Genomic DNA, 72,089 nt, shown 5'->3' with positions numbered 1-72,089 from the left:
GGCTTATTTCAGACTTACCAAGGACTTCTCAAACTCTTACTGATCTCAGACATCCCGGGCTTATTAAAAGCTATCCAATTATGAATATCAGATTGTATTTAAATTGTCTGAACTTAGTTTTAATATTTAATAGTAATTAGGTTCTTTTCATAAATATAACATGTTCATGTGACTTTTTTCACAGCATTCCTCACTCTGGTATATTACTTCTTAAAAGTAATTAAAAGCTTGCATATACTCACATTTATTTTTCAGTCTTTCCACAGGCATAGGAAAAATATACCATCACAGCTGGGTCTTTTGTGTATCGCCTAAGTCACTGACTTCCTACTAAACCTTAAAGCAAGTCAATAAACAACTGAAGACTGAACACAAAGTAAATACCCAATACTCTTGTTTATGGGTGAATGCTCACCTGGAATTGTATTGATTATATTATTCATTCTGATGTTTCTGCATGAGATATCACTAAAAGCACTGACTCAGTGACATATCAGACATAATACCACTACTGGAAACAGAAGAATTAAGTCACATATCTGACGCTGATAAATTAAAGACATCTAAAGCATTATCCATCAGGAAAATTAATATAGTAATGTCAGGAGAAAGTTGTAATCCTCATAATCATTTTGCTCATTTGACATTGTAGAATCTATGTCAAGTTTGTATTCAGAATGCAGAAAACATATAGCTGATGTCATTTCTCCTGTGCAACATCTTACAGGTTTCTGTTCCCTCTTTTCCTTGAAATTTCCTGCTCTGAGTGTTGACATTTAAAGCAATCAATCATGTTGGTTTACCTGTCAGGTGGGCTTATATAATTAATATCTGTTTTTCCAGAAAGAAAGTAGAGTTTGTGTTTTCTTTTTTTTTTTTTTTTTTTTTTTTCATTTACTAACCTAAAAGAATAAAATGGAAGAGAAGACTGGAGAAGCACACAGTTCTTGCCTAAAGCAATAGTTGCCTTTTTTACTGTCTTCTGTTCATATTAAGTTTCTCTTCTAAAAATACATGATTGTCTATATTTTTCATTGGCTACTAATCTGAGCACTCCCCAGTGGCCTTCCAGTCCCCTGGCAAATTAGCCACTATGTCCTGGACTAACTGCCAGCGAAGTAAAGCCATCTCTGAACAGAAAAAAATGTATGTTGCAACTACAAATACACAAACTGGACAATTTCTTCTTGTCACTATTACACATTTTGGGGACAGCAAGCCACCCTCTCAAAAAACCTCACCAATACAGTAATTTTTTTGTTTTTGTAAACCTTGTTAAGGATGGTTATTAAATTCCATTTTTATATTCATGCTATCAAGTATGACATCCCCAAGGAGAAAGGAAATTGAAGGTCTCTGGAGATGGAGGCCAGAAATGCCAGACTTCACATTGCTGTATTTTGGTAGTTTGGTTTCATTTAGCTGTATTTATGTGCCTTCAAGGGAATGCAGTGGGTTTTCATGACTCAAACTATTTACTTCACAAGTTCAAATTATTCCAGTGAAACAGTAAATTATTTCATAATTTAACCTCATTTAAGTCAAAATGGAGCCTATGACCAACTTAACGCAATAAATTTTACGGCACTTGGGGACAGTTAGTTGGGATTTTGAGTTTAAAGAAAAATTATGAACATACTTTTAGGAAAAATTGTTGGTACTTCCATAATTTTTATGCAATTTATGACATCAGGATAATTTATTTCACTGGAAATTGAACAGGAGTTTTTAATTTCAAATATCTCAGTGATCAGGAAAAAACTTCATAAATTCTTCATTCATTTTTAAATATAAAGATACGTATTACCAAGGAAACAAAAACATTGGCTGTGGCTAAGAGTAACAGAACTGTATAAAAAGCATACAATTTCTTTTGATCTGTATGGTTCAAGAATGATATGTCAGTGCCAGGAAAAGATAAGTGTGAGGCATTGGGATAATTAAACTGATAAGGTGATGTTGCACCCTACTGCACTCATTGTTTTGTTTGAGAAGATAATACTTCTTACTCTTTAATTAAAAATTTACAAAATGAATTGTTGTGAAAGTCATTTCAAACTAATTCTGTTCTATGGACAACATAATTGCAATTTTTCTCTTTTGCCCAGTAATAATAGCTTTCATAAGAAAGAAAAAAGGGAAAAAATTTCAGTGTTAGAAACCATTGCAGTAAGACCATACTGAAAAGCCTAATAGCTCTACAGCTATGGTATTTCATGCTTCCCAAGCAGTGAAGGGAAATCCTGATTCACAGTTCATTCAAGACAATGAAAATATTCCCACAGACTTCATTTTTGTTTGATGTGAAACCTTTTAAATAAAATAACTATCAGATTTCTGCCTGTATAAATACTGAAAATAAAGTTGTTTTTATACTCATTGCACGTCTCATAAAATAGAACTCTCATTTGCTGGCTTTCAAAATTAACCTTGTATTTGGCATCATCCGTATTTGGGATCCCAGTGTTCTGTACACAGCTAGATAACTTCTGTGTTGTGCTGTCATTGCTGAATTTGGTAACAGGGCATACAGCTCTATGTGAATAAAAAAACTGTATATAAGCTTAAATTTAAGCAGCTGTAGAGTGGATCTTTTTTTAAGAAAAAAAGTCAGTGCTTTGTACAGAGTAATTTTCATTAAATCCATACTCATTCCTTATTCTAAATAAAACTCTAGATAAGCTATATTTCATCTGTTGCTATTTTGGGAGTATTCTAGTAGATTTCTAGTTCTGGCGCAGAGTACTGCTGAATACACACTTTACAAACTTTGTATGGGAGCAGAACATCAAAAGAATCATAACAATTAGATATATTGCCATAACATTTAAAGCTGTATGGAAAATATTTAATTTTAAGGTAAAAAATGTTAGTGCTGAATAATTCAATGCCCTAAACCAAATTGTTGTGAATTACACACATTTCCTTTTGATTTTCATTGCTGCAGCATCTGTAACAAAATATATATGTGAATGAAGTGAAAGGAAAGGGTTAAAATATATGTTTCATGAAGTGAAAGGAAAGGGTTAAAATTATCATACCAACATCTTACACTTTATCTGTTTTATTGCGTTTCTTAATATATTCTTGAAAGCTATTTCTAGGGAAGAGTTCAGATAACAGAAGGCTGAGCAGATGGTCTTTTCCAACTTCATAGTTCCAGAAAAAGCAAGGGTCCTCGTTGCTGCTGACATCTGAAGTTGATGCAAGAAGATGCCTACTATGTCAGACGGAAAATGTAACAGCTAGTCAGACCCATGATCAGGCAGCTTGGCACTTGCTGACAGCAGTTTGTCCATGTGTTGGACTCAGAAGAAAAAATAAACCTAAACCATACAACTGCTAAAAATCTGTTCATTTGCTTTCCTTTCTCTGTCATTAATTATTTTCTTTCATAAATAAACAAAAACACCCAAAGTATGATTTGGTTTACAGAGAAAAAAGAGAGAAACATATTAAAACCTAAAATTTGACACAAAGCAATTCATATCCATAGATGTGAGTTTGCAATAGAAGTGCTGTACAGAAGGTATTTCCTTAGTACTCCAAGTTAAAGTTGTCAGTTACAGACCTTAAAACACAACTGAGTGCAAAAACATACCATATTATCAAGAATTTTTAAAATAATGCCTTAATATCTAGTATCTGAGAGGCAGTACTGCATTTCTGGCTTTTAAAGATGAAGATTTTCTTTTATGTTGAAAGAAGGGATCCCATCATCCTAAGCAACTACAGCTTGACACAATATCATATTATCACAGATGAGACAATATTATTTCCTCTTTTTCTCAACAAAATAAAAGAAAGGTTTTACTAGTGCCACATAAAAAGTGGAATGTCACCTTATCTACATTCCTACTAACTACTTTCCACTATATTCTCAGAAACTGCTATGATAGTGATAGCTTCTCTCTCACTCCAGGCACTAGCATAAATTAGATTATCATAAATTAGATTATCATGGACAAACAGCCAAATGCAGAGGTGCTACCAGAGAGATGGCAGCAGCTATTTGCTTTTACATTGATCTTTAACCTAAGTGTTCTGCACTCTTACTCAAGTAGATTCTTATTAACAGAAATTAACTCGTATTTCCTAAATCTAGGAAAGTGTCTTAATCAACTGACCATTGGTAATGAGAATAGAATACTCATTTTGCTGCTCTTCAAGCAAACAAACCTAGAAATGTCCTAGTGGGAATGCATGGCAGCTGCTCAGGGATTTGATTCAATGGATTGTAACATGCTGAGAAAAAAGGTACTTTACTTATTTTTATATTTATTTATTTATTTATTCATTTATGATGTCCTCACCCTCCCAAAATGCATACTTAGTCAAAGGAGCTATGTCTGAAACATCAGCTGGTTTCCCTTGGGAAAGTTCATGTGTGTTTGGAAAAGTAAACCTCATCTAAGATTCTGTCCTTCTTTTCTTAGTTTTCTAGACTTAAATTGAGGGATGAAGTCTGAAGTTAATCCTATTCCTTAAAAAACTTTCAACTATTTCCTTTTAATTGTAGTTAAAACGTAGAAGTTCTAACATTACATTGATTTGTCTTCTTCTCATCTTTGCACTAGGTCTAAAACTACCATACATAAACAAATGTTAATTTCTTCATGGGAACATAATTGTACTTTTTTGTTAGTTAAAATCTCAGACACATAATGCTTAGACAATTCTCAAAAGTTCTTCAGGAAATATATTTGAAACAAGAGCATCATCCATATAAGCCCAGAACTCAGAGAGTCCCTGTTCTCTGTGCTATCATATTAACAATCCATGTCACAGGTTTACTGAAGACTGGTGCTTGTCACTATCAAATTTAAAGATTATTCTTGAATATTACTGCAGAAATTTCTAGAAACTTGTTGTTTCAATTCTAAATTTATTCACTCTGTCTATATATCTGTTTGTCTGAAGACAAACCAGAGGACTTTTACTGAGGCAGTGTGATTCCTCTTCCTCTGAAAAATGCTCTGTATTATTAAGTAAAGCAGTTCATTAATTGTTGTGCTCCTTTATCTTGTCTGAACCACAGATAAGTAAATATTTATTTATTTCCCTTGTGTAAATATTTTATATTGTTAAATTCATGTAAAACATGAGTATATTATTTTTAAAGTCTTGGCATACTAATACAGAAATACTGGTGGAGACTAAACCCATTCATTTGCAGTTTAGTTTTTAGTTCTTTTTAGTTTGTATATTCTATACAAATGATATTTGTATTTACTAATTAAAACTCTCAAATTATTATAATTTCAAGTGTGATTTTACCTTAAGTTTTAACTGAAATAATGGGGTGTTTTGTAAGGGAGTCTTTAACTAGGAGAAGATAAGAATAATAATCACTTTTAAGAAATAAAAATACTCTATGAACTATATTTAATTAGTTTTCATAACATTCATGAAGTTCTAGTGGTATGATAATTTAGAATGTTTTTGTAGTACATTAAGCCAGGATGAATATTTCTAGAACAAACATTTTCACTTTTTTTTGTAATGCGACTAGACACACAGATAAAATTTTAGCGAACATGGACAAATCAGCATACCCAGAAACTATGTGACATGCTTGTAAACTGAAGAAATCAGTGGCATATGGGAGTAAATCTGATGAAAATATTTCTGGTCATATGCTTCAGTAACCCAACTCAGTGAGCCAGATTAAAATTATCTGCTAATGGTGCAACTAGCTGACATTGATTTACAAGTACATATTTATGGCATACTGAAGGGTAGCTCAGTGCTCTGTAACAGAGATAGATTTGGTTAATTTTTTTTTTCTATTTTTGCCTACTATGTTAAACTAAGCAAGTTATTTTGAGGAATTTTCATGATGATTATGAAGTTCTAGTGTCAAAAATAGTTTTGAGTACCACATCCTGAGTTCTGATCATCTTAGTATTCTAAAACCTTTTCTTGACATCTTTTGCTATTAGATATGTGTTGAAAACATAGATGATATGAAGAATAAAAGAAAATAAAACCACTTTTTTTGTTTGACTCTTTGCTTTTGGGGAATTATGGCTAGCTTTTTTCATTGGAAAATTAGTGTCATGAATTTGAATTCTTTGCTCAAAAAAAAATTAATAAACTTATGCTACTCCATAGTTCATTAATCAAATTATGCTACTCTAAGACAGGCTGACAAATTGGTTCCCTCAGAAATCAGGGATGTTCCTTACAAAAAGGAGATGTAAGTTCACCATCTTTTCACCTTGGCAGACCTGTGTTCTTCTAAATCTATCCTGAAATGGGCCATTTAATATTCCTCAAAAACAGGACTTGACTTGATCATAGCTGGGAGTAAATTTTTTTCTATATTAGTTTCATCTAGATGCATCTTGTTGTCTAGACAGTTAGACAATCTTAAGAAAAAAGTAAAAAGGGTAATTTAACCAGAGGGAAGGTCAGCAATTAGCTAACAGTGGGAAACAAAAGATTACAAGTTAAATAATTATAAATGCATCCTAGCATATGCCCAGCTGTAGGTATCACTCCTGTTACTTCAAAAGATTTTGTTTTCAAATTTTTAATGTTCTGTTAGACACGAGTGGCTAGGGTTTAACAAATATTGTTTGGAGAGTTTCCTATGTTCTGAAAGTCTCGCACCATAACTCATATCACTCTCTTACCTTGATTATAGATGTTTGTTAAACATAAAATTACATTAGAGTTTATAGCTCTATCAGGAGCTTTATTTCTTTGAAAGTGATTTCACATTCCAGCTTTACAAATAACCAGTCATTAATGTATGAACTGTTGTGCTATTAAAGGCTCTTATTTTCTACTCTGAACTGTTTATTTTCTATTTCTGAGGTACTTTTCAATTTAATCTCGAAGTTGCACATGTTTTTTAAGATGATTCGTGTTGGCACAATACCAGCATTGCAATGAAGATTGCACTTTAACAGATAAACAAATCCTTCACCGATAGCATTGTCTAAGCCATGTGAACTTATTCTCAGTGAACAGTAGCCTTTGCTGGGATTCCTATATCACATATGGTCCCTGTGACTATCAAAGCATGTATCTTACTAGCAAAGTTCCTGAAGATATGTGAAAGCAAGTGTACCATAAATTTCTGATTCATTTGACTTTTTCAGGAATCATATTCAGCCACTCATCACAGTTTAGTGTCATCTGCAAAGTTGCTGAGTCATCATCCAGACGCTTAACAAACATAATTCGTTATTTATATATGTATCACTGAGATCTCCCTCCTCCAAGCCTTCTCCTCTCTGGGTTAAAGAGTACAAACACCCTCAGCCTTCACCTTATTATCTCTGTGAAGCTGGGTGTGACCTCACCAGTGCAGAGCAGAAGGCCTCACAGACCAGATTAGCATGCTAGTGTCTTGGATTTGAAAGTGAAGTGCTACCAATTAGCCAAATCTTTTCTGCTGAAATGGTTGCTAATAAACCCAAAACTCACTTCAGTCTCAACCAGCAATTCAAGCACAGCCTACAGTAAAAGTCAGTTACATTCTCTAGTTACCTCCAATTTGACCTTTAACTCCTGCAAAGCACCATACTCCGGGTGTCCAAGCATTTCCTGATGTGCCATTTGGAAGAAAAAAAGTACTTATCTTCCTTTGAGAGACTGACCTCAACTCTACTTAAGACACATAGATTGTGCTGAGCACTGCTGTCGATGGATTCAGCGCTATGGGAGCAGCAGCCAATTTTTCTGTAATAGGGTAGCGATTTGACTTGAATCCAGACCTTTGTCTGTTCATTTGAGTTTATGAATCTTCCATTTCTGGTTCCATGGAAACCCACATTCAATAACTGACATAAAGGGTGCTGCAAATCCACTTGTTAAATCAGATCGGAATATTTTAAGAGTGTTAACACAAGTAAAATATGAGCAAGAGCCATTTGAGATGAATGAAGAAAGTAACAGTGGCTTTTTGGGCCAAATATTTAATTTGCAGATAGGAAAACAAAAATGAAAAATAAGTGCCTTTATATTTGCTGATTCATTATCTATTATTGATTGATTTAAATAGAACTGGAGTGAGACTATATTTTGTGCAACCACTAAGAGAAATTTGACACCTAATCTTTGATGCCATTTTTCCTGTAATATTTTAGAATGAGAATGAATTAAAGTATCATCCAAGAAAAACCTAACTGCAAGGATACTGCTATTTTTGTAAAATCACATACAGAAAAAACTGGGATGAAACCTGAAAATGAAATGGGATTGTCTGAGGCAGTTAGAGACCTTGGATATCATATAGCTTTTGACCTGTAATTATGCATTACTTCCGTTGTTCAATTTTCTGTGAAGTCTCTGACAGTAATGGAAAATTATGTCAATTATCTAGGTATTTTTTTTTCTCCTTTGTAATATAAGGGAGGACAGTTTCTTTTAGAGTACTTAATAGGTCCCTAAAAAATTAGAGAAAGGGTGGTAATTACTAAATTCTAGAACACCTCATCTCTTTGATGACTCTCATCATTCTCTGAAAAAATGAAGAATTTACTGTTTCTGGTTTGCAACAGCTGTTTAACACATATGATAAGAAAATGTGTTATCTATTAACAATTAAAAATTTGACAAATGCTTGACAAATGAAAACATAATTTAATCATGTATATTTATACAGAAAGGATGTAATTTACGTTCCTATTTTAAGTGTTAGGCTCTCAAAATTTTTATATATCGATGGCAAACTAATAGCTTATTACCATCAGATAAAAATATTGAATTATAATTTTTAACAACCAAGAACTCTAAGACATTTAGCCTTGCCACCCAGATATTTGCAAAATAACTGAATACTAAAATGTGTCTTAAAAATGCAGGAAGTTACCATAGGGAGTTTTTCAAGTATTTATGAAGACCAAAACCTGTCTTCAACATGAATATAGCTATGGCAATTTCTCAGAGTAGGAAATAACAAGAAGACATTTTTCAAAATCACTAAAAAATCACAAAAATCACCTCTCTGCACTAATTATGTCAGATATTCCAGTGAATTTAAATGTACTACACAAAGTATTCAAACACATTTTTTGTTTGTTTTTTTCTCTAATTTCCAGGAAGTCAAGGAAAAATCTCAAACAAGTACCAAATCTCCTTTCATCAACACTTCTTTTTTCTTGAGTCTTACAAGTGATGTGTCACTATCACTGCACTTTTTAGCTCTTCTCCCAGCTGAGAAGCATTGCACTGGCTGAAAATCCAATTATGTTCAGAAAAATTATTCTATTGTCATAGTTGCACTATGGGTATTCCCTTTGTAAGTGTTTGGTTCATAGTAAGAACAACCACACACTGAATGTCTTTTACTACAAGATGTTACGTAAGCTTCTCCAAAAGAGGAATTACATTATGGAATGCTGCATCAAGCTCTTGAGCCCCCAATGCAAGCAAGGCTTTGACCTGTTGGAATGAGTCCAGAAGAGGGCCACAAATTTGATCACGGATTTGAAACCCCTCTGCTATGGAGAAAGGGATTCAGGCTGGAGAGCAGGAGACACATTCCAGTACCTAAAAGGGACTTGAAAGAAGGTTGGAGAGGGACTTTTTACAAGAGTATGTAGTGAAACAACAAGGGAAATGGCCCTAAACTGAAAGAGGACCATTTAGATTAGATATAAGGAAGAAATTCATTATGGTGATGGTGGTGAGGCACTGGAACAAGTTGCCCAGAGAAGTTGTGGATGCCCCATCCCTGGAGGTGTTCAAGACCAGGCTGGATGAGGCTTTATGCAGCTTGGTCTAGTGTAAATCTCCCCATCCATGGCAAAGGCATTGGAACTGGATGATCTTTAAATTGTCTTCCAACCCAAACCTTCTCTGAATCCATGAGTCTGATAATCAATTTGTTCATGACAAAGCGCAATACATTCATCATTATTGCACTGCTTAGGATTTACCATGGAAAACTCAAAAGATTGCATTTTACATTCTTATCTAATGATAAAGAAACTGAGCAAATTAAAATTTTCTATTGTATTCTATATCTAAGCAAAAGAGAATCTAATAATTTCATAAAGTCTGTGATTGCCATTTATCTTCAAAAAACTAGTAATTTCAGTTTAACGTTTCCAGGAAGTCTGATCACCTTCAAAAGTTAAAACTTGGCAGAAGACAAATTTCACTTGCAAAAGATTGTACTTAAAATTACAATGGCCTTAATGAAAACTGAAGAATAGAAGTGACAAAAATGTTTTTGATCATGATTTATTGTTGTCATTTGATCCAGACTTTGCATTAATAGTTTTGTTGTGATTTACAGTTTCTGCTTTGTAACAATGGAGACTGTTGCATCCAATGCATGCTAAACATCTGCAGCATTACAGAAATCATCTCACAATATAAAGATATAAGAAACAAGTGTTGTAAGTTATAAAGTGCAGAGGAAGAAGAAAATGTCATAGTTTATTTCAAATTTTATTCTGACATAAAATTAAGTTCCATCTGCCAGATATTACAAATGCTGTTTCTTCTTTGAGATTCTATGAGATCTGTGTTTCTGAGGTGAAGAGATATTTTTTCTAGTGACAGGGACACCCCCCACTAGACCTGGTTGCTCAAGGCCTTATCCAACACTGCCAGTGTTGAGGCATCCACAACCTCCCTGGGTAACCTGTTTGAATATCTCAAAACCCTCACAGTAAAGAATTTCTTCCTATTATTCTAAAAAATGTCCCCTCTTTTAATCACCCATTACTCCTTGTACTATCACTACAGACGCTCCATTCATTATCACAATCCACAAGACTTCTGTTGTATTTTTTCCCTAATCCTGTTTATGAAGAGGGAGTCATAAAGGTGCTTGGTGGGCATGTGGCACCCAACCAAGTTCAATCCACTGTAGATACTTTGTCACAGAATACAAAACTTCAAATGTCAAAGAAGCTGATTCCCTGATTTTTAGACATTGAAAGACCTTGCATTAAGAAATGGAAAAATGTCTGTCTTTTGAGATCAGCTTGATTAACATTCAAATCTATTTCAATCTATCCTAATGCTTCAAAGATTTCAATATTTTCCTTTTTGAAGTGTTTAGTCTGTTAGACAACTACAAAACAAACAAAAAAAGGGCTGCAGTATCACATGCTGCAGTCTCATATTCAGCTAAGCAAATTAGATAATCTCTCAAGAAAAAAGAAATTAATGTCCAAAGGTGTTAATATTACCTATTGCTTAGTAGTACACAGTGTTTGGGATAGGAAATATTTTCTTCTTATACTGATAAAACATAAAAATAAACAACTGTGAAACAACAAATTTAACTACAAAATAGTTCTTGTCAAGAATACACTTCTTATCATAGCCAAAAATATGTGTTGGTCTACTTTTCCACTGTTATGAAAAAATAAAATCCTAAAATTTTTAGTGGCCTTGAGGATGAAAGTGCAAGTTAAATAGGCCCAAAAAAGCTGACTTCAAATATGATGGTAATTTTCCTAAAAATTTTTGCATGTAAATAAGATTGAATTATATAAAAATTGAAAAATTTCCCCTACTTATCATGTTTTTGTTTGGTTGGGTTTTTGTTTAATAACACACTCTTGAGTTTTAGGATTTCTTTGCGTATATACCTAGCCTAGAATATTGAAAAAATATTCACTCTTGAAACAGGCTGGTAGCTCTGCCTTTGTTTACCTGAAAGAATTATTTTACATAATTTGTTGAAGGCTAAACTTTATCAGAACTTTGCCAATTTTCTCTATATGGGTAATAACAAAATAGTACCTGGTTTATTCTCTGAAAAGCCATTAATTTTAAAAAAATCTATGATGCTAGTTTAAGCTCCTTATTTCAACATGACCTTCCCATGGATCATTGGTTTCTTTTGGCAACTAATTGTAAATAATATTGAATGCCACCACCTATGTCTTAATGTGATAAAGGGTAATAGGTTGGTTGGGGTTTTTTGGTGTCTAACTATGCTATTTCAGTTTCGTGGAATGTATCTGACTCTTTTATCTCAGTTAAAGGCCTGATTCACAAATAATAAAATTAGGAAAAAAATTCTTTTTAACCTAATTCCCACTAGAGAAGAGGATGCATGGTTGAAATGTTCTCTTGATTTCAGTCGTTTAACCATTTTGTTCACATGCAACACTGACATCACAGTTTGTGTCAGAAAGGCTGTTTCAAAATAATGTTATTTAGAATATTTCCAGAGAAATTTTTCAAATTTTTGTTTGGTTGTATAATTTTTTGGGTTTTTTAATGTGATCATATATTCCTTTTCAGGTTGAAAATGTTACAGTATTCAAAAAGAAAAAAAAATTATTTCAATACTAAATTATATTCAGACAACATGCATTTTGGTTATAAATCATCTTCCTGCTACATTCAAAATTGATATAGTTTAAAGTATTTAAAAGGAAGAAAAATACTGGACATGTTTTCTTTAGATATCATAATATTTAGATAATTAAAATAACATTGACAGGGACCTTTGCCTTGAACTATACAAAAGATATCTTAGGAAAAAAATGCCAAAGCCTATTTTCAGTAATTGTAGGTAGATACATACTGACTCATTGGTTGTATAATTCTCTATTTATTTATTATGTATCCTGTATAGGTAATAAGTGATCAAAAAAGCAATATTGATTGTACTCAAGCTATGAAAAACATTAATCTTAAAGCAAATATCAAAGCTTTATCAAGGAAAAAGAAACTGCTTTTAAAAATGACAAGCATCTAGAATTTTGGAAATGAAATTAAAGTTGGTCTTTTCATTAATTACAGCTGACGCAGAAAAAATTATGTACTAAAAATTTTAAAGAGCAAGGTGACTTTAATAGAAAGGAATTGTGGAGAAGGCATGATAATATAATTGAAAAATTTCAAAAACACACAAAAATTTCCGTAAGAGGAGGGAAGAAAGAATGTTTTCATTCCTACTATAAAAAAATATTAAATATAGAGAAATAAATAATATTTAAATAACAGACATCTAGTTAATTTTTTTAAAATAATGATCTCAAAGTGTAAAATGAATAAAATATGATTACAGCATTTTCATAACTAGAGATCATTAAAACAAATTTTGATTAATATGTATGATGCAAGAAAGAATTAGATATTTGTTTCCAAATGTACTTTCTTGTGTTCTTATATAGCAATTACTTGTATTCTTAATATCATTTATTTTGGTGAAGAACACTATAGCTGTTTCAAACTAGGTTCTAAGGACAAAGGACTCCATCAGTGAAGGCAAAAACTACACCTAATACAATATAAGAATCCATTTACTCCTCACAGCTGCCCTCCTGTAACAAATTCAAGGACAAGTTCAGACTGGTATCACAAATAATCATGCAATTCTAATAAATTAGAAGTGCCTGAAATACATGCCCAATGTTCTGGAGAAGCATGTAGGCAAGTAAAAAAATGAGCAGGTTGCAGCAGTAATTGGATTCCCTTTGCCTTAGTATATGCCCCTAGAATTTTCAAAGAAAAGAAATATGATATCATATTGAGACTAAGAAGCTAAAAGGCAATTTCCTCTTCAAAGAAGCTGTGGAGCATATACATTCGTACACAGGCAATGATGGCATTGGGGAAGAGAAAAATTAAATTACCTGAAATGAGAATGATAAATTAAATTAAAAAATACCTTACCAGTAAGTCCTCTGAGAATGGATGTTGTGAGATGCAAGTCAGGTGGGATAGCAAGGCCTGGCTTGCTTTACTCGAACTGGTCCTCATGTGACAAAGAAAGGACCTGTCAATACTCTGGACTAAAGGGATTCCAGAGGTTACTATGTGTCCAGTGATTAGTTTTGGAATCTGGAGATCTGTTCTCTCTTCCCTTTTCTCCTAAAGAAAAGCAAAGATATTTACATGGTCTCACAGCTGATTGCTTTTGGATTTGGTTTGGAGAGCATTTTGGAACACTGAGTTGCCACAGAATAGCAATGTCAGTTATCTGTCTTCTGTTACGGTGACACAGATTAACCCTTGGTGGCTTTGGATTATTCATAAAGAGGTGCTTTTAGAAGAGCTGAGTGCCACTGAATGGGATCTAAATTATTCAGTCCGAGACTCAGAATACTTTTAGATTGTATTTTTCAAATACAGCTCAAATCAATAAGGAAAACAAGATGGAATAATTTTAAATCCAGAATCAATGGCCCAGTTCAGCTCCAGGTTGTAGGTATCTAAATACAGGAGCATATAGGTGAGCCTTTAATGAAAGCACGGTGTTCAAATTCACCTTCATAATTTCATTTTTGTCAGTGGAAATCTAGAGTTCTGTGAAGTTACTTAAACACAGGCAGATTCCCCAGAATATCTGAGACAAGAACACCAGGCAATGAAAATGACACAGAATATATGAGATGACCCATTGTCATCTTTTGCTACTGCTCAAGGCCAGAAGGAGTATCTCACAGAAACTAAAATTACATTAGATACCTATCTCTTTGCAAATAAATACCACTCTTAAGAGCAAAATTCAGGAGTCTTCATTTAATATCTGGTGTCTTTTGAGATGCCTTGGGCTAGCAAAAAACATGGTAGTGGAAACAAAAATATTTCCAGAATAATAGCTGGATTTTTACATACTTGGAAGTGTTAAGCTCGCTTTTTATTCACACCTGCATACATAGGAGCCTTGTCCTAGATGTGTAATTCTCTTCAAGTATCTTTTATTTCTCAACACATTCAAACATGCATCTTTCACTAATGTGTAAGTTATTTTCAGTGACAGCACAGCACACATATGTTGAACCAGTGCAAAATAATTAAAGCCTGTTTGGCCCATAAATTACCATGAAAAAGAAGCATTGTTGAATGCCTTAGCAATTAAATTGCCTACCATAATGGTTTTGGCTGGAAAAGAGTTAATTTTCTTCATAGTAGCTGCTCTAGGGCTGTGTTTTGGATTTGTGCTGCAAATAGAGTTGTTAATGGAGAGACACTTTGACTACTGCTGAGCAGTGCTTCTACAGAGTCAAGGTCTTTTTGCCTCTCACGGCCCCTCACCAGCGAGCAGGTGGAGCTCAACAGAGGTTGGGAGGGTACACAGCCAGGACAGCCAACCCCAGCTGACCAGTGGGGTATCCCATAGTGTATGGTGTCATGCTGTCTGTAAAACAGGGTCAAGAAGAAAGGGGGAATGTTCAGAGTGGTGGCATTTATCTTGCCAAGTAACCATTATACATCATGAAGCCCTGCTGTCCTAGGGATGCCTGAACACTTGTCTGCCCATGGGAAGTATTGAATGAATTCTGTGTTTTCCTTTGCTTTTGCATGCAGCTTTTGTTTTGATGATTAAACTGTCTTTATCTCAGCCCCTGGGTTTTCTCACTTTTACCTTTCGAAACCTCTTTCCCATCCCACCTGGGCAGTAATAGAGCAGCTCTATGGTGATTAGTTGCCTATAAAGGCTCAGTTTTTTAATCTGAAATGTGGTTTCACATTCTAAGATGCAATTTTGGATCTCTATAAGGCCAGATGTTCTTAAAAGTGTAGCCAGTGTAGCTACTTACAAAATAAGATCCTACTGAATAAAACACTAATAAAATCCAATCCAAAATTTCAGTGAATAGTATAATCCTTCCTGCCAACAACAGCAATCAGGAAATGTGGTAAAAAAGCTTCACTGCAGCTCCATGCATTCATACATTTTAAATGTACCTATTTCAGCTTATTATTACATAAACATAGTACAAACAAACTTGAAAATTATCATTACCTGTGTTGTAAATATACTGGTCTCTTTTTGCCTCCTATAAATCAGAAAATAATTACATTATTGCAATCAAAGTCTAAAAATTATCTGTCTGAGTAAATTTATGAAAATTCTGCAAGACTGCAGAAAAAAATCGCTTTTATTATTTCATGGTTGTAGTCTGAAGTTTTTTGTGTCTGTGATAACATATTTTCAGAGATCACAACAGAAGTGACATTTTGTAGCTAAACTGTTTAACTCCAACTCATTGATAATATCAGACAGCCTTATTTAAGGATAGGGCTTGAATGTTTTCGTGGAAATTTCCATGACCATTCTGAACAAATTAGTAATGATCACTATAAAAACTGAATATCAAATATATTGATAATGGTGGGAAATTTAAAATGAAATAAAGACACATTAAAAAAATATTCTGACGTTATGAATTCATGTCTTGTTAATTTTAATGGCATGGTCTTAGCTAGTTCATTGTGTGTTTGCATGGCTACAATATGCCCACTTCTGATGGAGATGCAATATAAGTATCAACAACATGTTTAGTGTCAATATCCTGTTTTGCTTACAGCTAACAAAGGACACTGAATTTTTTCAAAAATGGTTATTTCAATATATCAGCTGGTTTCTGGGTAAGTAAAATAGAATGTCGTTTGCCTTTAGGCACAAATCCAAGCCAAATGAAATTAAAAAAAAACAAGATGGAAAAAAGGAATTATCATTTGCTCTCAAATAACACTATTGTTTCCTGGCCTCTGCAATCTGAGGGATCGCACTCCTGCTGTTCACAACATGGAACTGTAAAATGAATTTGAGTGGGATAAGTTACTGAAGAAATTAACATAATTTGTAGCTTTGAATATGAAAATGAAACCAGCTGCATACAGAAGGAATGCAAGTACTGAGTTATAATCAGCCCAAAAGTATTATCACCTGAATATGCTAATGATAGGATAAAACTAGTGACTATTGGAAAGAAAAAAAAATAGCATTACAATCTAGGATAGATTTAAATTTGTATACATCTAAAAGGAAATAGAAATTATTTTATATTAATTTTTCCTTTTTATTTTATATTCATTTTTTGCTAGCATTATGATTGAAGTTCTAGCAGTTACAGAAACCAATGTAATTTGTATGTTTGGAATCCTGCTATCTGAGGATGCTGGTGATGGAGAAAAGTGCTGTAGGACTGAGCACTTATTTGTTTTGTGAAAATCTTAAAAGATTCAGTTTATTTATCAGCACAGTGAATCCACAGAGAGACTAAATCTGACAGGCAAGATGCAGCAACGATTTGCTCTGTTTTACTTTTCCCATGTTTACATGGTAATTTGCAAACAGAAACAAGCGAGCTCATGCAGTGTTACAGACCAGCCTGTCACTAGCCAGGTGCTTGTCAGCTCCAACTGGAAAGCCTTGAAGGCAAGTTACCCTGGTGCTATGGCTGAGCTTCTGCCTCTATGCACAGCTTGTTATTCTGTGCTTGACACTGCTCTTTTTGTGACTAAATAGTTGTTTGAATTAAAAATAACTTTGGAAAAAAGCTGACTCCTAAGGAGAAAACAAAAGGCTCCAGGTAAAGAGTTACCTGGATCCTGGTTAAATCACGAATATTAGCACAGCTGGAAGAATGGGGGTAGCTCTCCAGGGTATGCAAGCAAAAGTAGCTCACTTTGACAAAGATGAATGCAACCAAATCTGTTACTGGATGGCTCAGCCTAACACAAGCAGATGTTTTACATTTAATAGATTAATTTAGAAGTTGTACACTTTGTTAATTCTAAATGTGATCAGCTAACTTCAGGCATTTTTCATGTTTATGTCCTGAGGTCTTTTATTTTAATTTGACCTCAACACTGCAGAAATATATATGACTTCAGCAGGAGCAGCCAGAATATTAAGCACATTATGGAATTAGAGTCAGGATCTAAGTAGTATATATGTGCATATAATAACCACATTATGCTAAATAACTATAAATTCTTTAACCTGCATCAAGTCATGCTTCTTAAGGTTACCCTCAAATATTTTAAAAACCTACAGTCACTTAAGAAAATCTTTAATACCTTAAATCTACCCCTTTTCTCATTTCCTGTTCTCAGCTAGTTTAGCAATTCCAAATTTAGTTTAGTAGTTCCAAATTCCAAACCTGCAAGTTCTCTCAGTAGATGCAGAACTTTGAATAAATGCCATGGAAGTACATTATAATATTGTAATAGCTGTAAAGTTCTTCATACTAAAAAATTATCTGAATCTTCCATTTTAATTATATAATAGAATCACAGAATGGCTTGGATGAAAGGGACCTCTGGAGATCTCTGTCTTGAATACAGACGCTGACATTCTTTTTGAGACACAAACTAGTAGAGTTTATCAACAAAGTCATTTCTTCATGGAGACAAGACAGGGCCCTTCAGAAATACTGGGAGTTGTACAGAAACTCTTTGCTCTGTTTTAAAGTGACTTTACATCTTGATTTTATCTTTTTGTTTCTTAAGAAGATATGTTAGAGTTAAATTACCCAAATTCTGTTTCTGGACTTAAAACTTTAGACAGACTGAATCATAACTATGGGTTCTTTTTAAAATTTCTTCTCTCACTTCTGTGTATTGCAATTATTTTGATGAACTAATATTCAGTGCATTCTTTGGGTAGTGATGACAGCCTTTGAACTCAGTTTCTAAAAAGCAGAGATTCAGCAAAATATAAACCACTGAATGCACAAACTGTTTATAGAGGTGGAGTGAGTTGACCACAGTCAGCAGCTGAGCAGCCATACAACTTCTTGCTCACTCTCCTCAATATCAGTAGGGTGGTAGAGAGCATAGAAAGAGAAAAAGCAGAAAAGCTTATGGATCAAGATAAATAAGGATCACTAAGTGGAGGAAAGAGGAAAAAACCCACAAAAAATAAACAAATAATGCAAAAAAAAAACCCACCTAAAAATCACACAGCACTTCCCACAAGCCAAATGACACCCAGACAGCCTCTAAGTAATTTCACCTTCAAGACAGCAACCTTCCTTTATGTACAGTTTTTATTGCTAAATATCACACCTCGTGATATGGACTGCTGCTTTGTCCCATTTATGTCAACTGTCCCATCTGTGTCCTCTACCAGCTTCTTGATTGCCATGTGCTTTAAAACGAACTGGAAAGTCCAAGAAGCCCCTTCCCTTCCCCCCCATTTCTTTTGGTGATAAAGGGACATGGTAGAGAATAACACCCTATACATTCCCACACACCTCCAGGCTCCTCTCTCCTCATGGACATTGTGAGAAAATCATCCTTGTCTTGGCTGAAAGGAAAACACACCCTCATTTTTTTCACTCAGGAACGAGAGTTGCAGGGAGGGAAAGGGAAAACTTTGACACTACAAGAATTCTTTATTAATGACCAAAACATTGATGTGTTAGCAACATTCCAAAGGTCCAAAACACAGCACCATATGGTCTGCTGTACAAAAGTTACCTCCTTCCTGGTCAGAACCGGTAGAAAAAGTAATTAAAAAATTACATTTTACTTCTGAAAAATACCAGTGAAATTTTAGCATCTCAAATACCACATCTTTTACGCACTTGAAAATAATCTCAGAGCGCTTGCACAGAAGTCAATCTGGGAAGAAGTAGGAAGTTGGATCAAAGTCCAAAGAAACCAAATGGTATGGCACAATTGTTCTCTGTTTTATTCAGTCTATTTTATCCATTTGAAATATGAGAAAAAAATTAACTGTGTTAGCTGTAAACAATTTACAAATTTTGTATATAAAGACTTGCTACCAATAGTTCTGCATTTTTCTAATTGTTCTACTTACATATTCTTTAGTCATATCTCCCATCAGATCTTTGCATTCTTTCTTATCAACTACAGATTATAATTTAGAGTTTATTTTGCTCCAGTTTACCACTACAACAAGCCTGCTGCTGTAAAAAAATTAGGGGGAAGAAGATTTTTCTACAGCTGCTGCAAAATCAGATAGCTCCATGGATTTTAGTACAGCTATGCTACTTATGTTTTCTCCACAAACAAGTAGTTACTACAGCTCTCTAAGAAAAGACTTTAGAGTACAAGACAGCTTGTTCAGTTTTTTTTTTCTAGTCAATATAGATTGGTGCTTCCAAAGGGTAACTAATCTAATGGTATGGAAAGTTAAATCTTCTAGAACTTCCTGTGTCAAATCAGCTTGATAACATAACTTAAAATGTGTGCTTTAGGTGGCTGAAGCTGTATTGGGTAAAGCCCACTGTGGCTGTCTGTATGTGTAATGGAAGAAGTGCATTTTATTCCCTCTCAAAATTTTATTTTGTTCTCTCTATTTCCACATTTTATTTTCTTATACTACTGTTTTTGTACAGTACTACTTTTGGAAGAAAATAAACCCTAGGATTTAGGGTTACTGTTTGTCAAGAATTCATTTTCTGATCCTTTCCTGATTTTTTATCATCTCTGGCACTTTGAGATTGGTTTCAGCAAATCTGACACAGTGTAAGGAAACAACTGTTATCAGCAGTGGAGTGAGTATACACAGAACAGAATGACTTCATGTTACTATTTACCAAAATTGTTCCTCTGAAAACATATATAAAGAATAAAATAAAAAAAAACAAAACAAACCAGAAAACATAAGGAGGGCAGTACAGGAAACTTGAAACTATCACATTTATATGTACAATAAATGCTGTTGGCTTAACAAAACTTCACCTATCAAATTTTTAATAGTTGTAAATGCCAGTAAAATGTGTCTTGATATACTTAAAAATGTGCTTGAAAATGTACATCATACTTTCCAGAGGTTCAGGGCAAGTATAATTCACTTGTATAAGAATAGGGTCTTGACATTCTCAGCCACTTATGTTTAGAAGGATATAAAGGATTTCTGCACTGCAAGCCGTTATTTGTTGAAAAGTTTTGGCCTCTGCATTTTTGTCGAACATGCATGAAATTTAAGAGCTCTAAAACATAAAAGAAGACCTCCTCTAGGCTTTTTGTGAATATACTAAAGCCAGTGAGTTTGCTAGAGAAAACTGTTAGCAAAAACAAACAGTAAGACAAATTGACTTCAACTGTGATGAGAGCAACAAAGCTTTCTTCCAGGAAAAAAAAAAAAATCATTGTAGAATGATGGGAATGGGGAGAGCCTGAAGAAAAGATTTTGATAGACACCAAAGTTCTGACCTACTCTTTGAATATATTTTTGCTGATTTTTTATAGAGGGCTTTCTCAGGAGGAATAATGCTGACAGCAAGTTCATATGAAAAAGGAAGAAAATATCAATTGTTCAAGCAACAAGACAAAGCTGACAAGAGAAAACTTGATCTTACACAGTAGTTTTCCAGGTCAGGCTTACCAAAGTTAAGGCATTTAGGTATGAATTTTAATAATTTTCTGTGGTATATAAATACAACAAAGTGACAGGCATAAGGGAATATGGCCACATGAAAGAGCACTTTAATCACAAACCAAGAAAATTAATATGTTTTTGATCACAGACTCTTGATATTTGTGACTGAAAGCTGAATAAAGCCGCTACAAAACTCCCAAACCAAACCACTGCACTCTTGCTGCTTTTCTGTTTTCTTTAATGATCAGACACAGGGAGAACAAATGGTAAGACATTGATGTGGATGTTATGAAGCTTTACTCTTCACTGCTGATTGTCAGCAAAATATTATGATCACCCACTAAGCAGGGATATACTATGCAATCCTTTCAATAAGTATTATTACAATTTTTGTTTGTTGATTTAGTTTACAAAAACATAAGAAACTATGGAAAGCTACCAAATAGAATTCAACTGCTAGATTATTCATGTCAAGATTGTGCATTTTGTTGGCCTCATTCTTTTATTGCAGCTTCAGGTGATATAACAGGAAGGCACAAACATTTATAGACAGACTTAAACTTCAGTTTATTTCCTTTTCAAAACATTTTATTGCACTGTTATCACAGCTTATCAGAATATTTTGCTAACAGAAGGGAGAACAGTGAAATAATGTGGAAATTATATGTCATTATTGCAGTTCTTTAACTGAACTTAAAGCATTTTCAGTTAGGGGTAGGTGAAATTTATTAGTCTCTCATTAATATTGTTTAGGTAGTCAATGTTTAACAGCTGGTACTACATAAACTGTTGCTTACTTCTAGAGATATTCATATGTTAACAATCAGTGAAGTGGTTCCCAGTATTTCATGGCTGCTATTGAGCTGAGCTGCGGCAATGGTTTGCTGTCAGTATCAAAGAGATCTTTGAGAAGGAGCAGAGTCTCCTGCTAGGGTGGAATATCAGATACTGCAATTGCACGTTTGAACACTACACACAAGCTATTGCAGAATCAAAAGCAAAATACTCTTCCCATTCTGTTATCACAGCTGTCCTCCAGTCTCTGGAGACACACCTTTAGTTTTAAAGACAAGAAGGTTAATCATAAAGAAGGATAAAATAATAACCTTCCAGCATTATCAGTAGGAGAACTTGGATTTAAGGGCTTATCACTAGTCATGAGAAGAACTTAGTTTTATCTGAAATTTTCAGTGGTAATGAAATACGTGACTGAGAGCAACACAATTTAAGCACTAAGATTCAAATGCATTTAGGACCATATTAACTGCAGTTTAGAAGTGTAAGTCTCTGTGTATCAGCTTCTGATATTTTAATCAATTCAATGACCCTCATTTATTGGGTCAATTTTGCTGTAGCTGATAGTTTTAAAGAAACAGTCCTTTATTTGCCTGTTTTCAACAATGGAAAACTAACATATATGGTTTATATAAGACATTGTAATACTAAAATTAAAATAAAATTTACTTCTAATGCTTTCTTGACCTTAAAAAATACAGTGTCCATGTACTCAGAAATACCAAAAAGTGAATAACAGTCACCAAAATAAATCTGGCAAACAGTTCTGAATAAAAATATGCAAAAATATTTTGGAAAATAAGTAGAAGGAGAAAGAAGGGATACTGTTTTATCAATGAGAAAATAACAGAAAGAACTAAAGGCACATAGGACTGTGTTAGACAAGAAATGGGCCTGGTAAATCATTCCAAATTAATTGGCTTACAGAACTGAGACCATTACTGATGAAAAAATTTAGAATCCTGATTTTTTTTGGGTTATGATACTGCTGTTGTAAAATTGCACTTTGGACAAGATTTGCAGATAACAAAAAACAATCAAACTCCTTTCTGTAGAAAGGGAGCTTAAATACTACAGTTGGAAAAAACCTTTACTATTTTTTTGTCTTTGCACAGAAAGTGTCTTATGAAAATATACCACTTTCTTAAGTTAAAAGTTTTCAAAGAAAGAAGGTGTTTGTATGTGCCAGCAGAACTCTGCTATGTTAGATTTTTTTTCAAGAGTCTCACACGTAATTTCTTCTCAGCTTTATTTTTTTTTTAAATGGTATCATAACTCACATGAAAAGAAAAGTAAACTTTAGTTTGTTGTTTTGTTTCTTTCATAATGAAGTCACAGGGTACCACAGCATCCATGTCTTGACTGAATTTGAATAGCTCAACAAGTTTAATAATTAAAGTCAATACCTTGTAAAAATCACAACAGATGTGATTGCTCAATGTTTGAAAACTTTGTGTAGGGTCTAAAGTTGAAAATTTGCTCAAACCAAGCCATAAAATTGTAGTCAATTCATCACATTGTCATGATCTGACAAGCCATTTCACTATAAAAGAGACATTGCAATAGGAAGTAAGATTCAGGTAATTTGTGCTTTATTTTCTCAGTTAATATTCTTGATTTTCTGTGAATACAACATTTACACAATCTCCAGCATACATAAATGCAGTAGCACTTAATTGATGGTTTTAGTTGTGGCTGAATCTCAAAGGAATTCTTTAAAAGCTCTATTTTTCCTCTTTTTGTGATGTACGAACAAATATTGATCTGTAAAGTTAACTTACATGCAGACTTAGGAATCTAAATATCCCTTGGTTCTATTTCCAGAAGTCTTGCCTAGATCTTCAGACAGCTGTGTGTATCTTGCTAAAATACCTATGCTTAGACAAGCAGTGGTATAAGAATATATTAAATTTCTCACATAAGGTCTGTTATGTTCTAGAATTTGTGGGAAGCCAATTGTGCTCTGCATGACACTTTTAATTTTTTTTCAGACTGCATTTTGGTTGTAGGGATAGTGATCTTTTTTTATAGGAGATAAATAGTTAGAATGTCTTTCCTGAGATCAAGACAGTGTTTATAGGTTTTAATGATGAATCCCACACATCTCAGGACAGCAGAATTTCATTAAAAAGAATCATTCTGAAAAAATGGATGTGCAAACCCAGCAACTGAGCAATCAAATATCCAAGGGTAACTGAGACCAGAAATAAATCAGGAAAGGGGAACCCTTTTATCTCCAGTTTAGCAACTTTTTTAACCAAAAAAAAAAAAGTGCAAGTGCAAAAATTTTAACTAAAAAACAAAGTTTAGTGTATAAATTACTCACGAAGTTCTGGCTCAGGCACTCACATGAGAAAGGACAGTTCTGGCTCTCTTTTTGGGTTTGTTATTCTTAGAATGGTCTAATAAATAATAAATGCTCAAGATACAATTATTTGCTATTTCCTCTCCCGTAAGGACACACAAACTTTTCATGCAAGTATTTTCTGTAAGTTTTCCAGGTCCAAATTAGAGTTTCTGATTAAATTAGAAGGAATTTTTTATACTGAATGCATATGACAAGGTCTAGCTTCTTTTTTCTTTAAATACAAATAAGGTAGGAATAAAGATTGGTTTAGGTTTTTTAATTGTAATCAGTCATTGAGGTAAAGAGTGGGAAAGTAGCTTATATGCGAAGACAGGTAATTTTTCACAACTGCTCTGCAAGTTTGCTAAATTAATACACTTAATAAGACACAGGAATTGTTTGACTTTCTGATCATGACTCTTGGGACCAATTATCCAACTAGAATAAATCAATAGCTTCTATGAAGGAAAAGATTTTTGCTGTATTTTTTTCACAAGAGGTGGAAAGTAATTTTATTTCTCCTACACTGGGAGGAAGGTAATGACTGACAGTACACAGCTTGAATATCTTTAGGGTAGGGGCTCTGGCAGATTTGGTGTGGTTTTTTTACTGTGTCTAGGATACTTGCAGCCTGACTCTTCATCCAGGGATCTTGATGGTGATCAGACATAATAATAGAATAAATGCTTTCAGTCTTTTCTAAACTTCTAATCTGTGTGACAGAGATGCAATGAAAACTGAATAAATTTTGAAGCTGTTTTGAAGTTAAGAAAATAATGGAAATTATGAGCAGACTCAAGGAGTGAGAAGATAGTTTAAGAATTCAGAAAAGAGTAATAATTCAGCTTAGGAAACAGAGGAAAAGACTATGTTGCCAAAGAGATACAGGAATTATTTTTAATGTTAAAATAAAATCTCTGCATTTTGATGCATTTGCATGTGGGACTCAAGGCTGGTTCTTTATTTTTTTTAAAGGAAAAAATTGCTAGAGAAAATTCTATTTTTATAGAAAGTTCTTTGTGTAGGCTTTTCATACGAAACATAGTCAATGAATATTCAGATTACACATATCATTTTTAAAAATATAAAATAATAATTTTAAATTTTAATGCATATTATCAGAATAAATACCTTCCAGTTAACAAAAAAAAAAACAAAAAAAAACTGTAAAAAAAAAGATTTCTATAAATTTTGATGCATGTGAAATGTTTCTAATATCTATGAGCCCATTTTGTAAGGACAATATTCATAATAGATTGGAAAGTTTCTGGAGGATGGGGGGGGTGTAAGAGTTTTCTTAAAAAAATTACTTACAGAAAAAAGGTTTTACATCTTTCCACTCACATTTATAAAATGGTTTTAGGTAACAGAATCTGGTTTGTGATATTTAGACACTGAACTGATTATGCAAGGTGAAAGATAAAAGAAAAAGAAAATGAAATAAAGTTACTTAAACAAATCACTGGCAAACAGTTACCAAGCATTTCTGGAGTGATGAATTCGAGGTGCTGGGCACAATATTAACACATTCTAAAAACTACTTTTTTATTGACACGTGATTAATTTTTTAATATTAAAATATCCCAAATTCCAGTAGACATGAACTAGAGTTGATATACCAGTGCATTTTTAATTTAGTATGGAAAGATTGAACATTAATTATTAATCTAAAGTTAAATGAGAGCTGAAGTCAGGTAAATTCAGAGACTATGTCAGTTCACTAATGTTAACTATGCACACACAGTTAAAATACTTGATATAATTTCATATGACAAAAATAATTACTTCATATCGGTCCATTATGAAAGCTATTTTCATATCCCAAGTGTCTTGCAACACCATTTCATTTAAAGTAAAATTATATTTCATACATTTGACCCATGCACCTTTGAAGACCCTTGTTTATTTCATGATAAGGTGGAAATAGCACAGGAATTTTATTAGGCCTCCACTGATAATTAATAAAAGGTGGGTCTAAGACCTTTTATTAATTGCTATAATGATATTTTAAACTTTCACTTTCAAATCTGTTTTAAAAAAATAAATTACTTGTCCTTTGCTGACAATACTACCTGTTAACAATAATAATTAAAAAGCGAGTACAAACAGATGGTGATGAACACTATTCTAAACATTTGTGGTTTATATCCAACTCTTAACTCTAACCTCATCCTGAATATCAAGTGTAAATTATTAATCACATATGCCTAAGTAGTAATTTCATTTTTCTTTAGTGACTAACCCTAAACATTATTCTTCAAATGTATTTTAAATATTTTATGAAAGAGAATAAAATTTTCATTGAACAAGTCCTCCTGCCTCAGGGTATGTTTGCTTTCTCTGATAATGCAGTAGTTTTCTTCTGTGACATTTCTAAGAAATACTTTTGTCCTGACCACCACCTGTCCTGACCAAAAGTGTTACCACAGACTTTTTGTTCTTTAGACTGTTTGAAAAATATCTTTTTCCCCCAACTGATCTTTATTCAAATATTTTTTTTATAATTTATTTGTGTTTAAATTATACACCTCCTTACTGGGAACAAAAAAAAGTATGTAGAAAATGTCTAGAAATATTAAAAGAAGACTGAAGCAGTGAAGGCTGGTATATTAAAACATACAGATATAAAATCTATTTTAAGAAGCCCTAATCTTTCTAGTAATGAAGTAAGAAAGGATCCTTGAGGATCTGGAGGAAAGAATTATAATGTATTTGTTGCAGTTTTCTACGTTTTCTCAAATCATATCATACTGCCAGAGTCAGACATATTGGGGTAGGTTAACTTTGTCTTGAGCTTCTACTGTTGGGATTATATATGTCAATATATATGTATAGTTTGAGAAACATTTTAGGAATAATGACGACAACTAAGAGCAACAACCTGCCAAGTCCAAAAGTTCTTTTAGCGTAATATCTTGTCCTAACACAGTGGTAGCACGAGTAACTACAACTGATATCCTGGAAGAGTAAAAAACAGGGATATATATATATATTTTTTTTTTCATTATAGTTTCTTGCTTTGCTGAAAGCACTAAAAGAAATTAATTACTAGCACTCTCTTTCATTAGTTTTATAATTAGTAAATATATCAAGCTAGAAAAAATAATATACAATTTCTATTAAGGTTCTGGTTTTTCAGGCAAACATCAAAAACCTTTCATGGAAAGCCTGTCGCAGAAAGCAGGATTTACCCAGACTAAAGAAGGGTGTGTGTATTTTTACAAACTAGGTTTATTTTTTGTCCCACAACTTCAGCCTAAGAGAATGTTTCTTATAGAGAAAGTGATATTTGCTCTGTGAAGAATAACTTGTGAGACAGAATAAATATCTCTTCATATGGGTAAATGAGAGCTCTGGAGGAGTTTTGGAATGTAAGAAGAAAAGATGCTGAATGTAGATAAAATTTCTTTCTTTCACAGTTAAAGTATTGGGCTCAAATTTTGTAAAATTTAAAATACTCTTGCAGCATCCAAATCTCCTCAGGAACCTCTTTGTCATATCCCTACAACAAGCCTGAAAGTGCACAATATAAGTAATGTGTAAAAACTAGCCCTGAGGCACCATTTATCTAGTGAAATTATTGCCTGAGGAGTAACTTTGTTTTAATATTGCAGTCTTCTGATGCTTTTAATACCTGTGCAAGCTCATGTAAATCCATAAATGTCTGAATGACTCTTCTCATAATGTGATAACTTGCTCAGATGAAGAAGCTTCCACCTGAAATATCAAAGGCACAGAACCAGAGAATCATACAATATCTTGAGTTATAAAATTCCACAAGGATCAAGTCTAGCCTCTGACCCCCCACAGGACCATCAGAAGAATCACACCACGTGCCTGAGGGTGTTGTCCAAATGCTACTTGAACTCTGTGAGTCTGGTGCTGTGACCACTGTGCTGGGGAGCCTGTTCCAGTGCCCACCCACCCTCTGGGTGAAGAACATTCTTCTAATATTCAGTTTAAACCTCCCCTGACACAGCTCCAGGCCATTCTGTCAGGTTCTGTCACTGGTCACCACAGAGGAGAGGAGAGATCAGTGCCTGCCCCTCCTCTTCTCCTCAAGAGGAAGCTGTAACTGCAATGAGGTCTCCTCTCAGTCTCCTCTTTTCCAGGCTGAACAGACCAAGTGACCTCAGCTGCTCCTCATACAGCTTTGCCTCCAGGTCCTTCACTATCCTGGGAGCCTTCCTTTGAACATTCTCTGGTAGTCTAATATCTTTCTTACATAGTGGCACCGAAAACTGCACACAGGACCCAAGTGAGCCTGGCAGAGTGCAGAGTGGGACAGTCCCCTCCCTTGCCCAACTGGTAATGCTGTGCCTGATGCACCCCAGAACACGGGTGGCCCTCCTGGCAATCAGAGCTTACTGTGATCTCTTCTATATGTTGTCAACCCACAGCCCCAAATCCCTTTCCATGACAGTGCTTTTCAGCATCTCATTCACCAGTGTGTACATCCATCCAGGATTACCCCATCCCACATGCAGAATCTGGCACTTGTCCCTGTTGAACTTCATACAAGTGGTGATTATCCAGCCCTTTAATTTGTCAAGGTCTCTCTGCAGGGCCTCCCTCCCTTCCAGGGACTAAATAGCTCCCCCCAGTTTTTATCGTCTGCAAACCTACTTAGTATCTCTTTCAGTCCTGCATCCAACTCATTTATGAAGATTTTGAAGAACACAGCTCAGAGGATGGAGCCCTGCAGAGCCCCACTAGTGACAGGTCACCAATCTAAGGTTACCCCATTAACTAAAACTTCTTGTGCCCAACCCATGAGCCACTTGCTCACCCATCACATGATGTGTTTACCCAGCTGTGGGCTGGATGTTTTGTCCAAGATTCTGTGAAAGGCAGTATTGAATGTTTTACTGAAATCCATCAAGATAATATGAACTGATACACCACTGATGAGGAATATATTAGAAAAAAATAAAGTCAATTTTTAATGAGTACTGCTTAAGCTTTGTTGAATTGAGAGGAAGGAAAAAAAAGAAACTAAATTTGAACAAGGAGAAAATTACTACACTCTAAAGAAGCATTAGTTGTTCTTGATATTTTGTCTAACAGAAAATGAGTAGATAAATATAAAGTACAATATTTTAGTACCACATTTTAAATAGGCTGTCAAATTTCACAGAGCAGTTACACTTCAGTAGTACACTGGAACCTGAGTCTACATATAAAGGGGTGAAGAGACACTGTGAAAGCTATCCATGCTACATCTTTTAGACTGACAGATTCTTCTGACAGGAAGAATTCAGAAAACAAATTTCCCTTCCACTAGATGTAGAGGGAATTTAGATCACAGAATAATAGATTCATTTAGGCTGGAAAAAACCTTTCACATTTTCAAGTCTAACCAATGAATGGCTTGCTTAAAAGAGGTACCAATTATTTTTAGATAGCTGGCATTGGAGGAGGTCGTTTCCTATGCCCTATATTGCTCCTTCTTCTTTTCAGAGTAAAATGGAAAACAAAAATATGTCTTCTTTACCTTGGTTATAATGCACCAGCAGATGACATAGATGATATAGAGATTGATAAAAGTAATGTTAAATTCAAATGCCACCAGTCCTGAACATTATCAAGCTATTGCTTCCTTAAGTGAAGAAGTTTTGCTTGTGTAGCTCAAACTTGCACCATTTCTATGCAGAAGAGATTAGAACTGTGAAAGCTGTGCTTTAGGTTATTGTACTTCCTCCATTAGCCATATTGATGTAAGTTTTCTCCTGAAGAATCAATGACTTGAATAACAGCCAGCCAGACTTCAAGTACAGTGCATTTGCTAAATTAGTTTAAGTCTCTGCTTCCCTCACCATTTTCTACATGCTACACAATAAACATCTCTATTACACCTACGGCATGTAGCCAACTGATTGCCCATTGAAGACATTAGAAGTAAATCTGGAGAGGTCCTCTGAGGCTGCCAGATTGATCACAATGTTTTTAAGGTATAGTGCCCCAAGAAGTAATATTTTAAAAGATAAATACTAGTATTGTAATGCTAGATATGCCAGTAAAATAATCCCAGCATGCTCTCTTTAATTGAAGCAAGATTTCTTATTGTCTTTTATAAAGCTGTTTATTGGTGTAGGTGTCAAGGTTTTGGTAGCGTGTGAGGTGCAGGGATGGCGTCTACAAGGAGAGGGCGGAGCTGCCCCAAACTGGACACAGCTGGTTCCAGTCAGCTCTAATTAACAGACCTAGGACATGGCTGAGCCCAGGACACATACTTAAAAAAAAAGTAATAATCAGTATGCAGTGGTTGTGAGAGAGCAAAGTGCAAAACCTTGTGATCACCAATGTCAGAGAAGGAGGAGGGGGAAAAGGCTCCATGCTGGAGCAGAGAAAAGTGTGAGATTGAAAGAGTATCACAGAAGAAATACTATTAGCTCTCTGCCAGACCCAATACCCATCACCCTGTGCCCCACAGTAGGGGAAAGAAGTGCAGGAAATGCAGAAAAACATGGAGTGAAGAAGGACGGGTGAAAAGCAAAATGGGTGTTGAGTTTCAGTACCTTTTTTTCTTCCCATCCTTCCTCATTTTTAAGTGGCACTAAATTAAATTACTTCTCCCAAATCAAGTCTTGTTTACGTGTGATGACAATTAGTAAGTAAACACTATTTCTTAATCTTCACATATGAATTTTTCCATCTAATTTCCCCCACCATGTTACTGAAGAAACCACCTTGGTGGGGCTCTGGCAGCTAGACATGTACAACCCACCACAATCTTAAACATCAAAATGTCCTAGAGCTTATTCCTTTCTCTTAATTATGATTGCCATTGATGCAATACAAATACATAGCTCAGTGAGCAGCCTATTAAAGCTGTAGTTCCTGAGAGTAAGAGGTGTTCTTAGAATACTGATGCTACAGATGACATATATTTCTGATAAATTAGGAAACACATATTTTAAGACTTCATTGAAGTGGAGATGATATCCCACCTTTTTTTAATAAAATCTTATTTCAGGAATTTGTCTAATGCCTGTGTGGAAAAATTGCTGAGGGTAAAATTAGCGTTCCCTAACAGAAGTTACAGTGGTACAGGAATTATAGAGAGAAATGCAGTCCCTACTCCCTGAATAGAACATTGTTGCCATGCTCAAAGCCTATTCCATGGTGATTCTTCATACATGTGATGTGTGACTGCAAGCACCAGCCAAGAGGGATGGAACCAATGCTGGAGCAGAGTGCAGATACCTTGGCCAGGCTCTGTTGAAACCCCTCCAAGGAGCGGAAGTCAAAGGTACTTTGCAGAGGATAAACTGCATAGCATCTGTTAACCAGGGGAGAAAGATTTCCTGCTGCTGAGCAGGCACTTGTGGTGGAATTTCTCTCTTGAGATGAACTTGTTTCACTATAACCTAATTGTAATACTGATGCACTTTATGCCAAAGTTACCTGCCTCCAAGGTATGACCACAACTCACTGGGAATGCCTGCAGTATTTTTTTTGACTATATGTTTAAAACTGAAGTGAGAGGATTTTACATGAATCAGTAACAAAGATATGCATGGCCAGAGTGACTCAAGCTACACCTAAAAATAATGAAATAGTTTAAAAGTAAATTGAGAATAGGGAAAAATTATAGGCTCCATTATAAGTGCTGTGGTCAGTTTATGGACTGAACCTGTCTTTTTCCCCATAGGGACACCTATTGGGTAAGAACCACACTTTATGTGTGCTGAGCACTTTTATTGGGGATTAGAGCTTGTCTGTGTATTGCTTTGAATATATTTTTGAAATCAGATACTATTGCCGACAATCCTCAGCGTATTTGTATCCCAAATACAGGGGGAAGATCCACTGAGGGCTCTCCCTTATGCTGCTGGTGTGTGTCCATGAATAAATCACTCTAAACATCCCCCAGTCAACTGGGATTGTCCAGTGAAGTGTCTCCATAATAGGACACTGACAGACTGGTCAGGCACAAGAGTCTCAGCTTTCCTGGGTGTGGACAGACAAATCAAACATTAAATGGTTGAAGAAATCTCTTCACACTAAGGGTTGAGAAAAATCTCCCCCTTCCACATGACTCAATGCCTGTTTGAATCAACCTTAGGTTTTAGAATTCATGAAAACCTCTGGCAATTAATAATATTCATATAATATTTTATATTTGCTATTTCCTGTTTCTGGTTGCTTTCTTTAAAATTGTAATTGTTGCCTTATAAATTTCTATAATTGTCCCTAGATCTCAAATTTAGTAATAGTATCAGTTCTTTTCTAGACTGAGGCTTTCTAAATTGTTTGTAGCAGAAAAGTATGAAATTTTCATGTGACTATGGAGCAGGAAGGAAGCAAATGCAGAAAAGAAGTTTTGTCATCATGTAGTATATTACGCTAGAAACTTAAAGGAATTTCTGGCATGTCTGAGCAAGGTTTAATTATCTGCTCTAATTTAGATGTCTAGACACTAGAGATCCAGATATGAGCTACCAGCTGTTTGGTCTTTTCATTGCCAATGGTGAGAAATAGGTACTTCCAGCTGGGAACTTTTTTCATCCTACAGTATTTTTTTAAAAAGTTTGATAAATACTTTCTTGAGAGTGTATGTTTCTCTGCATTGGCTAACTAGCTGAAATAGACATTTCTATTTTTTAGATTAAATAAACCTTGGCTGTGATAGTTTTTCAACATTTGGAAGGCATTTGTTTTAATCTATACTAGACAGTGGGTCCTTAAACTAGTTACTTTAGCTCCCTTCAAATCCAACAAAACATAGATACTGAGCTAAATAACACTGAGTATATGAAGTGAAAAAAAAGCCTTGAGCCTTCTGGCATGAACAATTTTCCTCAATTTCTTAAAGGCATGGTTTGGATAAAAAACATTGGTTGCAACCTCCTCCAGCTGAAACTTATCCTCTCTGTGGTGGTAAAGGACAGAATTAGTAATGGCAAGCAGACTAGTTACTCTGCTGCAGCCTTTGAGGAAATACTTTAGTAGTGCTGCATCTAAACAAACTAAAACTTAAAATAGATTATTTTTGGTAGCATTTGCTGATAATATTACCTCCAGGATCTGAGGGGAAAAAACTATTTACATACAATGCATAGTGTTGCAATTTTCTTTTATATGCAAGACCAAATTCTGTTTTCTGCTCAGCTGCTGTTTATTGAAATATTTTGTGGGTCAAGAAAATAATGTATAATTTTAATTCTTTGCTCAGTATATCAGTGCAGTGGTGCTGTGAATGTTCTAGCAGTCATCTCTAAGTCCACTAGCTGAGAATAACAGAAGTTTAATGCTCTGCAGCAGGATTTACATTCCAGAGTACCATACACATGACCTCTTTTACAACACCTGATTTTTACTACATCAGAGGACCACAAAGGCAGTGAGCACAGTAGTAGTTCAACCTTTATGTTTCATATAGTAGGGGAGAAAGTAATAATCAGCTCCTAGATATTTGCTTGTCCTTATTTGCGTACTTATTTCTGAAGGAAATTTCCATGGAAATCTGCTAGTTTTGTATTCATGGAAATGTATTTTGTCACTTCAGTTTAAGGTTGAAGACCAACAGATCATAACACCAAGATCCTTTAGAATGGCAGTTTTGTTTACATTTCCAATTAATAAATTAGAGCTGTGAAATACCCATGTGCAATGATGCTCTTACTTGTATTCATGTCCTGATGAACAGATGGGAAAATGATCTATTCCTTTCAGTGTTATTGCTGCTTCAGTTGCCATAATAATTTGATTACTATTTCTGGCTCAAACTACTCATTCAAAAAGTAAATAATTGTATCTTGATGTGGCAGGTTAGACTTTGAGGGACAAAATGACACAACACCATGTGTTGCACTGTGCTGTATAGAATTTAATGCCATATTTCCCCTTTGTATATAATAACCTCTTTTCAATATCAGTCTTTGATAGATAGCTGGGAAAAATTTATCTTTGAGTTCAGTGAAATCAACCATGACAACATCAATTTCATCTAGAAGAAACCATTCCTTGGGCAGATAAGTAGGCTTAGAAATGCATATGATTAAAAATCAGTGACTATTGCTGAGTCAGTTATATGTAGAGACCTAACATGCTTTTAATATTCAGACCTATATAGGATTGTGTAATATAAATTGAACCTGAAAATCCCCCAAAGTAGAAAACCAGTAATTTGTTCTTCATTTAAGACTTTTGGCTCTTGGTCCAGCTCCCCTGCCCTTTCCATTTCAGAATTCTGAACTTAATGTTTTCTTCAGTTAGCGGACGAATTCCACATACTATCTAAAAAAGGATCTGGATATGATTTATGTGAAGACCTCATGACAAAAAAGAAGATGTTTGGAACAGCTGGAATTTATGCTTTGATTCAGCAGTTTAGAAAAACAAACAAAATAATCTCAGGGAAATTATTTCCTTTTTTCCGATCTATACAAAATTACATGAAAGTGAAAACAAAAATATCTCAGAGAATCAGCTATTACAAGTACCAAATTCTATCTTTATGAAATGCCAGTATTTGATGTAAACTCATTTCATAAAATGTCGACCTAAAAATAGATATTTTTAGAAGCTGATCTTTCCTCAAGGGATTTGTTAATACAATGAGTCTTTGATCCAACATATGAAACATTAAGGTCAAAGTCATAAGACTTAGGAAGGGAAGCATTTGCAGAGTAGTGATACTTCACTGGCAAAATTTAGTTGAGATTATAATGTTGTCAAAAAGTGTAATTGTTTCTTCTTTTTGATGTTATTCAAGGTCTTTATAGTGTTACTTAAAGACTATGCCCCAAAATCTTTGGACCTATTTAAAACCTTTTAAAGGGTTTTGTTATCTCTTTTGTTTTCAAAATAAAATTCTTTAAATTAAAATGGATTTAATTTATTTTAGATACAGTCAAATTTTGGGGAACAGGAAATATTGGAAATCCTTAGAAATGTTGGAAGACAAGAATGCTCAGTTGTATTCCCAAAGAATTTATATCTTTTAAGGTTAATTGAATCTTTGAAAGGGGGAGATTTAACCAAACTCCATGGCTGCAGTGGCTGCACAGGGATGATCTGCTGCCATCAGAGGAGAGGACTATATTTTTTCATTACAGAGATATTGGTTCTTAAACTTCAGTTTTAATGATTGTTCCTGAATACAGCTCCTCAATCTTCCTCAGGTCCCAGGAAGGACAAGGATGTTTCTACAAGGGAAAGATCAATCAGAGACACTTCACAGGAAGGAACCCATAGAAAAAAAAAAAAAAAGAAGGAGAAAAAAGGTCATATCAGTGATATGATAGGTCTCTTTAAAAAAACCCAAACAGCTCTGCTTTACGCTGTAACAATCCTTTGCTTCATGTTGTAGGTCTACAACTCTTTCTCCCATCTGTGTCCCAAATTTTATGGCTCTCCCTGGAAGATTATACGATCTTCTCTTTTTAGTGTTGCTGCATGTGGAAGTGGCCTAGCGAAGCCAGTGCTGGTCAGTCAGACGATAAAAAAATCTACGGGTACATTGACAAAAATTGAGCTTTTCAGGACTTCCAAGCAAGAGGAACTTTATGTTAGTATTTGTTAATTAATTTGTTTGCTTATTTATTTCCTTTCAATCCTAAAAAATAGCAATATTCACAAAATACATAAATCCTTTTCAAAAAAAGTTTCTGGAAAAAAAGACCATCTTTTCCCAGAAATAATTTATGCCTACTAAAACCTTCATTTACTGTGGGGTATGACAACTGCTTTACAAATAGTAACAGGATAAATTCTTTAAAGTAAGGGAAAATGACCAGTTCAGTTCTGTGTTGGGTCAAGCTGCAGAGCAAAAGAAGCAGTTAAGTGGAGACTTTGCTGTTCATAAATCCTGCAAGGAGATTGTAATCACTGGAAGGAAGATGCTGAGTGAAAGACTAGACAGATAGCAGCATCTTGAAGAAATGTACTACTCAGTTACTGGATTGCACTCAAATTGTAGGCCTGTTTGTTGTAGGCATTTGATTAGTTATGATATTTAATGCTCTCAATTTTTTTTGTAAATTTGTAGTCAAGCAATGCAACGGATACATAGAAGCATACTTCAGAGCAAATAAATTAAATGCCTTAGGTGTAAAAAAAGTCATTTCAATTTCTTTTTTAATTTTTGGGTAACCATTTTTACTGCTTTCTCTGGCAATTCCAGATACTGAGATTTTTGGATATACATGAATGAGGGAAGAACATGAAGAATGGAAAATAAAAATTATCATTCTGAGACTGCAGAATTTCAGCCCATCTGCATTTGTTTTTGTTCCTAGTATGTGTGTAATATCTAGCTATATGTGTAGTCACATTTATATATGTCTTATTCCTTCTGACGCAAAAGAAAAACCAATAGTTGATGAAGCAACAGAAATTATTCAATTTTTCAAAAATCAATTCATTATTATTCTATAACAGAGGAAGTGCTTACCAATGCATATTTTATGATCCCACACATTAATTCCATTATTCAGAAATGCTGAGGTTATATTCCAGATAAAATATAACTCTTCCGATTTGGCACCCTAATTAAGGACATATTTGAATTCACCTTGCAAAACGCATTAACATTCTGACTTGGAGGTACAGGTCAAATGTAAATTACCTGGCAATTATGACTGAGAGTCCAGAAAGTGCCAGCCTAGAGTGCCTGGAGACTATTTTTGTTGACCTCATTAGGAATATTTTAAGTGAATACATAAACATGAAGACAAAACATGGAAAATATTTTTATTTTAAGTTTTCCGTTAATAAGTCATGTTGATAATGGCTTCATCAGAAACACTGAAAACTTTTGAAAAAATAAATTATAATAAACAGATAGTAAATATTTTATATATAATTCTCAGTGCTACAATATAATGAATTCCTAAGGTTATAGAGTGGTCATAAGTAGAAATGTAAAACCAAAAGTGTTTTTCCAAAATTAGTATAAGAATAACTGTACAGATACAAGCTTCTCTAGAGAGTCACAGAATTTTAATTTTGTACATATATATAGGTGTATGTATGTATATAAATAAATAAATAAATAAATATGTATGTATATGTACACTCACACAGTGTGCTTTCCATTTTCCTACTACTGGCAGGGATTTACAACCAAAGGACATTAGGAAAAAGGCTCTTCCCTGGGATGGTGGTGGGGTACTGGAACAGGGTTTCCAAGGAAGTGGTCGTGGCAAGAAGTGAGCCAGAGTTCAAGGAGCATCTAGACATATTACTCATATGGTCTACTTTTAGGTAGTCAGGCAAAGAGCAAGCCATTGGGCACAATGATCCCTTTATGTCTCTTCCAGCTCAAGATATCATATGATTTTAGTGATGCAAATTGTGAAAAATTACCTGCCAAGTTGCCTTAAATAAGGTCTTTTGCTTAAAGTTTGGAAGTATTAAAGAAGAAAATAAATGACAACAGTGCAGATATTCTGGTAATAGAATATTACTAGATCCTGGATTCATCAGAATTGAGTATTGCAGCAGGTAGTCTTGGGATGTGGTATTGGCCTCCCAGTTGTACATTTCTGCCATTTAAAGAGCTATTGGGTTCACTCTGTAACACACTAGAGTTTGGCAGAATATTTCTCTACTTAACATGCACATCATGTATGCATTTAGGAATGAGTCCATCAGTTTTTCTTCTTTCTTCTCATGAGAATATAACTCACAGATATGAACTGTAGTTTCTTTGAAGTCAGTACTGAAAGAATATAATGGTAGTGTGAAGTCAGAGAGAGAATAGCTCTTACTAAAAAAAGTATAACAAAGTTCCTCTAAGTCTAGGCTTTCTGTAAATAATGACACTGAAAAGGTTTTATGTACGCAGTCTTTACTCATCTGTATGCTTATAATTAGAACTGTTATACAATATCCATCAGTTTCCCAGTTGTTCTCACTGTTTGTCATTCACAAACAAATGCACTGTGCCCTTGATTCATTGCTGATTAAACTTAGCTATTTAAAGAAAATGTAGATGCTATTTAGGGTCACCTGGCCTCTAACTGCTGCTGCAGAAGTGCCTGGCTTTCCCACTGATCATATCATATCTGACAGCCATCTGTTTCAATGTCTTAGATGGCTGATAGAATCTCAGGTGTCTTCAGGCAACTGAATAAAAGTTAAAGAAGTGTGTGATTTTTGACTGTAGACACTGAATTCTGAAGAGTGAATGTAGGCATAATCATTCCAGCTAGGTATATGAGTTTCAAATAAAGTCAGTGGGGATCTAGAGATCAATAGTTTCAGCAGAATATCTAATGTCATCAGAAATGTATCCCAATACTTCTATCATAGAATACCAAGTTGGAAAGGACCTCATGCACCATCTGGTCCAAATTTTCCTGGCAAAAACATGGTCTAGACAAGAGGGCAGCAATCTGTCAGGCTAATCTTAAAAAATCTTATTCTTGGAGAATCTACCACTTCCTTGGCGGCATTATCCCAATGGATGGTTGTTCTCACTGTAGGAAATTGTAAGTTTATGTTTGATCCAAATCTCACCAGGAGTAACTTGTACCCATTACCCCATGTCTCTTCCAGGTTGCTTCCTGAGAAAAAGAAGTCTCCATCTTTTTTGTAGCCACCCTGTATATAGTGGTGCTGAACAAACCCAGTTCTTTGAGCTTTTCCTCATATTGCAGGTTTCCCAGTTGTTTGATCATCTTTGTGGCCCTTTTATGGACTCTCAGCTTGTCCTCATCTGTTTTATGGCAGGGACCAAAACTGAGCATGATATTTCACATATGACTTGACAAGCACTGAGGGGAATAATGTTTTCCTATCTCTGCTGGTGATGCCATTGTTGTTGCATCCCAGAACCCTGTTGCCTTTCTTTGCCACAGCAGCTGCACACTGTTTGCTTATATTGAGCTTGATGCCCATTGGAGCCCTCAGGTCCCTTTCCACACAGCTGCTCCACAGCTGGGTTGCACTCCCAGCCTGTTCTACGATTTTGGATTGTTTTCCTGGGTGTGAGGCCTTGCACTTGTTGAACTTCACAAGGCTCTTGTTAGCCCACTTTTCAGGTCCAGTCAGGTCTTCCTGCAGGGTGGCTCTCTCTTCCTAAGTGCCCACATTCCCACTCAGTTTGGCATCATCAGCAAACTCCATCAGGATATGCTTGATCCCATCAGCCAGGTCACTTAGGAAGATACTAGATAGTGTCAGGTCCAATTTTAGTTTTTGGGGGACCCCACATATGACAGGCTACCAGTTTGAACAGGAGCAGTTTCATGCAACCTCAGGGTGCTGCCTGTCATCCATGTCCCCACTAGCTCCACAGACCACTTATCTAAACTCAAATACATCAGTTTCTCTAGAACTTTCTGGAATACAGTATCAAAAGCCTTAGAGAAGATACTGTAGGCATTGTCCACTAGTTGTCCTATACCAACTGAGTGGGTTACTTTGTCATAAAAGGTAGTCAGCTTTGTCAAGAACAATTTTCTGTTGGTGAGTCCATGCTGGTTTCCCCACTCATGTGCTTCATTTGACAAGTGATAGCTCCAAGGAGGATTTGTTCTATCACTTTCATGGGAAGTGAAGTAAGACTGATGAGCCGATAATCTCCTGAACCCTCTTTTATGCCCTTCTTGCAGATAGGGCTGACCTTAGCCTTGTTGACTGTCTAAGCCAGCAGTCAAGCCACTACATCCACTCTTCTAGGAAGTCTCTTATCTCTACAACTTCTCTCAGAGATCTCCACAAGTTCTCAGGTGTTAGGAAAAGCAGTCTTGCAGTGACATCAGCAACCCTTGGGTGGATATTATTAGGGCCAATTCTTTTGTCAGAAACAAATTCCTGTAACATTTCAGAAACCAACTCCTCCTTCACTGACAGTGGATCTTGGTTTTCACCGACGGATCATCAACCTGTGTACATCTTTTGTAGGTACTTACTTTGTCTCCATAACAAGGGTCTGGGCACTGGTTATAACATGCTATCTATATTGAAGTCTCTTTGCTTACCAGTTTCATCTGTGCAGAAGCATTAGACATGTTTGGGGCTTTCTCTGTAGAAGCACTGGTTTTAACTCAGATGAATGCCAGCCAGTATGGAAGCAACCCAAAAAAGCATCAACTTTCAAAACTGTTGTCTTGTCAAACATATTGGTTTAGTTGATGCCTTACTTTGATGATGTATTTATTGATTCAGAATATGTCAGAGGAAAGAATCCAATAAACTGTTTTTTTTCTGTACAGTTCTGTTTTCTGTTTTCTTCTGTACTGTTTCTTCACATTTTAAATACTTTTATAGTCCCTCCTGTATCCAGTTCTCCAAGTGTGACTTGTCAAATATGTCTTAGTAGAATACCATGATCAAGCCTCAAATAATCTAGAAAGACCAAGAAGTTGAATTCTACTAACTAAACATTCTTAGACTGAGCACTGATCTTGGCTGGAAATGCTAGATGCCGTGAATCTGCCTTTAAAATGATAGAGTTTATTCTTTAGTGTGTTCCCTCACTCCAATATTTTTTCTTACTGTCATTTGAAAACTAAACTTATCACAGCAAATGAAGTATAACACCCACAGCATGATGTCAGGTACATCTCACAGGCTGGAAGGGATCCCAGCAGGCTTTCTACATCAATTTAATCAGCATCATAAATCAAACATACTTTCTGCTGTGTACTATTTACCATATGTGCTTTGTGGTGTTCAAGTATCAGACTTCTTTAGCAATTAAATGTGTCTTTCAGTGCATTTTAAAAGAGACAAAAAAATTAAGAATTGCTTACATAACCCGATGTCTCTTAGCTACTTCCAGTGTAAAAAAAAATACAGTAATGTCTACTAGGCTACTTTCAGGGATTGATGAAATGCAGATGAAGAATAATTTAACCCTGAATAGATCTGAGAAATGCACAAATCCAGGATTGAGTAGGAAAGAAGGTAGCCTCTGAGGCTGTCTGTCTGCAACTTCATATCATATTCTGGGAAAAGTAAACAGGGTAGTTTATGTAGAAAGGATTCAGTGATTCTGAGGGCAACACAAGAGACAGTAGTTCTGTATATAATTTGGTGGCTGCGTCTCCCCTTTGAGGGACAGCACTTAACATCTTTAGTTGCAGCCACAGCTTTATGTTTTCATGTCAGTAGAGACTATGTGACCTGCCAGGAATTCTGAAGATCCTATTTCACTATGAATTAATGGGGTTGTGACATATCTTGTCCTCAGGAGGAGGGTCTATAATTGAAGTAAAGGACAGAAAATTTAAATATTTTATTGTCATGCCCATTTTTTTTGTCTCTAGCTATATCAACAGTAGCAAATTTTCTATGGAATATGTAATATATTGAATGGGAGATTGCTTCCATAAATGTGGGCACTCAGCTGAGAGTTAAACCAGTGCTTCTACAGACAAAGCTCCTGAGATGTCTGATGCTTCCACACAGATGGAACTGATGGAGACTTTAGTGCCAATGGCAGGTTGAATGGGAATGTCTTAATTAAGACAGGTGATGTTTTGAGTAGTATACATAGCTTGCTACAATAATTATATCTTAAGTACATAATTCAGAAACTAGAGGGTTACAAATTTATCCAATATGAAATGCAATCTGTTCTTATCTAAAATGCATGATACTTTTTAAAATTATGTGTTCCTTCTCCTTGCTTCTTTTGAAATATAAATCCTTAATTTAAACATTATTGATGTTCTTAAACCTATCACTTACCTGTTCCATTCCTTACCTTTTACATTCCTTCATAATCTTGTGTATGAAGCCGTCTAAGAAATTAAAATGATCTACTCACAAACACCTTGGAACTCTGGGACAGGATTCAGCTTCTGAAGGGCTGAACTAGAAATATTAAATCAGGAGGTCATATCTCTTGAGTATTCACAATTTCTTGCAGGCATGCTCAGAAAAGTGAAGGCTACAGCTTGAAATAGCAATTATTCATTAATTGTATAGTACCACTACAGAGGTACTGATAGAATTTATGTACCCTGATACATCAAGATAGGGAAATACACAGAAGACTAAATTCTCTTTTCCACTCATCCTTTAATCTTGACGTTTGACATACTGATTTTTTTTATTGGAAGAGCAACCAGCATCCTTCTTTTCTCTCTCCAACGTACAAAATAATTGTTGCAAAGGTAGCAAAGTGACCCACTCCAGAGAAGTTTCAATATGTTTTTTGATATAAAGAAGAAATTTTAAAAAGTTTGATAGTAAATGTGTCTGTGGTAATGCCAGGAACACTAAGTTATTTACTACGTAGAGGACAGGGTCAGACAAAACTGTCAGGGAGCCTGTTGAGCCATGAGATGCACAAAAGCACCCCTTACATTCTAAACTCCTTCTCAGGGGTGAGTATAGGTGCATATGGATCCATATTTAGTCCCAGACTCGTTCAATGCTTTATGTCTGAAGGATAATGTGTGCACAATCAATCCCATATAATCACTTAGCTAGATTTCAAATTGTCAGTGTACTTATTCCAAATTCACTTACTGAGTATCTGACATGATAAGGATCTTCTCAATCTCAAGGAGTAACCTTGGGATGCATAACTTCCCAAGGAAAGGTCCTGCTGTACAGAAGACCTCAATTGGACCCTTGACTTTTCAGTATGTATGGGGTAAGACAATGAGCTTACTGTCATATTTGCATGCTCACTACAAATATTAGGTTGTTCTAAACTTGCTTTGAGCTAGATCTCAACCAGCAATACAATTAGATGGGTTCATTGCCCAAATTAGCCCATGGATACTGCACTTATATCTGTCTCTCCTGAATTTACTTTGGGCTGGATGCAGCCACTATGACTAGACACATCCATTAGGACTGCCACTGGGGGTTATCCCTTGAGCAGAGTTATGGGAAATAGAGGTCAGGTTGAGAGGGAAGGAAGGGGACCACACTGTCCTTCTGAGTGGGCGACCTGCTTCATAATTGTCTACTGCCTAAGCCTCTTTTCAGAGCTCTTACTTACTATGTGTGAGAATTGTAGGTAGAAGACCATGAAATTATTTCACCTGTTTCTAGTACATCTCTTGTTAGACCTCCTATGCTAGCAATAGAATACTGAAGTAGAAATACTTCTATAAATTGTATTAGAATAAAATCCTAATCACCCACTGTATAACTCATAAATGCAGAGACTTATTTTATATCCTAATAACTTGAATGATGGCATCTCTTCAAAAGAAGGCTTTCTTGCTTATTTAAGCAGGGAGTTCAGTTGACTGGTTGAACCTACTAGAAATCTGGGCAAGCTGAAAGCCTTCTCTTAGAACACAGGGAAACAAAATGGTCTCCTGAAAGTAAAATTTAGATACATAAATTGACTTCAATGTTGAGGATTACAGCCTGTGTCATGTTTCTTCCCACAGCACTTAGCCTTGGAGTTTCACAAGCAAATTTCCGGCTTGCTTTGAAAATTCCACCAGTATTTCACATCAAGAACCAAAAAAACATGTAAGATCCTTTGTGTGTCATGTTTGGATGGAGATCTTCCTTTACCTAAGTCTTCACAGAAATTTGTGTTGCCTGCACGAACAATTCTATTCCTAACAGAAGTGACCAAATGAAGTATCAAAAATCATGCACTGTGAATGCATAAGAAAATCAAATCACTAGTTTTGTTCTATATTTGTAATGGTTACAGCTTTCTCTTTCCACTGTACTGCACTCTTTTTTCCATCATTCTATGAGATTTATTCATTTATTCCTTAATTTATTTCATGTGCTTCCCTTATATTGTGTGGAGCTTTTAAGTCCTTGACTGAGGTCTGGGTCATTAGCCTGCCCATTAGGCATTGCAAAATAATGTCATTGCCCTTAGTGTCTTCAAGAATTTACGTCTGAGTGTTTTACCATAAAAATAAAAGGAAGCTTTTGGAATGGACATAGTGAATCTTGAGTCTTTTTCCCACACATGAACAAAAAAAATGTTCCTCTAACCATTTCTAGAGTGAGCTCTTGATTGCACTGGTTGTAGGTTTATCAGATGATACTGAAAATAAAGGTATCAGTCACAACAAGTTTTATTCATGACAAGAGTTTACTAACGACTGGCATCTCTTAGAAATTGCCAATACCAGCTACCTAATCCAAGGAAAGAAAAAAAATATTTCTATTCATAAGTATAATGACTGAATCTGAAGAATACTTCCCCCTTCCCCCCCCACTCCCCATTTCGAGCATGTCAGCACCAGATAAAAATAGCAGTATTCAGCTAAGGTTCTAAAGCAAGTAGATTATTTGATCTGGCATCACAATCTCTGTGGGCTTTTTGGCTCATATTGTATGTGAGCAGTTCATCCTGAGGAGGTGTTGAAAGGAGAATTCATTTCACAAGCCATGGCATCAATTTCTGTATCCTTGCAGCTCTCTTGCCCTGGGTTTTTTTTCCCTTCTGCATTTTCAAAGCAAGGAACCCTAATTATTAGGAGAGCTAAGGTGCACAGAAAGGCACCATAACCTCACACAAAACTGAGCCCTTATAAAATCAGATGTCAGGACATTAATTTTATTCTTTTCTATGAGTAGAAATAATACTCTGTAACAGTGTTATGCCTTTGGAAGTGAAGGGCTTCTTTCTGACAGAATCAGTGTCATATTTCAGAGGACAGGAAACAAACTTCAGTGTAGCCCCTATTTCTCATGGGAGGTAAAGAGCATCTAAGAATTTTGGTTTGTGACAATACCATGTTTATGTACAGGTAAAAGTTGTTCAGAGATGTGTAACTATTTTATGATGTAGTTCTGCAGTTTCTCAGATAATTCTGATCACCAAACATAGCAAGTGTTAAACACCTGTGGTAGCAGCGACAGGCCAGGTCTCTACGTCTCGGAGGTTTGGAGTGGCCTTGGCTGGTTGGAGACTGTTGAAAACCATTGAAAACAGTTTTCTTCCCCCACACTCCTGTGACTGTCACTAGCCCTTAGGAACTGCTGCTGGCTCGGGGTCCCCACCAAGCAGACAGACACAACAGCCCTGTAGACTCGGGGTGGGGACAGCAAGAGCCATCTGCGTCATGGGGCAGAGGGCTGACAGAAGTGAGAGAAGTCTGCTGGAGCCAGAAGAGAGCAGACTATTCATAATCATAGCTTTGTTTGACATCAGTCTTGAGAAAAGTAGAGCATTTGGTTGATGCTTAATTATCTCATGAAGATTTTTTTGTTGTCTGTGAGATGCAATTCATCAGACAAACAATCTGCCTTCACTATTTATGTGTATTTCTGTTGATTTGATTTTGGCATGTTTTTCTGATGCTATACTTTGATCTTAAGTATTTATATCATCTGTTTTTCCCCTCTGATACAGAAATGGAAGTTACTCTCCATGGTAGATAAAATAAAAATACAGTACCAGGAATTAAATATTATATAAGCATGCAAACATTTTTAATATGGATGAGGTGATTCTTTTGGTTCTTTTTATATTATTCTAGACATATTGTAACTTTTATTTGCATGAGCAGAATTTATAAGACATGTATAAGTCATTGCTATTTGTGGATTGTCTTTACATTTTTTAAATATAGCATTTAATAGGTAACTTATGGTAGTTGATCACAAAAGTTTTCGTATTATTTTGTGAGCTTTCTGAGACTCTGGCTATTATTTTCAAATAATCCCTCTGTTAATCCCTGCAACATTTCTTTTCCTTAGTTTTGCATATATGAAAATCCATCCTTTTGTATTTTTGTTCTGTATACTAAAAAACATTTGCATTTTATATAAGATAATCTTCTGGTTTTTTACCCTTACCTCTTAAATTGAGAAAGATATTCTCAAACCCTTCCAGGTTTAAAAGTATTTCTGACCATTGTGACAACTTCTGTTTCATTTTGGTGGGTAGAAGTCTCAGATCTGGATGGGGAATTTAAAATATTTATATTGTAAGTGGGAAGAGTCAGGCACCTTAAAATTAAATTCTCAGAACCCAGAATGTCATGGGTGAGGTAATCCATTGTTTGTACATGAAGGTTAATATTTTTTTTTTATTAGGCAAAGTGAAACTTGTGGGAAAAATGGACAGAAGTCAATATAAGTTGTGAAAAATTTCTCAAGGTTTTTACCTTCCCAGGTTTTTACCTATCCAGGTTCAGATCAATTCCTCTAGGACAGAAAATGTCAAGTAGATTGTCTGTGATGTAAAAGGTCATTAGTACCAGTTTCATGTAGAGAATGTTGAGGAGAAAGAAGACAGAGAGAAACTATAAAAGTAATTAATCTCCTAAGGGAAGGAGTGAATATGAAGTGAGCAAAAAAACCAGAGTTGAGGTGCATCACACCCAGTGGTGTAAATTGCTTAATTCCTCAATAATCTGGCTTCAGATGACATAGTCATTCATTCTGGGGAGCAGAGTCAGAGTTGAGAAATAAATGTGAAATATCTGCCACAATCCACAGTCCACAATCACATCAATCACTAGGTATATTTGTTGTCTCTTGAAGTAAACAGCACAGAATAGAAACTGGTTTACATACATGAACAGGTAATTTGCATTGCCTATTCTAAATCTCAAACATCACTGTACACTCTTCATTTGACCCATATGTTTTCTGGATGCAAAATTTATTTCCATAATCATCACCTCTGTATTTAGAGTAAGTTGGTTGGTAGGTCTATTGGAAACCAAACTAAGATTCTGATATTCTTTGAAGATGTAAAAACTGGGTTTCCCAATGCAGGTTAAAGAGAAAAATATACTTGCTGAGTAGATTAAGCCTATTTATCATTTAATCTGGATTTATGTAGGAAGCTAAAATCCCTTTAAAAATTAATTTGAATATTATAGTTCTGTATGCATAAACTTAGAATGTATCTTACTTACAAAGATGTATTCACATTTGTTATAATTAAGACTTAAAAGTGCATGTTGACATACAATTTAGGCAAGGAATTTGTATACTCCATGCAAATGGAGCAGTTGCCACTTTGATGTAACTGCTATCAAAGTTCAGAAGGGAAAAAATTCTGTTTACTCCAGTGTCTTTTATTTTTCCTTTGGCTCCAAGATGCTTCTTTCCCTTTAACATAGAAAATCACACCCATTCTTCACATCTCTTTTCGTCTATAACCAACTATACTGTTTTCTTCCCCATTGTTTACTCTTTTTTCTTAATTAAAAAACAAAAAAAAAGTCAGACTTTTTTCTTTGGAGAGATGAATAAGGAGGATGAAAATCAAAAGACAGGAATTGTATCAATGTAGTCAATGTAGCCTTTTCAGCCCATCTGGAAAGATTTTTTTTTTTTGCCTTCCGTTTATGAAAAGAAAAGCATGAACATTAAGGAGCACTTGAAGACTAAACTGGTGACATTTTTTTTGCATTTCTGGAAAAGGAAATGGAAACAGGTTAAGAAAGGTAAGATGGCCAAGAACCATACAAAAGAGTAAAGAATGATATCTTGAGAAGCATATGAACGTTTAGGGAACTACTGTGAGATATTCAATTTTGTCATTCTTCTTTTAGTGAGCGTTTGGACAGTGGCTCACTCAAAGACTGTACAGCTGCATTCTTGAGCTCACAGCTGTGAACAAGATGTGAATTAAATTATTCCACAGTGTCTGAGTATGCACTCTGACCTATGACATTTTAACCTGTTTAGTCCTCAAGGTTGCCTGCTTTTAGTGGTCAGAGTAATTGTTGGTGTTTTGTTGTTTTTTTGTTTTTTTGTTTTTTTCCCACTGAGTGCTGAATTTCTACTTGTCAGGTCTATGAGGTTGTTTTTCTCTATGATCATTATAATTTCCTTTGTTCTATTTTCTGTTGGCCTGTCAGATTGCCAACTGCTTATAGAAGAGGAAAAAATAATCTGCGATGAACCCACTGTAGTGAGGAAGGAGAACAAAGGAGAGGAGAAAGTATTTCTTGCTCAATTCAGTGAGTTATTTAATAAGTCCTTTCTTCACATAATATTTTGTAAGTGAAAAACATATTCGTTTCATGACTACACAGATCAAAGAAAACAAAACAACTGCTGTCATCCTTTCATTGCTTATCAAGACAGGTTTTTCCCAGGCTTTCTGGGTGCCTGGAATCTTCTTTTTAGCCTTTTCTCAAAGCTAAAGTATAGCATTCCAAATACAAAAGCTGAATGTAACTCTATTTTTGGGCTGTTTTTGGCCTTGAATGGTTACCCAACTTATGACAGTGCTTCTTTAATGATTGTGTTCAAAATTTCCCTTAAGCTTATGTATAGCAATTATAATACATTTATAGCTTCCAATTAAATGCCTTGAACACTTTATAGAAACCTTAGGAGTTTCAGATTTTTTCAAATAGTCTAAGTATATTCAACAAGTTATATGTTAAAACATTCTATTGTGAGATCTATAAAAAACTCATAAAATATTTTCTGGACAATATTATCATCTTCTTTTTGATTTAAGAGCTGACTTTCTAAGGTACAGATATTGGAAGTCCTTTAATTAGCTAAATCACCACACATTTTAAAGCCTAGTTATGCTAATAAACATTTCTTCCCTGAACTATGAATCATGGGGAGCACAGGTATTTAGGCTAGCAATAAATGAGCTAATTTGGAAGCTCTAATTATCCTGTACAGGTAATTGTAGAAGAACAGGGTTAATTAGCCTAGATACAGAACCTTTCAAATGGAAGCAGGTTTCTTTGTTGACCCAGTCAAGTATCTCTGTTTCATGTTGTGGAACACTCACTACTCCTGCTGCCAAAGACTTCCCCATGGATATGAGAAACAGGAAGTTCAGCTGTGCAGCTCTTGTAAATGCAAAAATAATTTTAGGTAACTCCCTAAATTCTCTTGTAATCATAATATAAAAATGGATTGCAATAATTGAATTTATAATACTTTTTGTATATGACACACATCTTTTTTGGTGAATTATACTTGGTTACTTTAGATCACATTTTCCATGTAATTTATTTTTTAAGGAAAATATAATTAACATTTTCTCCTAAATCTTTACACTTGGGAGGTGAAACTTAGCAATTACAATATCATACATCTTAATAACTCTGTATCTCACTTTTGGTTTGTGATTATCAAGTTATGGTGTTTAAATTACTGAAGCATAGATGGCGTCTTTGCTTGAAGATCAAAGATCACCCATGACCATAATTTACTTTTTTTTAGTAACCCCCTTTCTGAACAAGAAAAAAAGAACAACATAAACTCTGTAAAATGCCTTTTTTATCTCAATTTTTCAGGTGGTTAGTTGCACTTTATTTCAATGAGAAAAAGAAAAAAGAAAAATGTTTTGGTTTTTTCCCCACTCTGTTTTCTTCCCCATTGTTCTCATTACTAAAAATTAGCACAGGAAGACATAAAAGAACACATCCTGAAAGGTAAACATGTGCCAACATTAATGAAAAATAGTTAAAAACCAGACTAATTCAAGTCCTTTAAATTTTGACATAATTTTTTTTTTCAAAAACACACTAAAATTTATGCAACCAAAGAGCTCAAATTTATCTTTTTTTATTAAAAAACCTTATCAGTTCTTACCAAAAGAGTTATTTTTATTAAGTTTCAGTTTTGATTAGGACACCAACATATGCTTATTAGTACTGATCACTGGAAAAATGTGACAGCTAAAATTTGTGTTCTATGGGAAACGATTAGAAATATATGCAACTATTTAATATTTAAACATTTATGGTAAGGCCCATTTAATTTTACTTGAATTGTCTTCTTGAATAGAAATATTTTGAAGCTAGGACATTTTCTGTGCTTACAAATTGATATTAGGTAAAAAGATTGCATGAAAATTGACGACTTCTGATAAGCACATAATAGGGAGTAACGTTTCATGAAATTCTAGAGGCACTTAAGATACAGAGAAAGCTTTCCATTAATAATATTTTTTCACATAAGTATTTTCTGCATCCCTTTAAGAGTTTAGCAGTAAATGAAACCATAAATACAAAGTTTTTTGGGATCCTAACTTGCGATGAAAATTAACAAAATCTTGAATTACAGTGACAAGTCAAAATTTTTTTTCAAGCTTCGCCAGGTCACCTTCCTATACCTTTCTGGAAGGGCAAAACTATCTTTCCTATGTTTTTTACTTTTGATATGTTATGGACAGCAGACAGGAGAACTAGCAACAGTGCTGTCATGCCTGTGTGCTCTCCAGTGCAATCCTGAAGGTTTTCCACTTTATTACTCAGTACTACAGCTTGTAGCCTGTAGTGCATACTGGAGGAAGAGAAGAATGCCTGCTTCTCATCTAGCTCACTTAGTGAGCTGGGAAATGCACACTTAGACTAATGTCATGTACTGCACTGGGCAACAAATTAATTGTTTAAACTCATTATTTGAACAGCAAATACCACTGATCACTTAGATGATAATTTCTGCCGTATTTGATCTTCATATGTTTCAAAATAGAAACACACCACACATTTTTTATTATATTGCTGTAATCAAAGTTGAAAAAGGGGAAACAACACATAATTTAATTAAAGCAGTGTGCTTTAAAATGGGGAAGAACTGCAATGGATAAATTAAATTCAGTAAAAGAGACTATTTTAACACATTAATATACTATTAATTTCAAAGCATATCAGAATTTAGAATACAGTTCTTGATGCTTTGAGGCTTATGCTTAATTGTAAAGCACAGAAAAGTAAAAGCCATGCCTCTTCCCAACCAAAAAGAAAAATTACTGTTCTGTTAAAGACCACAAAAAAACCTTCCGAATATCTAAAGTTTGCAATACTGTTGCATTGTACAGCTAGTATCTACATGAGTGACCATATGTGCACACATTTAATATCTTAAAAATTGAGATTATTCCACAGGAGTAGCCATATATGAAGATCATATTGAGTTGCACAGTTGGCTTCTCACAATTTTTCATGCTGGGGCAATTGGTCCTCGTACAGGATTAAACATTTCAAATTGGAGGAGTTCAGCTCTGGATCTGCAATTTTGCCTGTGATAAATGCTCTGTAAGCCAACTGTCTCACTTGCATTGTGGAATTCTCTGATAGTTACGGTAGGCTGAATTTTCATCATGGATTCAACAGTGTTCTGAATGTTCAAGCTCTTTCAGAGCCACACAGTGCTTCACTGAAGCCAGAAGTTTCTCTACAATGTCCTGCTTGTATGGAGTAAACTAAAATGCTGGAGCTCTATTTTTGATCTCATCTCATGTTGTCCTGTTCATGAAATATCTTTGCATTCAAAATACAATTTCAACAACTGTTAACCACCCTCCAATCAGAAAATAAGTACTGAAGGCAGTAAATTAATAATTACAACAGATGCTTTAGATAAAAAAAAAATAGATTTTTTTTTCTGTGAAAATTTGCTGTCCTTCTCTTGTGGATGAGAGAACTTGAAGTTTTCCAGTGTTGCAGATTGCGTCAACTTCACATTAGTGATATTTGGACAACTTTTAGAAAAGAATTATTATTAAACTTTTGAAAGGATTATGAATGACATATAAATAAGCACAAGAGGAAGAGCAATTAGCATTGGAAACAACTGCAATAAAATTAAATTTAAACATAAATTGCAAGTTAATAAATCTTGGAGGAAATATAAAGACAATATACTGATTGAGTAAAACGAAAAGTGGTGATGTTAGAAGCAACTTGTCTAACTTCAGAGAACAGGTGAGCTCCTTTTCATGGTCATATATTTAATATACTTTGAATAAAATGAAAGTATATTTTATACAAAAACCAAATCTTTGGGGAGTTCACCAAAATATGCTTTTTTTTCTGCACAAAGTTTTTACTGAAAAAAAATCCCCAAGAGTGAAAGTGGGTATATATAATGAAATACATATTAAAAAGAAAAAAAGTTGCTTTATAAACCAATTTCCAAGGCCTGACCCTGATTGTTGTCAATGAGAACATGCCATGTGTTAGTTTTGGCATCTTTTGGCTCAGCTTCAAAGTGCAAACAGTGAGACTGGTCATGGTGTTGGAGCCCTTGTTTAAAATACAGTGAAATTAGAACACTTTTTAATTGAGAAGGGAACACAAAAATACTTTCTTTCCATAACTGCCTCATTCTTTTTCATTTTTCCATAACTACCTTGTTCTTTCCATAACTGCCCCTAAAAGACTTAACATAATAAAAGTTCAAAATAAAATGATGACTGAAATACTGACAGACCAGAGATTGATGTACTCTGATGGTGCAGAAGATGTCCCTCAGGCGTATCTGGACTGGTTCTATGCCTTCTCTTACTAGTTTCCACTAGAATAGTTATGTTAAGAGTCCTATTTAGTTCAATACCTCTGTTCCATGCATTAATCATCTGTTGTGATAGGAGAGACACGGATTGGTAACCTCAGAACATGCTGTGATACAAGATGTACTTGTTCCTCAGTTTTCTTACTGTCATTGCATACATGGTGTAAGCCATACAAGTATAATGAAACAAGATCTAAACTCCAGGCACGATGATGTGTTGACAGAATGTATGGTTTCCACATGCACAACTAACATTGTTTTTAACTTTTTCTACCTTGTAAAGCAAGCAGGAAGACTTCTTGCTGCCTGGTAGAAGACCTTTTTCACAGCTAGCTTAGCTTTTATTAAAGTAGTGTTGCACTGCATGTTAAATAAGCCCCCTGACAGTCACCATGGAATTACTAAATTACATGAAGCCAGACTAGAATATATATTATGATTACAGATGATATACAAATGCATAGTCAACCTTCATAGTTGTCAAAAAAACCCCAGAAGTTTAAAAAACAGACGCTTCAGAAGAAGTGTTGCAAAGTTACAGAACTAAAAATCTGATGCTCACATTTCTGGGAAGTCTGGTCCAATTGTATTCACTGCTCCCATTGACATCAGTGGTGCAGATATTTTTTCATAAAACAGGGTTTCCTGAGTCACATTAAAATGAAACAGCATGCAATATGTAGTGAACATGAAGAAGTTGATTTCGTACTGTGTTTTGAAAGATGTAAATATAAAATGATTTTTAATACTGATTGTCTAGCATTACACCCTGCTACAAAAACGTAAAATAAATCCATCCAATGACAGACAGAAGTCAACTTTAGTGATACATGTCAGTGTTTCTGAGGAAAATCATTGATGTGGTATATGTACAACATTGTGTTCAAAGGCACCCACAACAACACTCAATTGTCTTCAAACAACTCATATCCTCATAAGATCACTCTACTTGAGACAGCACAGAAACTCTGCTTGCTGTCAGCTTACAAATTATCATAAAGAGGCAAAAGTATTTCTGAATAAGGCGACACTCATCTAGGGAATTAGACCAATGTCATTTAAGGTTTAAGTTATTCTGTATTTCAAATTCTCTTGTTCTAGCTAATTCAGAAAATGTCAGATTCAAGATTGGAATCATCACCCTACCTTACACAGAAATCATAATGCATGGAGGAAAGAAATAGGGATACCCAAAAGTTTACATCTGATGACAGATCCTTCAATTATGCAGATGATTCAATAAAGAAATTTTGCTTCTTACCCAAATCAGAAAATAACAAAACAGTGCAATGTAGCTTCCATGACTTCAATCAGGCAAAGTCTATCGGCTGTCTTAAAAAAAAAAAAAATCAAAATTTATTCAGCTTTACATGGTTATATGATCATGGTTTAATTGTTATATATCTGGTCAGATTAGTATTAATTCATTCTTCCTGAAAAAATTTATGAGTAGATAAACTGAGTGTACCCAACTCCTAAGTGAGGTATGACCAACTTGCCTGAAAATCATTCTTTTATATTAGTCTGTTATAAATTGAGAAATATTACATCAGTGGCTATAGGCCTTCGCTTCAATAAACCTTATGCTTTTTCTATCAGCAAATCTTGTTTATCTGTAGAACCAGACACTCAAGACACAATTTGAAAGCTGCCTTAAACAAATCCCTTCTGCAGCATAAAATATTTTTGTGACTTTTTAAAATCATAATTATGCCTTTCTACTTGTTGAGATAAATATTTTAACATGAAAAAAAAAAAAAAGATAATCCATTCTAGATGTTCCTAATCATCTTCTTGCCCTTTATGTGTGTCGAAGTGATTTTCAGGAGTAATTATTTCATGTTCTTTTTGGGGCTGAGGTGTAGCACTCCAGCCTGTAGCTCTTTAACTCCTCCAACTTGCCGTACTGAAGACAGGTTTAAGGTTTGCCTTTCTCTTGAAGATGATAAAGAAATAGCCCAGCAAACAGCACCTGTTATATAAACAAAAGTGCAAACAGAATTATGTGAGTTAAATGCTGGAAACAGTGGTTCCTAGACAAAACAATATTGTTGATCAGGTGCACTAAGCAGGCAGTGATTAGGGAATGACCAAGAGATTGTTGGGACAATAAAAAAAAACCCAAAAAAAACAGTCAGCAGGAAAGGAAAATAAAAGAAGCGTGAATATTTGTGACAGTGAGGAGAGATGGTGGTAGAAGCAGCCATCACAGGGGGTCTGCACACAGGGAGCTGCACCTTGGGCTGCAGAGGACACAGCCTGGGATAGCTACTTGCTGTCGTGTGGGCAGACCTACAAAGATGATACCTTACCTGATGATTCCCTACCATCCCTTCCATGGTAGGAAATCGGAATTATACTTTGAGCTGGCATACCCACAAGAGGAAGGGTACGCACACAGGGGGAACCTGCACTCCCAGGTGAGGGGCAATGTGAACGTGGTTACCTGGCTGGTTGGAAGGGGTGGTTAAATACACACACCAGTGTGCACAGGTGTACATATGGATGGGAAGTCATAATTTCTTGGTTTGTGCTGAATTCATTCTGAACAATGACTGTTAATAGAGCAATAAACTACATCTGTACTATGAATTGAGCAGATTTTCTCTGCTAGAAATCTCAGACATGCTGAACATATCTATATATTCTCTGCACATTCATGTTCTCCCAGTGAGATGTTCCCTTGACTTCCCCCCTCAACAGAGTGGAACTCTTTTTTTTTTCCCTTAATATTGAGAAGTATTTCCTTGACGATCAACCAATTCTCCTGGGTCTCTTTGCTTTCTCCCATTAGATTCTGCCACGCAGATCTCTGAACTGACTGAAATTGCTGCCTCTTGCCATGAAAATAAATTTAATGAATACGAGAATAATGAATTAAAATAGAAAATAATTTTTATATTAAAATAAAAAGAAGCTTATTGCGCAGCACCCTGTCAAAGTACAGGCTTTGATTATTAATTACATTTGGCATCTGGGAACTCAATTAGAACAAGAAAAAGGACAGCCATTTAAATTAAGTACCTCCAAATAAGTATTTAATTTCTGTTTAATAAGGTGATGAGAGATGGAGGTGAAGGAATACATGCATAAAATTTAATATTTAACTATTCTGTTTTTGAGAAATAAATAGGAAGTGAGACAGGAAAAAACCCAGTCAGTAATTTTTTCAATTAATTTTGTCTGCATCTCAAGGAGAAACATTTCAATAGACTTGACAGCATCGATTTCCAGCTTAAATAAAAAGAAGAGAAAATATGTAAAAGAAGATTACTAACCATGAATGTAGGCTATTAAACAATTAATATTATGTAAATAAATATTTTGTGACCCTGAACTCTCTCAAATTGAAAAAGAGAGTCTGGCAAATATAAATAAAAAAGAATAATATTAATTACCAGTGCAAATATCCATAGCAAGACTAGTTCTGTCTTCCTTAATACTTTCAAGGTGTTTACCTAAAGATCCCTATCCCTGGATGAGCTGAGAGATATATTTAAAGATTTTGGCCACCAACAGGAGAGCCCCTGGTGGCCTGGCTGATGCAACACTGGGATATGATCATCCATCATATGAAACTAGATGATAGTGACTATTCAAATGGGGAAAAAAAACCAAACAAAACAAACCTACAATAAAGTTACCATTTTTCCTTTATATAAGGTCATTTAGACTCCCAGCCTACAAACAGGTTTAATTTTCAGGTACCCATGAGGGATAGATTGTAACAGGATGCATTTGGACAAATAACATTCCTCAGCATTCAAGTTGCGTGTGGTAAAATTGTTTTTGCAAAGATTATTCAGTGTCCTGTAAATTATTTAACTATCAGTTTTACTTTTTTCTATTGATTCATTTAAAACTGCAACAGAAAAGCAACTCAGGCTCTGTTCCAGAGATCTAACACTTTCAGCCAATAAAAATTGATAATTCAGATATTGCATTGTATTTTTGTGTAAATAATCTACATATATTTTTACTTGAAATTTAACAACAGATTTTTTGGGTGTATCATAAAACGCTGTAAGGCAGATGGCAAAATGAGTCTGTCCTTCATATTTCAGAAAGTGTGCCTGCAGCAGTCCTGTAGCAATGCAGTCTTACTGCCTGTATTCCAGAAAATTCATAGTTTTGTAAGTGGGGTGGATTACACAAGCTTCAATTGCAAATAAAAAACACAAGAAAATATATTTTTCATTTTTTCCCAGGAGTATTTTGGTATATAGAAGGTTATAATTCAGCCTGTTTATAATGAACTTCATCAACAACATAATGTACTAACAATATCTAGACCAAGTCCCTCAAACTTTTGCATTGCATTTCTCAGAGCCAGAAATACTTTGGACTTTATTATCCTGACTTCAAGGTCCTAAACATGCTCAATAATTATTATGTTTGTTGTTCCTAAGTTCTTCAAATGCTTAAGTAGCACATGCTTAACTGTGTCCAGGCTGAGAAAATTTGTTGCTAATAACAGTGTGTGGACATTTTTCCATTCACAACTGCAGATACAGAATTCAGTAGAATTATATAATCATTAAAGTTGAAAAATACCTCCAAGACCATCAAATCCAACCTCTGACTTGCCACCATGCCCACTAAACCATATTGTGAAGTGCCACATCCACTCATTTTTATAGCACCTCCAGGAATGGTAATTCTACCACTTCTCTGGGGAACCTGTACCACTGCTTAGCCTCTCTTTCAGTGGAGACAATTTTCCTAATATTTAACCTGAACTTACCCTGATGCAGCGTAAGGCTATTTCCCCTTGTTGTATCACTTGTTTCCTGGGAGAAGAGGCTGCCCCCTTCCCCCATAAAAGTATATTTTAAGTGCGGTCCTCAAAATCGTCCAGATTTTCTGGCAAAGTATCATTATTATACTTTTTTACAATATACTTTCAAAAATTTAGTACATATTCTATTGTTCAACCACATGATATGGACTAGTACAATAGAATTGAAAAACAAAGATGTTGCTTCCAATTTACATGTTTAAATAAGGATTTTTATGTTTGTTAATCCAGAAAGGCCTCCAAAATAAACAGAAAATTAATTGCCAAAAAAAAAAATCCAAACAGCTCATTTTTATTCTTGTTTGATTATTCTTCTATCTTAAATATTTGCATTAACAAAGTAAGCAAATACAAGAAATTCTTCAAACTCAAACAAAAAACTCACTGGATTTAAGTAGAGTTATGGCTATAGTTGTATATGCCTCCAGAGAACTTTATTCCATCTGATTATGATGCCAAACAGCTCTGCAAGTGTGAACAAAGAATATAGCAGACATTTAAAATTAAGCTGCCTGGGGCTTAAAAATATGACCAGAGTTATTGCATCCATCCAACCATTAGTCGTGCTAATTCTAGAAAACCAAATAAGCATACAGAAACCTCATTTAAACACAATTTTTATAAGCATCAGCTGGAGTTTTCATTTGTTTTCTTTTTTTTCTGTAAAGAGATATTGACATGTTTCTGTGACTAGGAATGTTAATTGATCAATGACAGTGTCATTTCTAAGTTTGGATTAACTTTTGTTGGCTTTTCTTCTCATGGTGTCATCCTTACATAATCTTAAAACAAATCAGTTGATCCCCAGAAAAAATAGGTGCCCCTTCTGTTTCCTCTGTACTATTTAAATTAGATGAACTGATTTTCAGATGACACAGAAAAAAGGACAGCTACTGTTGTAGCTTTCCTCAAGGATGATATTAAAAATTAATCTGAGTGTGAGAATTACTTGTTAATCTTTGATAAGAATGACTATTGAAAACAATGTGTTTCTCTCTTTGATCTATTACAATGATTATCAAAAATAGAACTTATTTAATACTGATCAGATGCTATAACAGAAACTGCAACATCTTTACTGACCTTACAAATTATTCCCATCAAGTGTCTAACATTTTTATCTCTTGAAGGACAAGCAGACCATGACACTGGGGAATAAGGTATGCCCTGTGCACGACAGGACATCATTATCCTGGTGTTGAGAACTGGTCTTGTCTCGGCCAAACCTGTGTCTATGCATCTGTGAGGTGTGGCAATAGGCAAATGAAGAAGATCCACATCTTTCTTGGGAATGTCCCCTATGTTTCCTGCTGCAAAGCCAGAGAGGATCAAAACCAGGCTGACTTAAGGTGCAGGCAACATAAGAACTGAGATCTTTATAGTACTTCCAGCTTTTGGTCACCTAAGGCAAATCAGGAGGGAGCAACTAATTGACCATCTCTCTGAGGGAAGTAGAGATTTTGAAAAGTAGATATGACATATTGGGCTTAAGAAGTGATGGTGTGTACTTCTGCACTTGTTTCTGTTTACCATAAAGTAGATTTTGAGCTCATCAACCTTGGAGGAACTGTGCTGCTATTACAAAGATAACAGTTATTTTGAGAAGATTAACAGAAGAATCTGCGATCACATTTTCCTGCACAAGCAGATTTCTTGTTAGGAATGACCAAAAATACAAAACTTTAAAAAAAAAAATTCAAAAGAATACTATGAATGTACTGGTGCCTGTATGTTAAATTCTTAAGTCCCGTGGAACATTTAATCACCATTGAAATCCACCTAAAAATACTTTTGTAGTAAGTATTTTTAGATATCTAAAGCCTTGATAAAGGCTTTTTAGTATAGCTCTTAAAAAACACTTGTAAAACATTTAAAGATCTTGATAAGTTTTTTTTTTTGTTGTTTATATATTTTTGTTTTAAATAAATATTTATTAACATAATTAGGTATTAGGAACTTGGCCATTTAGATACTGTTAAATTAACATTACCTCAGCAAATTTCATTTGGTAGACTGTGATTTTTGACAATTTTCTTGAGGAGTGCTTCTAATCCTGTTGCTATGGAAACATTTTCAGACCAATAAACATGCTATTAGGAACACATACAGTACCACTATTTCAGATGAAATAGCAAAAATACATTATGAGTTCCTAACCAACGTCATTAGAGTAGTAGTATGTGTTGGTGGGAAAAGAGACTTAAGTCTTTAAGTGTGTCCTTTACACACAACCCCCACCCCACCCCATCCACACACTCCTGCTCATTTCTTCTATCTCTGATGGGCAATCACCTAAAACAAGAGTACCAGGTGGGTATTTCAGGAGAAACTGTGTGAATCCTGCCGTAACTGATGTATTCCAGAGATTGGAAAGGCTGAGATGTGACTTGGGTGCACTTCAGCCTGCAAAAGTGTACAAAATACTTCTAGAGATTGGGTTAACTGGGCAAACTGACCCAGGCTGAAGGCAGCTTCTGGGTAGATACCCTATCCCAGAGGGATGCCTGCAGGATATGTCCATCCCAAAGGCGGGGAACACTCATTTTTGAATGAATGAAAAAAAGCATTAAGATCTGGTCAAATGCAAAGATAAAATCCTAAAATAGCTACACAGGAGTTTTGCTGCTTTGTAATTGTGCATTCTGCAAGATCAAAGATGGTGAAATTGTTTCTAGCCAAACCTGCTTATAATATAACTCATTAGCCCTAAGAGTCATTGACCAAATCTGACACTCAGTGGACCTAGCTGCATGTCATTCTCTGATAAGTTCAGAAAGCAAAGGGGTCTCACTGAAGCTTGGGACAGAACAGGAGGGAGCTGATGACAATATAATCTGATGTAATAGATGACAGAGTTATTATTTAGATACTGCATTAGCAATATTTAGATACTATATCAGCAATAGAAAACATCTAAGCATAATCATCCATGTAATCATTGTGTCCTATTTCTCATGCCTGAGAACCTTCTCTCAAATACTCTTCTACGTAATCTGTTGATAAGTTTCCAAAAATATGTTTCCAAAAATATTTTCTATTTTTAAAAGTTCAGAAACGTACCTGAGAAGGAGCAGAAAAGCTTGGTTACATCTGTTTACAATAGATATGGAAACTCTGGGGATGAGTAAGAAATATTTGTTTTGCAGCATAAGAAAAATTTACTTTCAATTATATAGCTGTTCCACTTTCTGCACCGGACTTCATCATTGACAGTGTCTGCAGACATTAATGTCCTACACGGATTTGAGAATGTGGGATTTAAAAGGAAGGCATTCAAAAATATTTACTGACAAATAGCTTTCCCAATAGCCTCATCTAATATACTGTTGAGATCAGTTATGTAACACCTAATCTCATAAGCTATGTATGTAGAAGTTTTTACATGAGGAATTTGATTTCAAAATTTTGCATATTTTAATTCTGAAAAAAACTGTTGGGTTTTGAGAATGTCATCATCTTAGATTCCTCTTTTTTGAATACTGCAAACTTTAAAATGAGATTACATAAAGAACCTGATTATTTCATATTGTAGTCCAAATGTATTTTCTGAATTGAAAAAAACCATCCAAAACAAACCTGTAAAAAATGACATTAAACTTGAACTTTTTGAGGTTTGTTTTTTTTTTTTGCATTTTAATGTCTGTTTCATTTTACTTTCACTGACATTAATTTATTTTCTCAAATAAAACAATCTTAAATATAGACTATAAGTGGGCAGTTAACATGATCCAAGGATCTTCTTTCTAGGCTTTTTAAAACTTTTATCCTTCAATGTTTCTGCACCTAATTAAAACAATGCTGACTATAATGTTTGCTCTTATCTATGTAAGTAGAGTTCCTTTCAAATATTCGGGTCTAAAGTGGGTAATGAGACAACTTTGCATGTACTGATGCAAAAACGTATCCAGAGGCAACACATGCACTGCAACACCACAACTCACGTGACTGAATGACAAATCAGGTATGTAATCTTACAACAGTATTTTAATATATTTAGGGTGGTGTTATGAGCTAGTAACACCAAAACTGGAAGCAGAGCCTGGCAGACAAGCAGTTTGGCTGAAGTGACTGAATACAGATAAGCTCTTGCTGGAACTCTGCAAATGAGTCTGCATGTGTATGTTCTTTGCTGCTCCTTTTTGCTTCTAATCCTTTGTGCCTATGGCAACAGCTAGACTGATATTCATATCATAGATAAAATTTGCTGAGATAAAAATACCATGGAGTGATAAATCCAAATCTAGCTTCACTAAAGCTGAAGCAATAACCTTGTGCTAATATTAGTATCATGCTAAAGAAAACCTGAATGCATTACATCCTTATGATACAACCTAATACAATCACCCCTGTCTTTATGAAGGAATGGACCACTGTCCCCCCCATCCCCCCTCTCTTTCTAAAGCTCTTAAAACCATAACATCTCTGGTATAAATAATACCAACCAAATAATATGACTCAGATCCTCCAGATGCAGGCTCTGAGCATTTTGAAAGAATGATGTGCTTGTATTATTCCAGCCAAAAAAAAAAAAAATCCTGCTTAACCAGTTTTTTAGGGTAGAGAATGTAATTATAAATCAGAACTATGGGAAAAATTCAAAATAGTGAATGAAACATGGGGGCAATGGTGTGGGGTGTCCCTTTGTCCCTTTGTGCTGACATTTTTTTCCTGAGTCAATTTCACAAAACAGTCAGTCTCTGGTTTACTGGCTTTGGCTGCTATGTTCAGTTGCAAACACCTACACAATAGATATGTAGAGCTGTATGTGCATCATCACAGATCTGTCTGAGCAAATGAGACATTCCATTTGTTTGCAAGGAAAGAAAATCCATTATAATGAAAAAGTTTGCTAGCCTGAAACATTATACTTAACTTTAATGGGAAAAGGAGCAAGAAAACACCTTCCTCCTGTTTCTTTCATTATGGATTATTAACAAAGTGCAAGACTTCATTTCCCCTGCTCTAAAATAACCTTAATGGAACACGAGAACAAAGAAATATCTACTAAGAAAGTGAGTTTTGGGTAGAAAGGCATATGCTTTTTCTATGCTGTCCTTACATTTCTCCATCTCCTATATTGAGATAATTTTATTTTAAGGATCCTACTTGGCGAGAGACAAGGAGAGAAGACTATTAATTATCTTATTAAAATTTAAAAAAAATTAGCTTTAATTTTTTCCATTGATGTTGTTAAAGGTATTTGTCTTTAAAAATTCATTTACTGTTTGTGAGAAAATATCTCGGCATGCCCTTTTTTTTTTTTTTCTGACTTCAGACTAATGAAATCAAAGAAATTTCTGCCTAGTGTTAATTATTGTCTTTGCTATTTGGCCTAACACTTCATTTCAAGGCCTGGAGAATTAGCAGGTGTGACAAAGTTGTTTCATGCACAGAGTTAAATATTTCTGCAGATACTACAGATTTGCATTAAGAAATGTTGTCTCAGTGAGATATTGAGCCTGTGCTTTCATGAAGATCAAAATAGAAGACTTTACATATTGTATGTCTAACACTTTAATATTGTTAAAGATATTGCAGTCTTAGTCTGCCCTTTTTCTTGCAGCCCACACAATCTGAATCTTTGGTGACAGAGTTTAGGCAATGTATCATTATCCTCACTGCCTTCCATTGGTGCATTTTGAAGATTTGTCATTCCATTGTCACTCAGAAGGTGTTTGTTGAGTGGAGATTTTTAGATTTTTTTTTTTTTTTTTTTTTTTTTTTTTTTTTGTGGGATTGGGTTGTTTAGACACTGTCTCTGACAACATACTAATAGGTAAGCTCAGGAAGTATGAATTGGATGAGTGGACAGTGTGATGGATTTAGAATTGGTTAAACAGAAGATCCCAGAGGGCTGCAATCAGTAACACAGGGTCTAGCTGAAGGCCTGTCCTTAGTGGTGTCCCCCAGGGTTCCATACCAGATCCAGTACTGTTTAATTTATCCATCAATGACTTGGCTGAAGGGGCAGATATGTCCTCCACAAGTTCACCGATGACACAAAGCTGTGAGGAGTGGCCAATACTCCAGAGGGCTGTGCAGCCCTTCAGAGGGCCTCAACAGTCAGCAAAGATAGGCAGAGGAGAACCATCTGAAATTCAACAAAGACAAATGCAGAGTCCTACACCTGAGGAAGAATAACCCCATGCAATAGCATGGGCTGGGGGCCGACTTGCTGGACAGCAGTTCTCTGGACAGCAGAGAAGGACCTATGTGAGCTTGTGGGCAACAATCTGTCCATGATCCAGCAGTGCCCTTGTGGCCAAGAAGGACAATGATGTCCTGGGGTGCATTAGGAAGAGCATTGTCAGCAGGATGAGGGAGGTGATCGTGCCACACTGGTCAGCCTTGATGAGGCCACATCTGGAGTGCTGTGTCCATTTCTGGCTTCTCTGTACAAGAGACACATGGAACTCCTGTAGCAGGTCCAGTGGAGGGCTGTGATGATTATTAGGGCTAGAACATCTCTCTTATGAGGAAAGGCTGTGGGAGTTGAGCCTGTTCAGACTCAAAAAGAGATGACTGAGAGGGGACCCCATCAATGTCTATCAGTCTCTGAAGGGAGGGTGACAAGAGGTTTCCAGGTTCTTCTCAATGGTACCAAGCAATATGACAAGGGGCAATGGGCAGAAACTGATTCACAGGAACCTGAACATGAGGAAGAACTTCTTTACTGTGCAGGTGACCATGCGCTGGAACAGATTGTCCAGAGATGATGTGGATTCCCACTCACTGGAGTTATTCAAGACCATCCTGGAGGCAGTCTTGTGCAATGTGCTCTGGGATGACCCTGCTTGAGCAGAGAGGCTGGATCATGTGACTGTGGTCCCTTCCAACCTGACCTGTTATGTGATTCTGTGAGTCCCTACTACATGATATACAAAAAGTGAGTGTCATGGTTTAACCTGAGCCATCAACCAAGCACAACTCACTCGCTCCCCCACCAGTGGAATAGGGGAGAGAATTGGAAGGCTAAAGCAAGAAAATCTGTGGGTTGAGGTAAGGAGAGTTTAGTAGGGAAAAGAAAAACCATGCACACAAGCAAAATGAATAAAGGAATTACTTCATTGCTTCCCATGAGCAGAAAGGTGTACACACATTTCTTTCACATTTCTTTGTGTTTTCTATGGGTTATAAAATTTTAAAGTCTTCAGTTTAAAAAGAAAGGAAAGAAAGAAAAAGACAGGAGAGGTAATGATGTCATTACATCACATTTTGTTACCCTGTATTTGATTAGTGCAAGTGACTATATTCTGAAGAGAGACAAATTAGTGGTTTTAAAAATACCATTGTAATTTTCACTGACAAGTTTATCAAAAGTAATTTTTGCTGTGATATATAACTCCTACGGATATAATACTGAAGTTTTTCAGGGAGCTTTTTTTTTTTAAATGTGCTTTATTCCAAGATTAAAATGAAGTGCATGAGGTGAAAAAAATCTTGGGTATGTTTACTTGATCACTTAAAAAACTTAGTATCTGACTGTTTATGAAAAGATATTCTGGCTAGAAAAAAAGTTTGGATTTCTTTAGTGTGAAAGGGATTTTTTGTGTTTTGCAAGATGTAAGGTCAGGTATTTTATTCATACTTCCCTCTCTTATTCACCTCAGAATCTTGCAAGAGACTCTATTGTATATCTTATGGTGGTTTTCATCCTGGTAAAAAAAGTTTTTATGTTTGGGGTTTTTAATATTTATTACACATAGATACATAGATATATAGACATATATCTTTTTATCAGAAACATTTAATTGAATCAGAAGAGGAAACTGACCAGCTTTTATGTTATCTGAAGAACTGCAGTCTTGTGGAGTTGAAACCTGTGTCAGAGGAACGACCCTGTTCCATCTCATGGAGCATTATGATACAATTAAAACAGTAATGTTCAAGACTGTTAGATTTTATAGTGCATTTCTACACTTTATTTTCTTCATTGTTTTTTAGATATCACACAATAAGAAATTGGTCTGCAAAGAAATAAGGCACTTAAATCCTGATTAATTGTCCCTGTAGGCAGTTGCATATGAAATAAAGACAAGATGTTAAGTGGCAAATACCTTTTTTTTATTCAGCTTCTGTATAGTCAGAGATCTTTCATTTTTACCATTAAGCCTAAGCAGCTAAGGACTACATAAACTCTGTTGGGGATCCTGATTGAAGATAAGTGCATTCCTACAGTTACATAATTAAACCTTGAAAAGAGAATAGATTATGATTTACCCTGTAGTCTATTGTATGTGACTCACACTCAACTGCTAATTTTGACTCTTGGACTTGGGCACTTAATCCTCCCTCAGCAAGAGTGCAAGAGTAGCCTAAGTAAGTAATTTAGGATAATGTCAAATAGCAGGACTCCTAAAAATGAGGTATTTCCTTGTACTGTGATCTTTTAACTCAGCATCCACAAAGCTTCCTGTGTTCTTTTGTGTATCTACACCTCAGTTGTTCATGGTTGGTAAATAAGATAATCAAATCTCAGATAATTTAAATCTCCTTTTAATTATTGCAGGGATTTTTTTTTTTTGCAGAACTGGGATTACTGCCATGAGTGCAATAGGTAATCCAAAGAAAGTAATTTTTTTGGTTTATGGTTTATGTTTTCTACCTCTAAAAATCCAGAAATTGCATATGACTTATTTTGTTAAGGGCTCTGTTGCAAATGAAAACTCCAAGAGGAAAGGGAATATTATTTCTATTGTAATTGCAGTAATGTATTCCCTAACTGTGGAAATCTTCATTCAGATTCTGTGCAACAGCATGTCTGCATTGCATAATTTGTTTGTATTTGAGCTGGCTTACTGCTAGCAAATAAAAAGAACCTGAAGTCAAACGACATTGATTACCTCACGCCCACACTGTTTACGGCTAGCATTCCTTATAAGTTTATGCCAGAGACAACCAGTTGCTGGTAGTGATCTAACAATTAATAAGTGCAGAAAATGAGAAGACATTGCAATCTTAGTTCTTTTCCGTTTATCAGTTTAGAACTACACTGAGGTCCCTGAAGTAACTCCTTAGATGGTAAGTCTGAGTACTCTGGTAACAACTAACATTATTTTAAATTTAACCCCACCTACGGCTTGATGATTAAAACATTTTTCATGCCAGAAAAGCAAGTTTTAATCTTCTAAAGAAGTGCTATGAATTGAATCTGAGTGTCTTATAAATACATAAAAAGAGGATGGATCCATTACCACCATGCTTCCTTAAGTAATCTAGATGTCGCCCCAGGAATGCTTTCTGGTCTGGGAAGATTTTCAGCATATCCCCATATTAAGAGCTCAAATCAAGGCATGGTAAATTGTCTGAGCGAAGTGATAATGTCCTAATTTCAGCACAAGTACTGGTTGCTATAGTTCCCTTCCTGAGGTTTTCTCTATATGTCTATATCACACAATGCTATGTAATTTACGTATGTTGCTGCAAACTACCAGTAGGTTAAAGACAATACAGATACCACAGATGTAATATTAGTAATTCCTGGTGACTCCTGTGAGCTCTGAAAGAAATCAAATTCAGGTATCAAAGAAACAAGTCTTCCTTTTAGCAACTATCTGTCAAAATAATTAATTTTATCATATCATCCAACAGCTGCCTTTAAAACATACCTGCAACCCTTTTGCTGATGAATACATATCTATAGAATAAAGAAGTGCAGCAAAGTTGGTAAAAGGATAAGAGCACAAGTTATGTGAGGAGTGGCTGAGGGAGCTGGGGTTGTTAACTTGGTGAAAAGGAGGCTCATGGGGGACCTTATTGCTCCACAAGACTGGAGGTTGCAAGGTGGGGGTCAGTCCCTTCTCCCAGATAGGAAGAGATATAGAGACAAGAGAAAATGGGCTCAAGTTGTGTCATGGAAGATTTAGATTGGATATCAGGAAATAAGTTTTCACTGGAAAAATTGTCATGCATTGGAACAGGCTGCCGGAGGAAGTGATTGAGTCACCATTCCTGGAGGCATTAAAAAGATACTGTAGATGTGGCACCTGGGAATGTGGTTTAGTGGTGGACTTGGCAGTGCTGGGTTAATTGTTGGATTTGGTGATATTAAGGGTCTTTTGCAATCTAAATGGTTGCATGATTCTGTAAAGGCAAAATAAAAAGATTTGAAGAAAACATAAGACAACATTAAAACAACTACATGAGACATTTTCTATCAAAAAAAGAAACATATGAAGCAATCTTCTGATAGTGTTAACATTAGAGTGGCAACACTTAGAGAAACTACTTAAAAAAGAAAAGATAAAAAGATTCTGTTAAAGAACTGAATCAACATTGAAAATGGTCAGTCACAATTAGCAAAAGAAATTACAGTAATGGTTAGAGGAGAAACTAATTCCTTTTCCAACAATATGAAAAATACAAATGTTGATCTATGCAAAGTGAAATCTTCCTACAGCATGGTAAAATTGTAATTTTTCATGGGAGTTGTAAGTGGTACTTAATCCATTTTTAACTCTGGATTTGCATATATTTTAGTGCTTTAGATTTTGTTTTAATTCACTCAAAAAAAGGTGCTATATTTCAAAGTGATCATATGGATTTGTGTCAATCATGAAAACTTTGTAATTAGACCAGGAATATTTTTGATTGAATTATTCTGGCATTTTATTAGAGAGAATTAAATATACCTGAATGAATTTATTATCCTATTACAGTTTTTCCTTTGAGCTGCTTTACATAATTTGAAACCACTTGCTGAGAGGAAACAAATGTAAAGCAATGGGTCAAATTATATATGCATTTTGAAATATAATTTTCCCTTTTGCTTAATCAGTGCAGAAACTGCTGGAATTACTTTCAGAAACACACAGTGTTTCACATTAAAATATTTTTAATTGTATGAAAAATGAGACTTGACTATAAAAACATATTCCCAAAATGAATATACTATGACAGAAAATAGAAATTAAATAAAAGACATTGAGTCATGGTTTCAGCCGCGAACCCCAATAGATAACAGCTAGAAGTTTTGAACTACAAAATTTCCGATGGACTTTTAGAAAGATGGAAGAGACCAGGTGGGAACAAATTTCCTAATTCTCACATTAAGAAGTTGCGGGTGAAGTTTGACTTAAATTTGTCATGCCTAATTTGAGGATCCACATTGTACAACAGCATGAGATTTATAAAACCTACCTGGTCCTCTTTTCTGAAAAATATTTCACGCAGCACTAATAAATAAATAAAAATATGTTAGTACATAAATAAATTTCTCTCTCATTGGAAGAGTGCTTAATTCTAACATCCTTTTGGATAACTGTTATAATTTATAAGTTGCAGCAGGCTATAATGTGGGTGCAGAGAGAGGAGTAAATAAAGGGAGCTGGTGGAAATGAGGTCTGTATTTAAAGAAAAAAAAGGCTAATTTGCTTATGTTTTAAGGGGTCTCTAAAAGACATACAGATAATTAGACTTAAAGGGTTTAAGACTAGATAGCTTAAGTGGCTTGAAGATTGTTCTAGCATTTGCTAATCCCTTTTATTTTCAGGTTTCAGTCTACTGATAGGGTTTAAGGAAAGTGCCCACTGGGAGATGTGGATTGTAACACCCAGCTAAGGCTGTTTTCATGTCCCTACTGCCCAGATTTCATTATTTTTCACTGTGATCCATTTTCAGGATGGCTCATTGTCTGTATAGAGTGTAGTGTTCTATATTGCAAAAGATAAAATGCAATTTAGATCAGCATGCACTTGTCTAAAACAAACTGTTGGAGAAAACACATGCTATAAAAAATAACCAAAATGTTAAAAAGCTAAGAGTCTAATGATGTAAAATTATTGCCATCAGATCCAATATCTTTAAAAAAGGTCAGACATGAAAATGCGATTAGGAGAGACAAAGCCATTGATTTAAATAAAACTTCTTCTATATAATCTGCTTCCAATTCACAACTTAGTGTTGTAGTTAAGGAACACTTTAAAAAATATTTTAATGTCAAATATGAAGGGCAATGGCAGCTAGGAACTCAGACAGATAAATATGTTGTGTAGTAGTCAAATCCCAGTGCAAAAGAACAGCTATTATAAACTGCTATCTTTCATATATTTGAGTCTTTAATGAATGTCAGATCCTTTTTCTATTCAGTTTTGTTTTCTTCCTGTGATATATAGATTTGCAAGTTTATTTTGAGTGTTGTTTGGTTTGTCTTTGCCTCCAGGACTGCATTATTTTGGAAAAGACACAACTGAATATTTTCCTCAAAATGATGTAGGCCTAGATGTGTTATTAACTGGAACTTCAGATAAGTAGTTTATGATTTTTATCTTGTACTTCTCGTATTCATCTCTACAGCAGATGTTTAAATGAAACCCATAATATAAAAAAAATGTTGTTTTATGCGGGTATCCATAGGTATTAACTGCAGAAATTTGAATTGTGTATTTTATGTTATATGTTATTGATTAGAAGCAAGCATTTGAACTTACCTGTGAACAGAGAAAAGATTTATGCAGCAAGTTTCATCCAGTTGCAAGTCAGAAAATATTTGCATTAGTTCCATCAATATTTTCATTGTGGTATAGTATATTTTTCATCATAACCCCTATGATGACTCACCGCAGAAAAATGCATCCTTTTTTTCTTTAAAAAATTTTTAAAGGGATCTATCATGTAAATGAAAATTGACTTGTAATGGGATGTAAAACAACATGAGATTTTGTGTTTTAGTAACTGTTTAAACTTTGTGTTTGTGTGTTTATTTGGATTTTTTTTTCCTTTTCTTTTGTACTGTATGCTCCTGGAGTACCCCTCTTCACAATTACTATACAGGACTATGAAATTATCTAGTTTACAGGATAAAATTGTATCTAAATTCTTATTACTTTTATTCATGGGTTCATCCCAGAGTGACTGCATCGCCGTCAACTTTTTATAGTGGTTACAGCAACAAAAGAAAACAAAGACAAAAAACCTAGGATCAGGAAATCCAGCATTCAACTGTGATTCACTTTAAGACAAAAATCCTGGAATCATTGGACATGCCTAGAAAAGAGGTAAAAATCACAGAATAAGGAAATATATTACGAGTTTATGGATTCTCAACAGAAGAAATATGTCAAAGCTTGATTTTTAAGAAAATATTTGCAAGGAACAAGCTGGAAATTACAATGTTTAGAAATCTGGGGACATTAGGTTCTCATAGCACTTCTCTGAAGTCTGCTTCTAAGTTAAAGCTGCTACTTTTACTCCTCCATAAACTGCTTATTCACAAACTATAGTAAATCAGTTTTCATGCTGGTTAAGATATCATTAGTGGCTGTTAACCTACAGATGTTCTCATACTAAAGACATCTCAACTAGCTATATTTCTACTTTTTTTTCAGTTTTATGGAATAAAGATACACATTTTCGGGGAGTTTATATTAGGTTTTTTATAAAAACTTTAAAGGTGTTATGTCCTAAATATAATGGCATAATGAAAAATCAAGGTTAAAGTAACCCTACAAGCTAACATATTTCATCAGTTCAATTGTTTTACATTGAAAAAAAAAAAAACTTTAATAAAATTTGATGCTCTCTTTTGTTGGGTTTGGATATTTGGTTGTTTGATTTTTTTGCTTCTTTTGTTTTGTTTTTTTTTCTTTCATAAGATGAATCCTTGCTATCTAATACAGCTGTTTATGTTGATTTGTATTCCCAAGGTGCTCCACTTCTCTGTGTTGATCATATAAAGGAAATTTCACTGCCTCTGACAAGACAACTAACTTTGGATAACTGATGTTGGCTCAAATAAATTTTAGTTTTAAATAAACTGGGAAAAACTAACTGTTTCAGCAGGTTTTGTAAGCTAACATATGTTTCAACTCTATTTTACTGTCTTTCTTTCCTAATACAGATTGAAAATGTGAGATAGTACCTGAGATATATCCTCTTCACTCTGTGAAAATGTGGATCTGGAAGATTAATCCAGTGGACTAATCTTTTTTCTTTAACCTTATTAAGGAAACAGAACAACATAAATACAGATCTTCAGAGACAGCAAGCATTTATTTCCACTATGAATATCATCTGTAACTGCTGTTACTACAGTTCTCTGGATCATTAAAGTTATGAAGAGTTAAATCAGCTTAAAGGCTGTGGCCCTTTGCCTCTAGTCTGTCCTTTGGTTGAGACACATAAGCTCAGTGTGACCCTTCATGAGTAGACATGAATAGGAATAAATTCTTTAGTGTTACTTACAGATTTTCTTCATAGAATAAGGAATTTAGAAACAAATTGCAACTACACTGAACCAATTACATTTGGAACTTAAGACCTTTTAATATTATCTTTAACAAGTCGTTAGAAAAATGTGCAAAAACCCCCCCGACTTTAATTTGAACATTTTTGAGATACTCTACACCTAATCACGGTACTATTGAAGAAAAAGCTAAAACTCCCACTGATTTAATTGGGCTCAGGATTATATACACAGCAGGGGACCAGACCCAGTAAGCCATGAAGTCTTTTTCATCTCCGTGTTACTACAATAGGAGCAGAAGTCTGCAGGAAACATGATAATGTCAGGGTTGTAAGGCTTGAAAAGTTTGAAAGCTAGGACTTCCACATGAAAGATATTCTTTTTGAGAAGTGCAACTAATATAGAAGAAACTGTGATTTTGAAATTAAGTTTCTACTGGCTATAAACATTAATAACTGCAGGATAGTAATATATCTGATACAGGTTTGTATTTTATAATTACTTTGGCTTAAGACTGCAATAGTTGTTTGAAATCTCTTCTTACTGTGAAAAGGGGCAGGATTTTAATTAGTTTTATTTCCAGCATTCAGCTGATGTTTATGGGTGACAAATCCAAGTATGAGACATGGAAATCATTGTGAAGTTTTTACTGCAGTATCAGTACATTCATTCAGGGCAGAACAACTGGAAATCAGCTTGAATGCCCTGTCAGTGAAACTAACTCACCATCCTTTTTTGCATTTCATGTTCTTTTCCTCATTAACAACAGCAGCAGCTGTGCTAGTCTAAATTCACAGATTTTTTTTTTAATCCT

This window comes from Motacilla alba, chromosome 1 (genome assembly GCF_015832195.1).
Source record: "Motacilla alba alba isolate MOTALB_02 chromosome 1, Motacilla_alba_V1.0_pri, whole genome shotgun sequence".
NCBI lineage: Eukaryota > Metazoa > Chordata > Aves > Passeriformes > Motacillidae > Motacilla > Motacilla alba.
Note: the sequence above shows the minus strand (reverse complement) of the source record.